Here is a 72089-nt window from a genome sequence, read left to right on the forward strand (position 1 = left end):
TTTTACCGCTGACCCTATGCGACACATCCTTAATTTATGTATATCAAGTTAAAAAATTTGTACGCAGGTGTCTGTTTGGTACCAAATGGTTCTGTAATCAATGTACTATTAAAATGTATAATCGATGAATTTTTGGCTTGTCTTAAAATATTAGAAATCGATACTTTTTTACCGCTGACCCTATTCGACGCAACTTTATTTTATGTATATCAAGTTAAAAAATTTGTACGCTGGTGTCTGCATGGTATCAAAAGATTCTGTAATCAATGTACTATTAAAATGTATAATCGATGAATTTTTGGCTCGTCTTAAAATATTAGAAATCGATACTTTTTTACCGCTGACCCTATGCGACGCAACCTTATTTTATGTATATCAAATTAAAAAATTTGTACGCTGGTGTCTGCATGGTATCAAAAGATTCTGTAATCAATGTACTATTAAAATGTATAATGGATGAATTTTTGGCTCGTCTTTAAATATTAGAAGTCGATACTTTTTTACCGCTGACCCCATGCGACGCAACCTTATTTTATGTATATCAAGTTAAAAAATTTGTACGCTGGTGTCTGTTTGGTACCAAATGGTTCTGTAATCAATGTACTATTAAAATGTATAATCGATGAATTTTTGGCTCGTCTTAAAATATTAGAAATCCATACTTTTTTACCGCTGACCCCATTCGACGCAACTTTATTTTATGTATATCAAGTTAAAAAATTTGTACGCTGGTGTCTGCATGGTACCAAATGATTGTGTAATCAATGTACTATTAAAATGTATAATCGATGAATTTTTGGCTCGTCTTTAAATATTTGAAATCGATACTTTTTTACCGCTGACCCTATGCGACGCAACCTTATTTTATGTATATCAAGTTAAAAAATTTGTACGCTGGTGTCTGTTTGGTACCAAATGGTTCTGTGATCAATGTACTATTAAAATGTATAATCGATGAATTTTTGGCTCGTCTTAAAATATTAGAAATCGATACTTTTTTACCGCTGACCCTATGCAACGCATCCTTATTTTATGTTTATCGTATTAAAAAATTTGTACGCTGGTGTCTGCATGGTACCAAAAGATTCTGTAATCAAAGTACTATTAAAATGTATAATCGATGAATTTTTGGCTCGTCTTTAAATATTAGAAATCGATACTTTTTTACCGCTGACCCTATGCGACGCAACCTTATTTTATGTATATCAAGTTAAAAAATTTGTACGCTGGTGTCTGTTTGGTACCAAATGGTTCTGTAATCAATGTACTATTAAAATGTATAATCGATGAATTTTTGGCCCGTCTTAAAATATTAGAAATTGATACATTTATGCCGCTGACCCTATGCGACGCATCCTTAATTTATGTATAGCAAATGAAAAAGTTTGTACGCTGTTGTCTGCTTGGTACCAAAAGATTCTATAATCAATGTATTATTAAAATGTATAATCGATGAATTTTTGGCTCGTCTTAAAATATTAGAAATCGATACTTTTTTACCGCTGACCCTATGCGACGCAACTTTATTTTATGTATATCAAGTTAAAAAATTTGTACGCTGGTGTCTGCATGGTATCAAAAGATTCTGTAATCAATGTACTATTAAAATGTATAATCGATGAATTTTTGGCTCGTCTTAAAATATTAGAAATCGATACTTTTTTACCGCTGACCCCATTCGACGCAACTTTATTTTATGTATATCAAGTTAAAAAATTTGTACGCTGGTGTCTGTTTGGTACCAAATGATTCTGTAATCAATGTACTATTAAAATGTATAATCGATGAATTTTTGGCTCGTCTTAAAATATTAGAAATCGATACTTTTTTACCGCTGACCCTATGCGACGCAACCTTATTTTATGTATATCAAGTTAAATGATTTGTACGCTGGTGTCTGTTTGGCACCAAATGATTGTGTAATCAATGTACTATTAAAATGTATAATCGATGAATTTTTGGCTCGTCTTTAAATATTTGAAATCGATACTTTTTTACCGCTAACCCCATTCGACGCATCCTTAATTTATGTATAGCAAATGAAAAAGTTTGTACGCTGTTGTCTGCTTGGTACCAAAAGATTCTGTAATCAATGTACTATTAAAATGTATAATGGATGAATTTTTGGTTCGTCTTTAAATATTAGAAATCGATACTTTTTTACCGCTGACCCCATGCGACGCAACCTTATTTTATGTATATCAAGTTAAAAAATTTGTACGCTGGTGTCTGTTTGGTATCAAATGGTTCTGTAATCAATGTACTATTAAAATGTATAATCGATGAATTTTTGGCTCGTCTTAAAATATTAGAATTCCATACTTTTTTACCGCTGACCCTATGCGACGCAACCTTATTTTATGTATATCAAGTTAAAAAATTTGTACGCTGGTGTCTGTTTGGTACCAAATGGTTCTGTAATCAATGTACTATTAAAATGTATAATCGATGAATTTTTGGCTCGTCTTAAAATATTAGAAATCCATACTTTTTTACCGCTGACCCTATGCGATGCAACCTTATTTTATGTATATCAAGTTAAAAAATTTGTACGCTGGTGTCTGTTTGGTACCAAATGATTGTGTAATCAATGTACTATTAAAATGTATAATCGATGAATTTTTGGCTCGTCTTAAAATATTAGAAATCGATACTTTTTTACCGCTGACCCCATTCGACGCAACTTTATTTTATGTATATCAAGTTAAAAAATTTGTACGCTGGTGTCTGCATGGTATCAAAAGATTCTGTAATCAATGTACTATTAAAATGTATAATCGATGAATTTTTGGCTCGTCTTAAAATATTGGAAATCGATACTTTTTACCGCTGATCCTATGCGACGCAACCTTATTTTATGTATATCAAGTTAAAAAATTTGTACGCTGGTGTCTGTTTGGTACCAAATGGTTCTGTAATCAATGTACTATTAAAATGTATAATCGATGAATTTTTGGCTCGTCTTAAAATATTAGAAATCGATACTTTTTTACCGCTGACCCTATGCGACGCATCCTTAATTTATGTATAGCAAATGAAAAAGTTTGTACGCTGTTGTCTGCTTGGTATCAAAAGATTCAAAGGAAAACTCACAAAAGCGATAATTTAATTTGAAAGATTCGTTTCGCACATAGATCAAGTCCGTCGACGGTTTCGTGGCGTCTGTGAACGCGGCCCTGAGGAAAAACGAGGAGGCTCCTAAGCTGGACAGCGCAGCCTCCCGTCTAGAGAGTTACGACGTCGTGGAATCTAAAGGTCTCGATGAGGATGTGGAGAAACTGATCAAACTGTACAGCAATCTCGACATTACCACGACGCCGATGCCCGGGTGTCCGAAGGGCAGCCTGAGAACCCTCCTTCGAGAGGGGGATTTGAAACTCAGAGACGCCACCAGTAAAGTATGCGACAATGTTATTTATTGTTAGTCAGATCAAAATTACTTTTATATGAATAAAATGAAACTATATTCAGAAATATAAGTATATGAGATTAAAAGAGAATATCCATGATTGTCAATAATAAGCGAAATAATTGAAAATAATTCTGTTGTAATTTGACTTATTTTATGAAGTAGTTTCTATAGCTAATTTTTTTCTATATCTTAAAGATAGCAATTATTTAATTCTCACTGTGTTGAAATAAGAATTTACGGTCTATTAATTATCCTTTACAGATGGAAGTGCACGTACTATTATTGACCGACATGCTATTGATTTGCAAATCTACAACGAAAAAAATGTTTAAGATCATTAGGCAACCGTATGTTGTCGACCGCATACGAATACACGAGGTCAAAGAACCGTCCAGTATAGGATTGGTTTATCTTAACGAGTACGGGACAGTTTCGGCCGCTTTAATCCTGAGCGCCGGTGACCCGAAACTAGCCAAGGTGACTCGACAAATATCACGAATTACGACAAAGTTCGCGGAATGTTGATTCACTGTTCCGTTCGATTTAGATTCCGCGTTTGTAGTGTACCTTCATTCATCAACGACGGTCTTCACTAATGTCGCTTAACTAGATATAATTATAGTTGAAATTAAATTTTTATCTTTCTTTGTAACTAACAACATGTATATACATAATGCAATTTTTTAATAATCTAGAGAAGATTGAATTAATTAAATTTAAAGTTAAAATTGGTCGATGTCGGTGAAACCGCAAACCTTCATGATTTTAGCTAATGCGGTTTCTAGTTTACGAGCGGAAGTTGTTTTAAACTAACAGTACCACATGCTTTTTCAGTCGTGGATGGAATCCTTGAGACACGCTCAGCAACAATTCGTATTGATGAAAGCACCGTCGCTCGGTGCCGAGCCAGTAATGAATCTGGCACCAGTTAGCAGGCAACCGAGTACTTTGGGCGACGGCGATTTCGAAACGGAAGAGTGCGAGGGGACCTTTCCAAGAACTCCGCGTGGCAGTAGCAGAGCCTCACATGTTAGCAGTCTCGCTCATAGTCATAGGTATGTTTCGAAAAGTAAAAAAAAAGAAATCTCGAAGTCTTGTTGTATTTAAAATGCCTATAAAATGCGTTCCATCATTTCTAGCGGTAGTATGGAGATGGAAGGCGCGTCTCAGGGAAGTAGCAGCTTTCTACCCAGTTATAATCCGAGCAGAAACGTCAGCGTGGAGACGAACGAACAACCGCGAGCGTCGAGTTCGTTGTCGTCGGAGGAAGGTGGCGAATCGAGTTCCGGGCATAATCACAGATCCATGCACATAAGGTGAGCGCGATGTTGAAACGTATATCAAACTTTCGCGATTTCACATTGATGAATCGCAAAGTAAATGGACTGTAATAACATCTCTATTAAAACTCATTGTCCGAATCAGGCGTTCGTTATTGAGTAAATCACCGAACACGCTGAGTGTCCAAGTACCGTATTCGAGTCTGGGTCAATCGCTACCCAATCTAACACTGGCTACCTCACCGCAAACTTCTACCGTGTCGCCAACTCCACCGAACTCATTGCTCATCGTGCCGCAGATGACAAAGAGCAAAGACACCCTGCTCTCACCAGGACACCGAGGTAGCAATTACCGACGCGGATCTCTGTGCCTGCGTTTGTCACACTTTTCCGGGACCGAATTTCAATAAAAGACGCACTAACGTAGTCTTGCACACTCTCTAACTCTGCACGCTGATTAGATCATAGTAACATGTAAATTACTATATCACGAGTACTTCTTATTTAGAGCTTCTCTATTTCAAAACCACATGTCTTAATGCCATTTGCTTATTTGTATATTTGTGTTGTATCTTTTTTTACATTTATTTTACACAATTATTTTGCGATAATCAATTGCTTATGTTGTGTCTTGTAATATCCTTCATCTACAAATTCTATGTTAATCTCGGTATTAAGGTTTTTTTTTGCGCTGAAGATGGCCCTAAGAAGGATCCGAAACGTCCGCGAATATTTTATTAAGATAATTTGGATCTAAATAAACGATATGCGTTTGAATGCTTATATAATACATTTAATTTTTTAAAAAATTGCGCCCTATTAACAGCGCCTAGGCTCATATTGCCATTTACTCAGTTTAATGTTTATTTTACAACTTTTGTCAAAAATATGATTTTTATCTTGTTTTTTTATTTTCGGGATTGAAAGATTAGAAAAGATTGGCTACTTTAATCAAAATTCTTCATTAATAATTAAGTGTATAAATTGATAAATAATAATATATAGACATTTTCATTCATCTGTTGCACATGTTTGTTTACATATTTATAAATTGTATTTTAAGAAAACATAATCATATAGGAATGTACATTTTCCAAGAAGTGAAGAAGATAATACGTTATCATGCGATTGTAGCATGTATCGTGAAATTATACGTTACGTGTTACATAATGATTTGTCATGCTGTGCATCAGATCTATAAAATTGAAAGATACGACAAAGTAATATAGGATCGGAATTATTTTAAATTATAATATTGTATCGCGTGAATAATTTATCTTAGATATTGCGAATCGATAATAAAAGTATTTGTCTCGACCGTTATATTTACTCGAGACAAACTCGGCATTATAATATGGACGCAAACAAAAACAGTGTAAGTCGACTCGGATTGTTTCGTGAGACAGCCAAGTAAAAACAATATCTCCGATTACCTTGACGAGGTCGTAAGACAAAGCAATAACCGAAAAGTCAAGAATTATCTAGAAGTCTAAGCGAAAGAAATAAATACAGCCGATTAACTGTCGGAAGGAACAGTCCTCGCTCGAATTTAATACCGTTGACATTGCCAAATATATTCTATCTTATTTTTCACTGAGGGATTTAGAACAATTTCTTTACTGCCGTTCATCTGCGCTTACAGTAATTAAAACGCCATTTCGATATTGAATAATGAGTATTATTTGTGAGCATTAGCTTGATTTGTGTGAGTTTTAAAATAAACGTGCAAAATATGATTTTAATTGATAAGAAAATCAAATTTCATTTAATCTTTCTTGCGGATAATTCTATACAAAATTAAAAAAATGCAAATTATTCCGAGAAATGAATTATAGATGAGTCGTCGTAACGGATTGCAACTTGATACCTATGCCAACGCAAACATGAAATTAAATTCATCAATTCAAAAGTCATTTGTGAACTTGTGCAAGTCATTGTATATTGCGATAAAAAGGTCCAATTTAAAAAGCCATTTCGTTAACGTAATTTGCAAGGTATTTCGTCTCCTATTATAACCCTATTACACAGTTGGAAAATTTGTGTTTTCTTGTTAAAAACGGACCCCGTTAAAACTTTTGTGTTAAATATTTAACACATTCATGTGTTAATTTAACATATTGCTGTTATGTTAATTGGACTCAAATGTTAAATTATTAAAACAACTAAAAAAAAGTGTAAAAATAACATAATGTATATCTATTTTTAATTTTACACAATAAATATGTTCCGTATTATTAGTGACAAGATTTATCTGTTAAAATTTACAGAAAAAATGTTAATTTTACTTTATAATATAAGTGGGGGTGATAAAATGTAAAATTAACAATTTTTTTAGTTAATTTTTACATTAAAACTATGTTAATTTTACACAAAATTTATTTTAAGTTTATTTGAAGTTTGCATTTATTTTATGCTAAAATATTAACACAATATTCGGACTTCCGTTTCCGGTTGCGTGATAGAAGGTTGGAGTGCTGTCAGAGAGTGTGTTTTGAGTGGTTATTAGAGGTAGGAGGAGGAGAAGAGGTGAGAGAGAGTGAGTCAGTGAGAATCTGGAGTGAGTGCAAGCCGGGGGATTGCAGGCGAGTTGGTAGAGAAGGGAAAAGAGCGGTGAGAAGAGAGTAAAGTGGTGCAGGTGGAGTGAGTCAGCAATTAGGGAGATAGGTGAGAACAGGTGTAGAGAGATCGGAGCAGGTGTAGTAGGTATAGGGAAAGAGAAAAAGGTAGGTGGCGCGAGAAAAGTCACTAGACATAGAGTAAGAGAAGTATAGAAGGGAAATGGATGAGGTGCAAAGAATAAAGAATGTTGAGAAGAGGGAGAGAAGGGCTAGCACGGGGACGCCGGAAGAGGTTTTAAAAAGGAAAAGGGATGAATTAGAGGATATAGGATTGAGAAAAGAGATGGAGGAGAAAGGGGACATACAGTGGTTATTTAGGAAAAGTAAAAAGGTGATAAGATCGCCAGAGACAGGAAGGAGAGAGGAGGCAGGAGGGATGGGGGAGAGCATAAGAGAGATGGGGAGGGAATGGAAGGAGGAAATAATCAGAGAGATGAGAGAGATAAGAAGAGAAATTAAAGAGGAGATTAAGGAGGGAATAAGAGGACAGGAAGAAATAAGAGAGGAGATAAGGGAAAGGGACGTAATGTTCTTGTTAGAAACATGGGTAGATGAAAAAGGGTGGGAGAAGATAAGAGGGAGGTTACCTGTGGGATTTAAGTGGGAGGTGCAATATGCGAGGAAGAAAAATAGGAAAGGAAGGGCAATGGGGGGAATAGTAGTAGGGGTAAGAAAAGGGTTAGGAATAGAAGAAAAGGGTGGGCGGAGAAGGAAGGAATGATGGAGGTGATGATAAGGAAAAAGGGGGAGAGATGGAGATTGGTGGATGTGAACGTAAATGGGGATTTAGAAGAGAAATTAGGAGAGATGAGGGAGTGGACGGAGGAGGAGGGAGGTGGGATTAGAACGATAATAGGGGGGGATTTTAATGCTAGAACAGGAGAATTGGGGGGAAGGGTAAGGATAGGGGAGGAGAGAGAAGAGGAGGGAAAGGAAAGAAGGTCGAAGGATGCAAAGGTGAATGGGGAAGGAAAATTGTTAGTGAGAAGATTAGAGGAGATAGGGTGGGCAATTGTGAATGGAGGGGTAGCAGGAGATGAGGAGGGGAGCTGGACGTACATGGGGCCGAATGGGAGATCAGTCATTGATTATGTGATTGTGAAGGAGGAGGTGAGGGAGGAAATTATGAGGGTAGAGATAGGAGATAGGATTGACTCGGACCACATGCCGGTAGTGGTAAGGAAAGAGGTGGAACTGGTCGGGAGAGGGGAAGAAGGAATTCAGGGAGAGGTTAGGAGTGATAGGGGAGAGGCAGGGAGATGAACAAGAAGAGAGAGGGGTAGAGGTAGAGTGGGGGAGGATGGAAAGAAAAATACAGGAAGTGCTAAGTAAGGGAAATGGGGGGGAAAGTAGGGAGGAGAGAAGAAAAAGGGGAGGGTGGTTTGATGAGAAGTGCAGAAAAGATAAGGGGGAGGTGGCAAAGGAGTTGAAAAGATGGAAGAGAAAAGGGGGGGAGGGAAAGGAATATAAGAGAAGAAAGAAGGAGTACAAGGGATTATGTAGGAAGAAGAAAGAGGAGGAGAATGAAGAATGGACTAGGAGGGCAGTGGAAGCGAGGACGGAGGGGCAGGTATGGGAGGTAATTAGGAAAGAGAGGAGAAGGGGGAAAGGAGGGGGGGAGAAGGGATTGAGATGGAAGAATGGAACAGTTATTTTAGGGATTTATTAGGGGAGGTGGAGTCAAGAGTGGTGTTGGGAGGAAGCAGGAGGATAAGGGAGAAGGTGGAAGATCAGGAAGATCAGATAGAGAGGGGAGAAATTAGGAGGGCGATAGGAAGGATAAAAGATGGGAAGGCGGTGGGGGTGGATGGAATACCAGGAGAAGTGTGGAAATATGGCGGAGAGGGGCTAGAAGAGTGGGTGTGGGAATTATGTAATAGGATATGGAAGGGGGAAGGGTGGATTAGAGAATGGTGTGAGGGATTGAATACTGGAAGAGAGGGGAGAAAAGTTCTGGACAGGGAGGGGAGTGAGGCAGGGGTGTCCTCTGAGTCCGCTGCTGTTTAATATGATGATGGCGGACTTGGAGGAGGAGATGAGGAAAGGGTGATGGGGAGGAGTGAGGTTGGGAGAGGATGGAAAGATTAGGTAGATATTTGGAGGGGAAGGGATTGAAGTTGAATGAGAGCAAGTCGAAGGTGATGAGGTGCAGGAAGGGGGGAGGGAGGCTGAAGAAAGCTAGTTGGTATTGGAAGAGAAAGAAGTTGGAGGAGGTAAAGGAGTACAAGTATTTAGGCTATATGTAGTACAAAGGAATGGGGGGCAGGATGGACAGGTGCGGGAGAGGATGAGGAGGGGGGCAGCAGTATTGGGGCAAGTATGGGGGATAGGAAAGAGGAGATTTGGGGGTAATTGGGGGAGGAGAGTATGGCTTTTCGATGCGTTAGTGTGGACGGTTTTAGGGTATGGGGTTGAGATATGGGGGTGGAAGGAGAGAGAGGGATTGGAAAGGGTGCAGGAAAGATATATGAGATGGTTGTTAGGAGCGGATTGGGGAACGCCGGGGTATATGATAAGGGAGGAGCTCCAAAGGAAAAAGTTAAGATCAAGGATGGGAAGAAGAGCGTGGGGATATGAGAAGAGGTTGGAGGAGGGTAAGGGAGGGGAGTTGGCGAGAGTATATTTAGAGGAAATTAAGGAGAGGGCTAAAAAGGGAGGGGAAATGTCAGAGTGGGAGAAAGAAAGAAAAGAGTTCTTTGAGGGTAAAGGGATGAATTTAAGGGAGGTGGAGGAAAGAAGGGAAAGAGGGGAATTTAGGTGGGAGGAGGTTGAGGAATGGGAAAAGAAAGGACAGAGGGAGGAGAGAGGGGAAAAGATTGAGAATTCGGTATATAATAAATGGTACAAGCAGGTAAAGGGGAAGGGAGTACCGAAGTATCTGAGGAAAGGATGGACGGAAGGAAGGTGGCAGAAGATGGCGAAGTACAGATTGGGGAATGGGATGAGGGGACACAGATATTGGGAGAAGGAGGAGGAAAGGAGGTGTAGGATATGTGGGGGAGGGGTGGAGACATGGGAACATGTATGGGAGGAATGTATGGAATGGGGAAGGGGGGAAAGCTGGCAGGAAATGGTGAGGGAGGTACTGGGGGAGGAAGGGGAAGGGGAAGTGTGGATAAAACTGTTGGAGGAAGCGAGAGGGGGAAGGCGGTGAGGGGAGAGGGGGAGAGGGAGAGAGTGAGAGAGAGAAAGTGGAGGAGGGAAGGCGGAAGTAGCCGGAAGCGGAGGTCCAACATTAGAGTAAGCTAGTAATAAGATTGCGTAAGATAGGAGGGGGAGGGTGAGAGTGTGTGTGGAGGGGTAGTTAGAGCGTAAAGAGAGAGATGAAAGAGAGGTAAATGGTGCGAAGAGATAGGGCGAGAGTAAGGCGGAGTGGCGTGGCGTTTTGTTTTTTGTATATTGTATAGGCTAAGTCATATGTTAAGGATAGATTATAAGTGGAAGTAAAGTTTGTGTAAAGGTTTGGGACCGCTCCTTAAGTGAAAAAGCGCCTTGTAATCCTCAAGTGGGGCAGCAATAAACGTTTCTAATCTAATCTAATCTATTAACACAATATTCGTGTCACCATTTAACATATCCGTATTATGTTAAATTAACACAAAAATTTCTGTGGACCGTTGATATTGAGACAGGTGATATTTGTTAAATTTAACACAAATTTTTCAACTGTGTACTTTTCATCTAGATTAATTTTATTTTGTATCAAAATTTTTTGAAATTAATTTATTTATACCTGTCGTCATTCATATATGTATATAAGTTGCATGAGATAAAAAATACTTTATTGCGATATACGCGGATTATTATTTAGAGTTAAATATTCATCAATCATGGAGAGAGTATAATCTCTCGAGAAAAATTAAAATCATTTCAAAAAACAATTGTCTTAATATACAATTCGAAACAGCGGCGATAAGTTTGAATCTCCAAATCCGCCTTTATATGTTCCGGAAGCTTGTCCCACACGCAGTGAACGTAATTGCCGCACATTCGCAATAAAACTGTTTTCGACACAAATTGTAGCTGTTCGGCGCTCAAATTACAAATATCGTAAGGACTTGATAGCAAGACAAACATTTTTTCGTTACTGAGCAATTCGCGGTTCCGCGCAGCTATAAATAGGCAGACGTTCGATCCAGTCAGGAGTGTGAACATGAATTTCGTGCGACAACCTTTCGCGATGTGCGTGACGAATTACGACGCCAGATTACGATCGATGGGGGACAACGCGGAGATGCGTAGACACGGTACGATACTGCCGACTACTATACGCGCGATCGTTTGCGGCCCCTCGAATTGCGGTAAAACTAACGTGTTGATTAGTTTGATAGAAAGCCCGCACGGCGTCCGCTTTGAAAACGTGTACGTGTACTCAAAATCGCTGCAACAGCTAAAATATCGGTATCTGGAGAATTTGTTGACGTCGATCGATGAAATCGGCTATTTTACATTCTCCAATAACAGTGACGTCATTCCACCGAGCGAAGCATGTCCAAACTCGATTTTCGTTTTCGATGACGTGGCGTGTGACAAACAAAATACGATAAGAGAGTACTTTTCAATGGGACGCCACTCGAACGTCGACTGCTTCTATCTCTGTCAGACATACGCAAGAATACCGAAACATCTTATACGCGACAACGCAAACCTGCTAATCTTGTTTAAACAGGACGGTACCAACTTGAAATATGTGTACAACGATCACGTGAATACCGACATGTCATATGAGGATTTCAGTGAATTATGTCGTACTTGTTGGCAGCAAAAGTATGGATTTCTAGTGATAGATAAGGATAGCTCGCTTACGAACGGCCGATACAGAAACGGATTTAACGTGTTCGCGATACCGCAAAACAATTAGTCGTTGCCGATGTTCTGTCGAGAGAGGTGAAACACGAGCGTTCGACACTCTACCGACATGGTTGAGAACGATAATATTCGCGAAAGTGAAAAGATAGCGAAGGAGATTGCGAAAACGAGTGAAGCAATCCGCAAGAAACATCGCGCTTTGAAGACCGGTAAGATCGATGACGATATCGCGGTCAAGACCCATTTTAGACCTATTATTGAGCCGCTACAAAAGATTGTCGACAACTCGATCGCGGTGAAAAACGAGCCGGAAATTACCGCAAAGATTAAAATCTTACCCATCAAGCGGTACAAGGAGGAGGAGGAGGAGGAGTTGGAAGAAGAGAAGGATGATGCGACACCGAAAAAGAGGAAACGGTCAAACCCGAATCGCTCATCGACACCGCGTACATCGAATGCTTTATTGGATGAACCGATGATAAGCTCTACACCGTTCGCGACAACGAGAATCGTACAACCTATGATACTCGAAACACTCGCAAACGAAAATGTTTTCGAAACCTCGGGCAGCACGCTCGAAACATCGTTTGTTCTAAACACATTACAAACGCTGGAAGGTCAAGAAATGTTGCGAAAGCACTTGGGACCACTGGGACAAGAGTACATGAGCACTCTCCTCGGTGGCGACAAAGAAAGGAAAATCGATCACGTGTACGGTGTCTATTTCGATAAGGATGAAATGCGTCTCGGTAACAAACGATTCGACATTGACAAATATGACTCTATAATTATAGACGAAGTGAAGTACATCGGTACACCAGGATTATACGAATTGATCTTCAAGAGAATTCCCGATGATGACATTTACACGGAGGATGTATAAATACAAGAGCATATTATTGGCGACGAACGCGCATAAACGCAATTATGACACACAAGGTCAATTACGAAGCCACAGGGGATACAAGTACAAACATATAATCGCACCATTGATCGATTGAAAAGAAAAAATCTGGAAAGAGAGTATTCATGCCTCACGCGATGGCACTAACCGACAATAAAATCGATTACATACACTGGGATGATCCCAACGAGCTAGTGGATCGGGTACGATTGCTGGACGCTTCGCGCCGAGCTGGCCACAACGCTCACGACAATGAGATCCTGTCGATCATCGAGGAATTTCGCGAAGCAGGCATTATTATAAATTGAATGGTGTCTCGACAAATCTAATCAGTCGATCAGCGTCACTCGTATCGGGGGAAAAAAATGCCTATCAACAAATTTGGATTATTCGAACCAAGAAATGATGCAACCGGCACAAGCGATCATTGGGATAGATTGGTGAAAAGTTACGTGCGCGGAAACGCTCTGTGTCGTGTCGCTACAGACTATGATGCAACCTGAAGCTGACACTGATGCCGTCAACAAACTGTATGTGGAATCCTGCGTTAAAAGATTGATGAATCAACAGAAAGAATCAGATGAGAAGCTGACTTCGTTCGAGAAGGATGTGCGGGCAATACAGATTGTGATAAACGAACCTCAATGCGCGGCTAACGCTAACTCAGAAACGGCTATCAACCTGAATGAGCAGCAGTGAACGGGTTAGGAGCGGCTATCGAACGGTTATCGAACGGCTACGAACAATTATCGAACGGCTACGAACAATTATCGAACGGCTACGAAGGATTATCGAACTGCTATCTAACTACAATGAGTGATAGTGGTAGTAAACGGCCTAGCAACAGCTGCGAACGAGGGTACGAACAACTCAAGCAGGGTTGCGAACGAGGCTACGAACAAGTCATTAAAGACTACATACAAGGCTACAAACAACTCAAGCAGGGCTGCGAACGGGTCAGTAACGGCTGCGAACGGGTCAGGAGAGGCTACGAACGGGTTAGAAACGACTGTGAACAAGGCTGCGAACGAATCAAGAACGATTTTCGAATGAGGCATTCTGCCTCAGGAACGACGCATCTGTAACATGATTCTTGTTACGCTTCTATCATACTATTTCTTCATAAGTTTATAATTATTGATATAAAATAAGGAAGTGAATAAAAGCTAATAATATATAATAAATAAAATGTAAAGAAAAAAATTATAAATAATATATACATTTTTGATAGCTCAAAGCACTCATAATAGTGCTATAAGTTATCAAATTTTCAATACTTTTTTGCTTCTTTATTTTATAAAATGTGTAAATAAATATATATTACAAAAAAGAATAATATCCATAAAAAAACTTATCTTTTTAAAAAAAGGTAAAAAAAAAGCGAAGTTTACGCGACATGTGAAAAAGTGTTATAGAAAGAACAGTGTGTTTTAAAGTACTGTAAACTTGTGTTGCAAAATTAATATTTCTAAAAAAAAAATAATATCAAAAAGTTGCGCCAAATAAATAAAATTTATACAAAAAAATTGAAAATTTAAAACTTATGCGAAAATTAAAAATTAATACAAATTATAAAAAAATAAAAAAATTTTAGTTAAAAAAACTTGGCGCTGCTAAATTTCAAAATTACTGTAATGTATTTTAAAGTAACAAATAATTAATTTACTGCAATATATTTGTAACGGGTCGCTTTCGCGAGCTCGGGATAACGCAGTCGGGATCAGGGCTCGAGAAAAGCGTAAGACACGAACGCGTGGTTTATTAAAAAAAAAGAACTTATTTATTTTGATTGTGGCTACATAAAAAAAAACTATGTGCGTATGTGTGGGTGTGCGTAAGTATGTGTGTGAGAGAGAGTCGCGTTACATGTATTTAAAAGGCCTTCGTTATAGAGATGTCGCAGGCGGACTTTAAATTCGCCGGAATGTGTGTATACAATGTTTGTGTCGGTGTGTGCGTGTATTGACGCGTCGCGGTGTACGCATGTCGTTTGGCGCGGGGTCGGTGCGATGAGGAGTCGGCGACCGGCGCGCGGCTAACACAGCTGACAGCGGGCCGCGCGAGAGCGGCCGCTCTCTTCGATATATCGAAGAGAGCGGCCGCTCTCGGGAATCCGCGAAACAAAAAAGATGGTGCGGTCGTGTTCGGTATTTTCCGACGTACATCGGGCGCCTTCGTAGCCGGGCCCGTTCCCCGAGTTCGGTACCGTGTTTAACGGTAAAGTTTTAAACGGGGCGTTCAGCGCCTGCTGCCCTGCCCGGCGGGTGGTCGCCGGGCGCAGCCTTCCGACGGGTGGACGGTCGGGAACGATGGGGGTGCATCGTTACATATTTTAACATAACAAATAATTAATTTACTGCAATGTATTTATATATCTTAAAATAATTAATTTAATATAAAAAATACAGAAATATTTACAATGTAAATGCACGGAGTTTGACATTAGCATAGTGTTTAATTAATTATTGCAATGTATCTTAAAGTTAAAACAAATAATTAATTCTAAATAAACCTTATACTTTATTAGTAACAAATAATTAATTTACTTTAAACATTATATCATAATAACTGAAATATTAATGGAACAATTAACTGGAACATAAATGTACAGAGTACGTTAATATTATTAGCATATTGTTTAATTTAGCAGCGCCAAGTTTTCTTAACTAAAATTTTTTAATTTTTTTATAATTTGTATTAATTTTGAATTTTCGCATAAGTTTTTAATTTTCAATTTTTTTGTATAACTTTTTATTTATTTGGCGCAACTTTTTGATATCATTATTTTTTTTAGAAATATTAATTTTACAACTCAAGTTTACAGTACTTTAAAGAACACTGTTTTTTCTATAACTTTTTCACATGGCGCGTAAACTTGGCGCTTTTTTTTACCTTTTTTTGAAAAGGTAAGTTTTTTTATGGATATACCTATATGACAACGCATTCGGGCGATTGACTTTTAACGGACCGATAACCAGATCTGATGTTATATGCTGCGAAACATAATCACATGAATATTTTTAATGCAGTATTAATCGCATTTACCGAAAACTGGTTTACGTCTATTCAGAATTCCGGATCTTATATCTTTATCCACGTCGTAACCCACTTCTCTTACGCGCCGTATACATTTGACCAAATTATTTGAGCCACATTCCTCGATCGAACGATCGTCAATCTGCAAGAAATGAGCACATTATTAAGAATAACTCGACAAAATTAAATTCTCGATCTTCGGAATATTACTTTGCACATAAATTAAATCATTGAGGTTTATCAAAATTGCATTAAAACTTTTACTTGAATTTAAAATAATCTTTAGCTATGATATATATGTATAAAATCATAATATAAATGAATAAAATCATTAAAATCTATCAAAATTGCATTAAAACTTTTACTTGAATTTAAAATAATTTTTAGCCACGATAAAAGAAGTTAATAATATATATTATTAACTTCTTTTATAGAGATATATTTTCCGGAAATAAAAAATAATCTCATATTTGTCTTACTTAGGTGGTGATAGTGGGCAACGGGGCCGTGGGGAAGTCGTCGATGATTCAAAGATTCTGCAAAGGTACATACACGAGGGACTATAAGAAGACGATCGGCGTAGACTTCCTGGAGCGTGAGATCGAGTAAGTAATCGCTCGCGTTGCGTGTCGAATCGTTCTAATTGAAAATTACTTATTGACTTAACATGCTTGACATTCGGACCAAAAAGTCAACTGAAACTTCATCTACGATGTTGCATTAATTATTTATTAATTATACATCTTCGAGACGTGTTGAGATAAAAAATGATTGAGAAAATAACTGAATAATTAAGTATAGATTTTCGAGACGTTAAAAGTATAGTGAGATATATTTGACAATTTAAAGCGCAAAAATATTTCCAAAAACAATCTTGATTGTAGTTGCTAGTTCAGACAAATTAAATCGATTCGAATTTTATTACACCGATCCGATTATTCGCTGCCGATCATCATACTGCTACTTACGTATACATATACGGATTCGAGAGCGACGTGCCTGAGAAAAACCCGATTTTAATCATGCCAGCGCAAGCTACCGTGGGATACTTCTCGTATTCCCCTCCAAATACTCGACGATGTAATGTCGGTCAATGTAGAAAGAAATTTTGTCTCGTTGCGTGTGTGTGCGATCCATCTTTTAATATCCATTCATATCCTTAATCACCTTTTGCATTCCTAGAGATTATATAATTCGCAGTAACGGTTTGGATCATAATTCATAAAAGAAATATATATATATATATATATATATATATATATATATATATATATGTATACATACATATACTGAATTAAAATAAAACTAATAATTATATGTAATTAGGCAAAACATTTTAGTCATCGAAATTAAAAGATTTCTCGCGAATTGCTTTAATAACATGTAGATAATAAGTATATAAATAAATATTTTCTTAACATACAGGGTCGATGACGAGGATGTAAGACTAATGCTGTGGGATACCGCAGGACAGGAGGAATTTGACGCTATCACCGCGGCTTACTATCGCGGTGCTCATGCCTGTGTCCTCGCTTATTCGGCCACCGACAGGGATTCCTTCGACGCTATCCCCTCGTGGAAACTCAAGGTACGAGTCTACAAGAAGTTCCATCTGAATTAGCGCTCTCCCTAAAATTTAATTTGCAAAAACAACAAGATTAATACATATATGGAGATTTATAAAAAAATTGGAAAATTATTTGAAACAATCTGTCAAAATCAGCTGATCTATGAGACACTTTGTATAAATCTTCCTAAAACTTTCCTTTTACAGGTAGAGAATGAATGTGGAGAAATTCCCACGATCCTAGTGCAAAACAAGATCGATCTCGTGGAGCAATGCATGATCGATCCGTGAGTTTCAAACAAATAAAAAAAAGAAAAATTTATATCTATAAATAAAAAAAATCACCTGGATATATTTTACAGAGACGAAGCCGAAAGGCTCGGCCGCGCCTTGGGTTGCAAACTTTTACGGACGTCCGTGAAGGAGGATATCGGCGTGATGAGCGTCTTCCGGCACTTGGCATCGCGATGTCTGCACGAGATGCGTCGCTCCGACGATGATTATCAGGACGACCTGAGATTGTACTCCGCGGAGCCTAGATCGCCTTCCGTCATTAGTACGAATAGGTTTAATCGCGTATTATCACTTGTAAAAGTCCACAATATTCATTCGTAATGCGGATGACGTTGCATCTTTTCTTTACTTTACAGGTGCCTTCAGTCCGGACGGATCAATGTGCGGTGGCCGTAATGCCGGTAATGGAACGATAATTCTCCGACCGGGCGGCAAAACGAAGAGTCATAAAAAACGAAATTTCGTGAAGAACGCTTGTAGACTCTTGTAGACTATTTTCTCTAATAGTGTACGCACGAACGTACGATACAACGTTACATTGTGCTCGGAATATCATCGCACGGAGGTGTATACGTGGTATACGTGGTGTGCCTTGTAAATATACATAGTTTATTCTGGTAAGCGAAACACGAACGGGTGATTTTACAGTGTCCAACAGTGCAAGCTCGTCAGATTTTCAACTAATGGCCTACGGTAAAAATTACAATTGTAAAGGATAGTATGCGCATCACAATCGGGAGCTTCTTAATTTATACACGATAGAAATAATTATACTCGAGTGTTAACCAAATGGTATAGATTATTACAAGATAGAAAAAAACTAATCGCAAACACATTAAGTACAACTCTATGCCACTGCGAATGAGAATACCACGCGTAATTTGTAAATTTCTCGCCATATTATTATTGAATAAAAATTATCATATTTTCTTAACTGCACTGCATGCAAAGCTCAAACTATGAAGTCAGAATTGTAATGTCAATATTAATAGAATATTAATGATAATAATAATGATTAATAATAATTATATATATTTTATAAATATTTATAATATATAAATTATTATATATATATATATTATAAAATAATTATAATATATATAATAAATATATATAATAGTAGTTATTTACACATTAGCGCGATAATATCGATCATCCAAGTCTGAACAATAAAATATCTGAAAAATTTATTATTCAATGTCTAAATTCAATAAAAATATTTTATTATCGACATAGTTCTGTTCTTTTTTAATTGTTTCACAAAGATCAGGCATTAAGATTTGAAAAATTTATCATTTCATTTATCATTTGTGTAAATTTAGTGACAAATATTTTTTTTATTATCGACATAATTCTTTGTTTTTTTATTGGTTCGAAAACTGGCTAAGTACATTTGAAAAATTTACCATTCAATGTCTAAATTTAATAAAAAGTATTTTATTATCGTCAATAATAATCAGCTTTATAAAAATTTGAAATTAAACTTGAATAAAATAAAAAAAAAGCATTTCCAAAACTATGTGGTATATGTGGTTTAAATATAAATAATTTAATATAAACCACATTTTCTTAAGGCAACTGTTATAGTAAGTTAATATATCTATTGTATGTGTTATATATATACTTAGTTATATATATATATATATATATACTCTATTATGTTTATTAATTATATTACAAAACACAATGAAATCTTTGTACATTTTGCTAAAAATAAAACAAATCTTTAATAAGCGCGCATGTGAAATCTGTGAGATGTTCTAAATATGCATAAGATAAAAAAAAAATATTAAAAAATTTTTAAATAAACATTAGTTGTGATTATCTCAAATTACCCCTCCAAAGAAAAAAAAAATATATATTGTATATATATATATATGTATCTTTTAATGATAAAATGAATTAATCATTCTTCTAGAAACTGATAGTTCTTATGATAATTGATATTTTATATATATAGCAAATATATAATTGTATCAAATGAGAATGTAAAGAGGCCCACTTATTTCACTTTCAACATTAATGTAACATTTAAGATTCCACATTTGCATTTGTATACACGTTTTTGTAGAAATTCTTTATTTCAAAACGTACATATATTAGGTCTGGAAACTGTTGATCGACGTTTTCTTTCGCGAGCAAAGGTATTCTTTTTTCTCTAAAGAATGCTGAAATGCTAAGCATCTTAAAAAATAAATTCGGAAATCATATAAGAAATCAGGAATGAGTGTCACGTCATTATAACAGTAAATCCAGTTGACTGCTATATATTCTATATATATAATCGAATATTCTACGCAGTCTAATTTACCCGCGAAAGAAAGTGGATCTAGACGCGCAGACAAGACAAGAACGCGCAATTTCTCTCGAGTGTTCCCCAAAATCGCTGCGCTCGCGATAATGCCGGAACTTTGGAAAACTCGGATAGTTGAAAACTGTATGAAGATTGAGGCAGACTTATCTGCCAAATAATCCCTTGGTGTTTTCACTGTGTCATTTCCAAGATGTGCATCTTGTCGATATAGTCGAGTAATCCCTGCAATCTCTTCTTGATTCGTTTCTGATCGTCCAATGTGCATCCGAGAATAGCAGTCTCAAACATTTTATCCGAATGGATCCCATACCATACCATGCGAGGAGCATGCATTCATAAATTCTGCACATCTCTGTCGACTACTGCTGGGATCTTGGCGCAAGCTCACAACCTAGCTGTCGATCAAGCCGTTAACCTGAAAATGAAATGACATTTAATCACTCGTTGCAAAATTGTACTTTTATACAATTTGATTGCCGAATATCTCACATACCTGATGCAATGCCTCCCGCTGAACATGATCACGTTGAACAGTAACTAATACATCTACGGTCGAACATCGCATAGACAATCTTTCTGCATACCTCAAAACATCGTCCCTGTCGGCTTTATGAAAAAAAAAATATATATATATAATTATTGTTAATATTGTTGCAAACAGAAGCTTTTAAACTGAATGTATATAATGGATGTTGAAATGTTTGAAAGACTGTATTTAACACAATAATCTATATATATTAATTTTATTATTTTAATGTCACTTTAAATATTTATTTTTAAGATTAATTATAATTGTATAATAAGTCTCTAATATTTGAACATGATAATTATTAAATATACAATGTCTATTAACATTTTAGTACAGATTGTCATATTAACATTTTAATACAATGTTATCATTGTATAAAAATAGGATTCGAGTTGAAGAGAAACAATTTGATTCCAAGTATCGACGTATTGTGACTTATTTTTATATAGAAATTTTAACCGACGCACAATATATCAAATGGAAAAACGAAAAAAGAGTCTCGGTCATTCCGACACTTTCCGACCGCGCGGGTAAAAAAATAAATATATACCGTTTCTACAAAACATTCTAGAATGTCACTAGCGAGATTCTAGAGTGTTCGATGGAAAATGCAATGGATGAAAAAATGTAAACACTCACGTTCCTCGAGGGCAACCAGCATGTCGTTGTTCCTAAGCGTGTCCAAGGTCGTGAGCAAGGAATCCTTCTCCTCCTCGAGCCTCGAGGCATCCTTCCGCAATTGCTCTACGTGCACCTCGATCTGATCCAACAGGCCGACTAACCTATCCTTCGGCTTCGGCTCGCGCTGTTCTCGTTCCTGATGCTGCTGTCCGCTCTCCATCCTGCCTTTCAACGCTTTTCCCTTTGTCGTCTCCGAGGATCACCGCTCGTAATCTCTAGGATCTTCCTTCACAACGTCGATGCGGACACGCGCGCGCGCGTCTCTCGTTCACACGCGATCTGCGTCAAGATCCGAGGGTCCGAGCCGCTTTATGTTTCTTATGTGTCGCCGTGACGCAACGTCGCGTTGCGTCTCTCCCGATGGATGGATGGATATGATATATACCGCCGACGCGGGAATATATACTTTTGTATACGCGAAATATCGCGCGCGACCTTAAGCGTGCCGACACTCACTTCCGAATGGCGCTAATCAACATATATGATTGTTGATAGAGGCGGAGAGTAATGCGAAACCGCGAGCGAGCGATATCGATAGCGTGTATGATATATTAGCCGAGATATTAATCGGCAATCTCCTCTTCGCGATATAAAATGCGATAGACGCGTCAGAATAATAATAATAATAACAACGAGATTTTATGTTTGCTTACCCCGCGCTTTCTTTTGACGTTTGCTTTTTCAATCGATATCGCGGTTACTTTCTACGCTTTTTTTATCTGTATATATATTTACATATACGATGTGCGAATAGTTTTTTGTATGAATTTACGGTTCCTTCGCGGATCTGCGGAAAATCAGTTGTCCGGTTAATAGAAAGATCGAAGAATTGTTTGAAATTCGACGACCAATGTTTTGAATAAGGGATATTTTGCGTCCACGTGAATCCTAACTTACCGACCGAACAGCCGTGATCAGCTGTCAAGTATTCTAATTTCAACAAAATATACAGGGTGTCCCATAATTCGCGAACCACCCGTCAGTTGCAGGTAGAGCATGTTGAACTGAATAGAAAAGTCCTCTACCATTTTGCGATTTTCGCAATAATTAATGAGAAATAAATTAAAGAAGATCAGCCAATTCGCGTGACGACGGCGAGAAAAGACAGCCCAGTTTCATATCGTTACTAAGCATGCGGCGAAAAGAAACAGTATAATGTTACACGGTTGCTAGGCGCGCGATGAAGCGGGGAGGAGCGCTTTACAAAAGACAGTAACTACATACGAGTAGCGCTAACTCTGGACCCCCGAGTGGGCTGTCTCTTCTCGCTGCACGCTTATCATCGCTCGAATTGGCTGATTTTCTTTAATTTATTTCTCATTAATTATTGAGAAAATCGCAAAATGGTAGAGGACTTTTTTTACTCAGTTTAACCTACTCTACCTGCAACTGACGGGTGGTTCGCGAATTATGGGACACCCTGTATATAATAATTTGAACAAAATTTTTAACCATTTCAATATTGCTATTCGTAATAATCGCTTCCCCGAATGTTGTTTCTAATCTCTATACTGTCTTTCCAGCTTGAATTCAGTCGCTGATTTGACTGGCCCTGCCGGAAATCGACCGATCGCCATTATTCGCGTCGTCCCTTTTTCTTTCCGGTAAACGTGTCTTCACGGTGAGTGTAAACGTGCTCTTATAAAATGTTCTTATAACGTGTTTTTGCATTCATTTCGTTCGATCGTTTATCGTTTCGTCGAAACGTTATTTCGCTCGCTCGCTAAATTCACCCTACTTTATAAGTCTGAATAGTTTCGTTTGCATTTTACTACAAGTTTCTCATCGAGCTCTTGTCGTTTCAGGTCTGTCTGCCGAGCCAATTACATCAACCAATAATGGTGAGTAAATAATAAAATATTTGTCGTTTTATTAAGTGTCACGTCTGGGTGATCTTCCTTCTCTCTCTATGCCTAGGCTAGTGAGAAAACGGGCGCTCTCTATTTTTGTGAGGCAACCTGCTTACACCGGCTATACCTCTGGGACGCCGAGAGCTAGGACCGAAGTTACGGATCTATTGAATGTTGTAGGTCACAGGAGTGGGGTATTAGTTACTAGTTGGGAGTATCGAATCTATTAGCGATATCTTCGATGTCGTTTAAAATAGTTATGACTTGATCGAAAGTTATTTTACCATTCAAATATTCATAGATCAAATTGAGTATTAATTGGTAAATTGTATTGCAAATTAAGCCTTGAAGTTGTTTATTCATCTGGATAATAATAATTCAGGGGCTAATTAATAAAATGGATTTGATATTTATTTAATCGTCTGTGAATTCGACGCTTATTTGAGCACCAGGGATATGAAGATTATCTAAGCAGACTATGAGTTGATCGATATCAATAGTTCCTTCTAAAACGTCAGTTAGTAGCCCGATGATTATATTTATAATTGAATTTGCATCATCGTTTGTTAATCCTTGGACGTCTAATTCAGTAGATCTGGGTAGCATTTGAATTAATTGGTAGAGGCAATGATGAGAATAATATATTTATAATGAGTTAGATAAGGATTATCGTGAGATAACATGAAGGGGAACTAGAGGGAGTGAGATATCAATATCCGATACGTCTATTCATTTGGGTTTAAATATGAATTCAAAAGGAAGGTCTGGGGGTACGGAGAATGTCTTCGGGCAAGTATGATGAATGCCTCGTCGACGATGGAGATACGCAGGGTGTTGATGGGAGGTTTGTCGTCGGGCAAGTATGATGAATGCTTCGACAACGACGGGAAGTAGGGGAAAAGGCAGAGAGTTGCTTGTGTGCTTACGGTAAAAGTATGCGTTGCAACTATAGGTAAAATGAGGATTGGACCACGTCCAGAGTGAAATTAGTTCCGGAATTCTGTTTAAGAATCCTTATGCGATATCTTTCTCCTGTTATCGATTTTTATTAGGTGAGAGAAGGTAATGAGGAGTTGTCTTCGGGCAAGTATGATGAATGCCTCGTCGACGATGGAGATACGCAGGGTGTTGATGGAAGGTTTGTCGTCGGGCAAGTATGATGAATGCCTCGACAACGACGGGAAGTTGGGGAAATGGTAGAGAGTCGTCTGGACCTACGAAAGGTACGTCCAACGGCTAGAGGTAAAATGCGGGTTTGGACGACGTCCGAGTGATACCAGGAGTATTGTTTCTACGTTAATGTTGCTAAATTCTGATATTGATACCTTGAATAATTATGAAAAGGTAGTTGGATTCTGATTTGATAAATACTGATTGACAACGGGAAACTGTTAGCTGCATGCAATGCTTAACAGTGGATTTCGTTTATTTGTTTTAGGAGAAGGTAGTGATTGAAAGAGAATTGTCAGTCTAGAGTAACTTAGAATTAAAATTGGCGTGTTAAATAGTCTGGGTAATTATAAGTACTTACCTTGTGATAGACTGTGAACTTCAGGCAGTGGATCGTAATACGCTCGTTCGCCTTTTTCCCTTCTCTAGGACCTCGGTCGCGGGATGTTTGGCAAAATCAACGTATTCGAGTTTTGAAGCACAAGAGTTCTTTATTTAACTTTTACTTTATAATTCTATGCGCGACTAACAAATTGGGTATGTCGACGCAGTTGACGGCAAACGCGCGACTTTATACAGAGTATCGTAAGGCTACAGAAATGATGTACTGTAGAGCTACGGTGGGATCTCGATAATGAGATGCCGTAGAGTTACGGTGAGATGCTAATGATGGTATGCCGCAATGAAGTTAAGAATTAAGGGTTTATATACCCATCAAATCGAGAAAAATCTGAGTATCGTGTGCAATTCCCTTTTGGTGGGGATTTCTAAGAAAGACGTTTTCTTGGAATATGTCACAATAAATTGTACTAAGAGGTCATGATACGGTGACCCGCAGGAGCGAACGCTCTAGGTGTCAACTATCAATTTACGAGTTTTAGATAATCTGGACCGGATATCGAAGTTAGGCGGTGAGCTTGAGATGAGGAGCGACGATTCCAAGAAGTGTCTAATTTATTATTCTTTTGTGGTTTGAACGCTAGCATCCGATAACGCGAGGGAGATAACGGAAGCGGCTTGTCACCTACGATCGGCACTTAATTACTTGCTGATTATGAGCTGTTTTTAGAGAGGTCTGCGCATAGATACATGTTAAAGTTTCTTGTAGTTCGCCAAATATTCATTTGTACGTTTATGGAATCATTTCTTATATAATTTATTTTATATTATTAGTTAGAATTCTTAATGATTGATAATTTATAATAAAACTTGAGTTTAATGCAATAGGGTAAGATTAGGTTATTTCTAAATTATAGAATTATGATTCCATAACGTAATATCGAGACTTTCTTGTTCTCGTTTGACTTAATTCTGTAATAAAATATTCTCTTTAATTATATCCACTTGGGCCTTATTTATAAGTCTCTTCATTTAATAATTTACTCAATAAATCTTAATAATCTTGGGTTCGTTATCGAAATCATTTAATGACTGAAATAAGGCTTCGTAAATATAATTGCGGATGAAATCTTAAAATATTAAGTGTTTGAACACTTTTAGTAATTCATCGAATGCTTGTCGCAGGCTTGTCGTTACAATGCATCGCAAGATAAGGATTTATGGAACCTTCCTCATAATAATTCTGTCAGTGATTAAAATACTTCTAAAACTCATTACTATAAGTCTTAAATTGTTAAGTAAAGTTCGACAAGTTATTATGTTTCTGATTCCATAAATAATATTATTATATTGTTTAATTAATATTGAATATTCATATATAGGTGGGTTAGTCATGATTAAAATATATTCTTATTGCTAAGGGTTAGTTTCATTTAATAATAACTGGTTAGTTGAAGTATACGCTCAGGGGTCTCGGATGACGTTTGATTGGTCGGATCGCTAGTTCCTGGTAGCGGCTAGTTAGAACTAGATAACTGGAGACCCTAGATTTGGTATGGTTAGTAATTAATAATATAAATGCTTGATTTTAGTCTAAACAATTATATGTAAAGAGGAAAATCATTAATTATCCTTAAATTTTAAGTATTGGCGCAGGAAAAACAGTAGCGCGCAAAAATATGGTTTCGCGAAAATGACGGGACGTTACACCTCCCCCCTTATTTAAGAACAAATTGCGATGTATTCGAAGGAATTTGTTCGAGATCTTTTAAACGATCTCTTAAATTCTGATATGAATTAATATCAGAAACATTATTAGTAGTTGCTGATTCGATGTTGGATGAGGCATTATCATTTGGTCTTGAAAACCCATTAATGATTACGGTAGGTTCCCTGGAGAGGTCTTCAGGAGCAGAAGGTGACGGTGGTCCCTTGGCTGGTTTTTTATTATCGGTCCTATCGACAGGTCCTCGTGCGAGATGAAGTAGTAGATGAGTGAGAGAGCTCCAAATGGCTCCAGCCAAATGCATGCTCCATCCATAGGCGGAATGTAAGGCATAACCGTGAATAGCTGTATCGACGAAGACTTTTATGATGCGAATAATTATTAGAATGCCAAGGATTCCAGCGGTTGCTGATCCGAATGAAATAAATCCGGTCCATACTCGTGAGGCGGCACTCTCGGCAATTTTATTGAGAGAGGCTTCGTCCAATAAATTATACATGGAGACAGCGTCGGAGTTAATGGAGTATCCCGTAATTCCTCTTGCAATTGTATTTAGAAGAGCGGGTTTCTCTGCGGGGAACATAATGTGATCCCTCAGTTTTTCTATATCTTCTTCGGAGTATATTCCGCTGACAGCGAGGGCTCCTGGCGTCAAATAATCCCAGGTTAATGTCGTCATTGGTTTTAATTGTTGCGGAGGTAACTGTCTGATTTGAGGTTCAGGTGTAAATTGAACCCATGTATCCTCGATACGGTACATAATTGGTAATTCAAAACTGCATTCCCTTTGATTTCCATATTTAGAAATTATCCGGGATTTCGGGGTGAGAAACAAGGAAGTGTTGCGGGTGGTTACAGGTAATTCCGTGTAACATTCCTTTGTTTTCCTTACTACAACATCTACAGGTATGCATTTGACGATGTGCGTGGTTTCCCCGGTTGTAACTGCCATATAGCCGGGTCCTTTCATAAGGCGATATGCGAATTCATCTGGTTGAAGAGTAGCGAAAGACAGGGCGTTGGTGATTACCTGTCTTTCTAATTCGCATTTTTGTTGCATAACATTATAATATAATGAAGTCATTTGTTGTCGGATGTGTTTTTCCACATACACGAATTTAGAATTCATATATGTGAATATATCCAGGTTGTCCACGGGGATGATACCTCGGCTGGCGAAGGTATCGCCTTGCTTTGTCTCTAGGATAAAGAGCTTAGGGTGCTCTGTGCGAAATAAAGTGTATCCGCACAAGGGTTGTTCTTTTGTCTTCGTAAGTGCGAACGTGACGTCCTGCGTAGTCAGACTATAAATAATCGGAGAAAGGTTAGTTGAATTATCTGTAATTTTAGTTGCTAAACCCTCATAAAGAACGTCATATTGATGGAAATTGCAAGCGGATGTTGGCAAGGATTTCCAATACGAGTATCCGTTTTCGGAATCGATGCAAAATCCTTCGCTCAAGAGACAAATGGTTCCGGATTTTAATATTATTTTTCCGGAGTTTAATTGTACGGGAACGTGCGATGTCCTCAAGGAGATCTTGACGACGGCTTGAACAACGACGTTGTCCCAGATTCCGTAAGGATCGGAGTACTGAGTGCCTTTGCAGGTTCCGTCGTTATTAGTGCGTCCGGCTAAGGTGAGACTATGATAAGTAGTCTGATTAGCTCTTAGTCCGTGAATGATATTGCTATCCCCGAGAGAGAATGTTCCATCTTGGAATGCCCTTCGGCACACTGTATATCCGGTTTCGTGGATATAATCTGCCTTTCCGTTATGGACTATGGAGACATGCGAGTGCATTCCGCAGTGGTAAATTGTCCGTGATATTTCCACCTTGCACTGGATGACTTTTGCATGATTGTAGTCCGAGAGTTGTAAGAGTTGCATGTAGACGTCAGTCGAATTGGGTTTCCGTATATCAAGATTGCATTCTCCAACATCGAGCAACGATACCGAAGTAATATTCAGGTGTTGTCCGCCACAATCGAATCCAATAAGAGCGTGAATCGGATTAACGAGAACGAGAATCGCGAAGTACGACAACATGTCTGTAATAATGCATAGTGAAGTATATATATATAGATATTCTTAATCTAATTGTTCGTGTATGTGATATTGCTTTAAAATTATGGTTATATGTGTATGTTTGTATTCCTATAGCTTTGTAATCAAGTAGGATATATATATATGTGATTATTATTGAATATATATATATTCTTATTCTAATTATACGTAAATATATATATATTGTTTTATTATTATTATTTTTTTGTGTGCTTTTTGGGTTTTTTTTTCTTTATATATATATCTATATATATATATAGTATATGAGGTATCCTTTTGTCACCGAGTAAAGTATGGAATTATAATAGATTATGTGCACGTTTTATTCTAAAATTATGAATATGTAAATTATTTTTTTTTCCCTTTTTTTTTATATATATATGCTATATGTCTTATAACTTTATTTTGCAACTGAGTAAGATATAAGAATTGTACTTGGGTATATATGTACGTTCTATACTTAAGATATATATATTTCATTAAAATTACTTTAATTAGATCAGTTAGAACCAATGCGTAGATGTTAATTATTTAGGGTGAAGCTTATCGTAGCGAGGAATATATACTATATTAACTTACATAGATGCTTAATGATAAATAAAAATTCTCTTCTCTCTTTTTGTTATTATTTTTTTCGAGGACGCTTTCGTATTTTGCTAGTTCTCTGAATCAGGCCGCCAAGCTGCGAGGGTCTGATATTACATCCATATGTGTAGTTTTTCGCTGGGAAAAGTTGTGTTTTAACGTCTTTGGTAAGTTAGAAAGGGCGTGTCAAGTCGTAAACATATCATAGGTAGAAGTGTATGTGAGTAGAGGGGGAATGGGAGGAAAAAGAAAATGGTTTTCCACGTGCAGGTCAACGAAGAAGAATCGCACAGTCGCGTTTAGTTTTGTAGTGGTAAGAGTGTTGTGAAAAAAGAAAAATTTATAATGGAAATTGAAGTCCCGTATTCGAAAACGAAGGTGGTGATCAGGCGATTACCGATAATTCTGGTGATGGAGTTTGATAAGGAGAACGTAAGTAGTTATTCATGAATGTGTATGAGTCCGTTTTATTATTAATGTTATTACCTCTGATATTAATGATATTTGATATTTGCTTAATAATTTGGAACGGGGCGATCGAGATAGGGAAATATAATAATTAAGGGTTTTCTTTCTCAGCCCGACGTTATTCTTTCTGTGTATCAATACACGAAGAAGGATCGCGAAGATCGGCGAGTGAGAGCCGAAGAGAGACGGCGCTGGAAGGCTTTCCTGGAGGAGGAAGGGGATGATATTTTCTCCCTGAATAAATTATTCGAGGAATGGAGCGAGGAGGAGAGATTGTTCAGAGAGAGATTTCTGATCACCGATGAGATGCTCAGTAAGTTCTTTTAAATTTTTTTTTTTATGACGCGGTTTGTTAATATATAATTGATAATTCGATGTATGTAACCTTTATTTGTTTGTTAGAGGACGACTGGGATTGTGGACCACCGTGGAGGGTATGCTTGTGGAAGAACGTAGTGAAGATGAGTAGACTACGTGCTGAAAGAAGGGTGCAGAGAATGATCGATTTCGCGGCGCCGGTGAGGAGGTGTGAGGACGCGGGGTACGATGATTTTGAAGACGCGGAGTACCGTGAAGAAGTTTTACGCCAAGCGGGATTCTATAAGAATTAGGTAAGTAAGCTTTCTTTTACTTTGTTTTGCCTTGGGTTTATCTCATTGCTTGGCATTATATTATTTTTGTGCATTGTTTCAGAACTGCCTTGATAGCGTCATCGATTCAGGTTATTCTGAAGAGCGCGCGCGCGATTGCAAACGTATATATTTTTAATAGTTCCTTTATAATAATTATTATCGCATGTATTTTACGTAATTATTAAAATTATGCTTATCGAGAAACTGCGTTATTTTATTTCATACTGCCTTCATAAGTACTTTATATACTCGTAAGATTAGAGGAAACACCGTAGAAGCATTTTATTGTTTATGATTAAGATTCATTAATTAAAATATATATATTCTTATGATTTAAATCCATATATATATGATTCGTAAGAAGCTAAGAATGCACTTTGTTATATTATTATCGTATTAATTATCGTATATATATATTTTGTTTTTTTTTTTATTTTTTTTTTTATTTTTTTTATTTATTAAATAGGACGAGCACTTTATTATCTACGATCAAGATTAAATAAATCAGATATTTGTCAGCCATATTTGCTTAAGACTAGTTATTTGTCGTAATGTAATTGTTTCGCCAGAATAATTATAGTAGTAAGATCGAAGGAAGCTATAAAGAGACATTTTATCATTTTATATATAAGATTAAATAGATAGGACACTTTATCGTATTAGGATTAAATAGATAGGACATTTTAAAGTTACTTAAAGTATAGTATATTTTATATAATTTTAACGATATATTATCATTTAATATATATATATATGTATTATCTCTATAAATTTGAACACTAATAATGATTAAATGCTGCGTATAATTTTCATATTACGTTTTAGACTGTACGTTTAACGAAATGTAGTATAACTAGTTTACTGTATCTCCTAATTTTAGTTAATTACGCGGAATTGCATTTGCCTTAGACTTAAGTATTTATAAGGTTATAATAAAGATATAATTTATTCTATACTTTGTTATAGATTAGTGATTTATTTGGTTAATAAATGTTAAGCTAGAGACCGTTTATAGAATTGTTTTAGTTATGACTAGATAACTCATCAAGGTTAGAATATAGGTTACATAGGAGTATGTAAATGTTAGAAAATAGATTTTGTTTTAGTAAATAAATTATTTGGTTATTAGGTTGGGGTTCTCAATTCAATTTCGAAGCCAGTGTTGTTATCGTACACCGAGAGGTAAAGAACATCCAGGGTAGCAGTGTCCAGAACTAGAAGTGCGATTTTGTTAGAATAGTATGTTTTAAAGGCGTTCATGAATTCTATATAAGCGATAAAGCAATCGTTACATTGTAAAACAGAGCGTTTTTCTATGGCTATTTCGCTGCTGCAGATTTGACAGTCGGCAGGGCTCATATCTCCGTCTATAACTCCGTGACCAATTATATGTTTATAACCCTTTGGGGTTGTGCGGTTATAGCATTTAATACAAAGTCTATTGCCACTTTCTTCAGCTTGGTAGCCAGATATTCGTAGGCATTTTATTTCATATAATTCTGGAAAGTGCTTTAACAAGGGATGTGGGTTGTATTTAAAATTCTTCCCGATGCACATTTTGCAATTAGTAAGTATAGCGTTAGTATTTATTGTTGTTAAAGTTTTTTTTTTATGCGTATAAAGTAGAAATATTTAGTATGGTTGCTGCATTTAAGCAGAAATTAAGATGGTTTATTAGAAATGGAAAATTTGTTAATTAGTTAATTAATAAAAGATGTCAGGTGATCCGTAAAACAGTATTGATAAAAAGGAGAACTGTTTCCACCTGAAGTTGATCCGGGGCCTTAGGGGCAGTTCGTAGTCGCAGACGATGGAGAGCTGTTAAAGAGGATAACTGCTTTAGGCCCTGGAATAATGTTTCGTTGGCGCTGCCAACATCTGTAAACAAAGATGATACATGTTATTTTATCCTGGTTCAACATGTGCAATTTTTAACTTGTTAACGTGAACAATTCTGGGTTTATTTTTGACTAATAATTTGACGTTGCACTGCGGTAGAACTTCTATAATTTCATGGGGTCCGGTATATTGGTCGGCGAATTTTCCTTTTGCAGGTTCCTTTAGTAAAAATACACGTGATCCTACTTGAAAATTTTGTTCGTTAACTTTTCGATCGTAATAATGTTTACTTCGTTCTTTAGAGTTTATGAGGTTTTTGCGTGCGTCTTCTTGTGTGTCATGTATTCTGTTAAATAAATCAGTCAGATAATCTCGATAGGTAGTCTCTAGATTTCCTTCGACAGGTGGGTGAGCGGAGGGTAATCGGGCTATTCTACCGAAGATTAACTCAAATGGTGGGTATTTAGTTCCTTCATGAACACTAGTGTTATAAGAAAACATTGCCATGTTAATATGACTATCCCAGTCTCTCTCTTTCTGGACCTGAATTTTAAGATATTCTGTCAGTACATGATGTGATCTTTCAAGAGAACCGTTAGATTGAGGATGATAGGCGGTAGTTTTAAAGTGTTGTATATTAAACATTTTAGCTAAATTTCGTATGAGACCAGAGAGAAAATTAGTTCCTTGGTCCGTAAGGATGGCTTTAGGAGCGCCGTATATGCAAATGAAATTTCTAGTGAGCGCAATAGCAATGGATAAAGAATTAGCTTCTCTTAAAGGAACGGCTACAGAATATTTAGTCAATAAATCTTGCATAGTTAATATATATTGATTTCCAGAATTTGTTATAGGGAGAGGACCTACTATATCGAGAGCTACTTTGTCGAATGCGGCCCTAGGTGTATCTGTAATTACCATGGGTTGTCTTGTTTTTACACGTGTTAATTTCTTTAACTGACATTGACGACACCTCTGAATAAGATGCTGTATATCTTTTTTCATAGTGTTCCAATGATAATAAGGTCTTAATCGGTTATAAGTTTTAGTTACTCCTTTATGACCACCGTGAGCGGAAGAATGATTCTCGATAATGAGCGTTTCGCGTTCTTCGGCAGGGGGAATTCGAACTAAGTTTTCGCAAACTGTAATGTGGATGGGTAATTCTCTCAAAAATTCTTGAATTTGGCTAATCACGTATCGCCATGGTATATCGTCGAAACGATCAGTTTTACTGATACTAAAGGAGGCTAAACGTAATTCGGTTACGGCATCTAAAAGGGAACGCATACAATTTTTTAACGTTTGTTGTTCTAAGCGCGAACGATTATTTAATCTTATAGGAATGGATATTAATGTTTTTGATTTAACTGTTTGTACATTTACTCTTTCAAACGTGAGGTTCTCATATACAGGTAGTAAATTTGCTTGTTGATATTCTTTAGCGCCGTTATCATAAGGAGTTCCATCCATTTGAATAAAAATTACGTGATCGTCTTTTTGTCTTAATAAACAGTCGCGGCTTTCGGTTACTAGAATTAAATCTGTTTCCCGTGGTTCTGCGAGTTGGAGTACTTCTTCATATATGTGATCTCCTTCGCGTAGGTCAATAACTGTTCTTCGTTTATTGTCGCCGTCTTCGGTTGCTGTCGTCGTCACTGGAATATTCTTCTACTATTACGTCAGGTTCCTGAGGATGTGGATTAGGTGGAGGAGTCTTAATAACTTCGCAATAAATATTAGGGTTACTAGAAACAGGTTCGACTAATGATTCGTTTGAAGGTTCATCATACTCGTGATTTACGAATAGAGGAATGGCGAGATTAATAGGTGGATTTCTGGATAAAGCATCTGCATTATTATTTAAACTCCCTTTCTTATATTGTATTTCGTATTCGTATTCAGCCAATTTTGTTCTCCATTTCCATAATCTGGAGGAAGGGTCCTTAATAGAATGTAACCATACGAGAGGTTTATGATCAGTAATAATAGTGAATTTCTTTCCGTATAAATAAGGTCGAAAATGATTGACGCAATAAACTATGGCTAAGCATTCTTTTTCGATAGTAGAATAATTTTGTTCGGCGTTATTTAACACGCGGGAGGTATAAGCGATAGGTAAATCTTTTCCGATTTGTCCTTGACTGAGTACTCCTCCGACAGCATATCCGGATGCGTCGGTTGTTAAAATGAAAGGTTGAGTGAAATCGGAATATTGAAGTATAGGTTCAGAGCATAAAGAGCGTTTTAGAATGTCGAAAGCCTCTATTTGCTTTTGTTGCCAATTAAACGTATTATTTTTCTTTAGTAGGTCTGTGAGTGGTTTAGCGACCTTGGAAAATTGAGGGATAAATCGTCTATAGTATCCAGCTAATCCTAGAAATTGTTTTATGTGTTTTTCATTTTTCGGAGGAGGAAATCTAACTATAGATGCTATTTTCTTTGGATCGGGCCTGACTCCGTCATCTCCGATAATATGACCGAGGTACGCTACTTCGTGATGTAGAAATTCGCATTTATCGGGTTGTAATTTTAAATTCGCGTTTCTTAATCTTTGCATCAATTTATTAAATTTAATTTCATGCTCTTCTAGAGATCTGGCGTAAATAACTATGTCGTCCATATATACGAATAATTCATTACCCTGTAATCCAGAAAGAACGTTATCCATTAATCTTTGAAAAGTCGCTGGAGCATTTTTTAGACCGAAAGGCATTCTTTTAAATTGATAATGACCGTATGGAGTTGAAAATGCGGTTTTAGGGGCATCTTTAGGAGCCATGGGGATTTGATGGAAACCGGAGGCTAGATCGAGAACAGAGAAATATTTAGCGGATCCTAATTGATCTAAAATATCAGTTATATTTGGGAGAGGGTATGCGTCTCCTATGGTTTTTTCATTGAGACCGCGATAGTCGATGACCATTCGCCATCTTTTATTTCCCTGCGAATCTGATTTTTTGGGTACTATCCACACGGGGGAATTATAAGGGGATGTAGAATATTCGATTAAATTATTGGATAATAATTCATTAACTTGTTTATTGATCTCGTCTTTGTGGACAGGAGGAAATCGATATTGTTTCGTATGGATAGGGATCTCATTAGTAGTGGGTATGAAATGCAGAATGGCGTTAGTAGCTCCGAGATTATCGTCAGGAAGATGAAATCTGTCGGCATGATTATGAATTAATGATTTGACATTATTGAACTCCTCGGAGTTTAAATGTTCTAATCGTAGAAGCTGCATGGTAGCAGATGTGCGATCGCAAGAAGCTTCGTCATTGCGAACTTCTTCGAGATATGGGGTTATTAATATATAAAGGAGAAGTCGTTACGAGCCCTCGGGTTGCAACGACTTGGGTAGAATTGTCTTCAAAATCTAATTGATCATTATGAATCACTGGGTGCCCTAAGGTTGCAGTGATATTTTCGTATCTAACCTTTTCATTGCATTCAGAAGAAGGACCATCGGTCGTCTCATTCCCTCGGGTTTTGACGACACCGTCTGGGATCGTGGATCCAGATGTATCCGCAAAGTCAAAATCTTCTAATTCGGCAGAAGGGACCTCTACGTGATAAGCACGGTCAGAGGTATTAATAATGGGTAGGTAAGCTTTACCGTTAATATTAGAGACTATAGCTTCTCCGAGATATACATCTTTGTTATACACGAAGCGAGGTATATATCCGTATGATTTATCTGGGTTAGTGATATTAATGAAAAAGGGCGAGACGGATCGCGGTCCGACGCGGAGAAAACTTGCCTCTGAGAATGGAATTCTAATATCGTCGTAATGTAAGCATCGATTTTTATAATCGATAGTAGCGGCGCGTGTTTTCAAAAAGGTGTTTCCTAAAATTCCATCCTGAGGAAAAGTGACGGTATCGGGAATTATATGAAAACAGGTAGGGAGACCAAGAAAATTTATAACAACGGAGCCTAAAGTCGGCATCACTTCTGAAGATAGTCCCTGAAGAGCTAGGACATCTTCTTCGCGAATTTTTATTTTTCGATCAAGACAGTGTCGTTTTATGAGATTTACTCCAGAGCCTGAATCGACCATGAAGAGGCAGTCTCCCTGAAGGTCTGGGGATGAAAGGACAACAGTGGGTAAGCTATGGGGTTTTGCTTTTTCTTCTATTCTTCCAATACTGGTGATAAGGTATGAGTCGGGCTTAGAGGTCGCACTGTAGTAACTGGTGCGCGTTGGAGAAGAGAAGGGCGTCCCGGTTGAGCATCGTTCCGGCGGGCGCCAATTGTTACCGGAACGCTCTGGGCGTTTCCCTGATTATTGTTACTGGTAGAAGGGTGAGGAGGGGAAGAATTATTTCCGAGGGAGCGTCTGTACGCGAGCTTGCGACATTCATCAATAAGATGTCCGGGGTTTTTACAGTAGCGACAGATTTTCTCGGTAGGGTAATTAGGTCCGGGTTGTCCTGGGATAAGAGGTTTTATAAAGGGGATATTATTTCGTGATGATTTTGATAGAGAGGATTGTTGTGGATCATGAGTTATTGGTTGTTGCAATGGTCCGGATCTGTTCGAGAAATCAGCGCGAGGAGGAATGTTAGTTCTATGCATGGAAGTAGCCCGTTTGCGCGCATTTTCTGCTTCTAGAGTTTTTGATAATTTTATAGCGGTCTCGAGGACGTGGTCGAGTGAGAAGGCTCCTTCTAATTTAACTCTAATCAACAAATCAGTAGGGAGACCGTTAACGAAACTAGTACTAACACTACGGTCGATGGTATCTTTGGTGGATTCGTCGATTTCTCCGTAACAGTCGCTTTCTCCGTCGATTATAGCTGCACGTAATTCTTTTACTCTGGCTATATAATCGAAAATATCTTCGTTAGGTTTCATATAGATGTTTGCGAGTTCACCGCGATACTGATCTACAGATTTATTTGGACCGAAAATAGCTTTTAACTGTTTTGTTAATGAAAAAACAGAGTTATATTCTCTTCCTTCTACTGCGGAGTAAGCATGTCCTTGTAATTTATTAATTATAAGTTGCACTAAGTAATGTTCGTGATATTGTGGTATTAATTCGCGGGCACGTTCGCAGATTTTACTAAATTGAAAAACAGACATTTTGTGTCCGTCGTATTTAGGGATAGAATCGACTACGTCTTTAAAACGGATCGGAGAAGGTATGTCGACGGGACTAGTCGCATGAGTGTTTTCTGAAGGGAGGTAATCAAAATGAGCTCTTCTTTGATTGGATGCATCAGAAGTCAGACTATTATTAATACGTTGGTTTAAAATCTCTACTTGTCTGGGTAAAGCACTAAGGTGAGAGATTTGCTCAACTAAGGTAGTTAATATTGAGTCGTGCTGGTCGTCTGATTTTTTTGTTTCGATTTCTCGTAATAGTTTAAATTCGTCTGTCTTTTCCTGCAGTAATTTGTGTTGTTCTTTGAGTGATTTTTCTTTTTCCGTTAACATTTGACTAAAAATTTCAAGTTCGGATCGTGATACACCTTCCTCAGCCTCGGAGGGAGGATTAGAACTTTGCGATCGTGTAGTCGGCATGGCTCGCTTACCTTAGAGAGAAATAAGAGGCTGAAAGAAAATATATTAATAAGATTAGTTACAGTGTTCGGTCGCTTAATCGGGACCGAATAGATGTCGAATTTTATAGATTTTGCGACGGGGATCTGTACGTTCAATTGTTTTGTAATCAGGATATTTGCATTCGAATTCTATTGGCGTTGGGTTGTAATCGATACTCTTATTTTCGTTAGATAGTGGTTCGGGGTCGTTTGTATTATTAGTTAAATTGTGTAATTTGGTAAATAAGGGAAGGTGATTTTGGAAAGAGGAGATGGTTTCTTTGATCTGGAAATTAATCCTTTTAATTTGAACTCGACGCCCGCCTTTCCTGGGCATGAGGGAAAATAAAATGTATTTGAAATTTTAACTTATTTCTCAACTGTTGCCACACTCTTCGTCAGCGACAGTTGGTGTTGTTGCCACACTTCGTCAGCGACAACTAAGTCAAATCTCAAATCAAGATAATTATTTAGGAAAGGAATTGAATATAATTGAAAATTCAATCGTAATCGTCTGTTGCCATCCTCTTCGTCAGCGACAGCGATAATTGTTGCCACACTTGTCAGCGACAATTTGATCAAATTTCAAGTTACACTCGTTATTCACTTTCGATTTAAATTTTTAGAATTTTAACGCGAAAGAGGATTAATTCCTGAGACCTTTACACAGGAGGATCCTTATCAGTCCTTTAGGCAATCCCACCGTTGCCACCAAAGTTTTTGGATAGTCACGTCTGGGTGATCTTCCTTCTCTCTCTATGCCTAGGCTAGTGAGAAAACGGGCGCTCTCTATTTTTGTGAGGCAACCTGCTTACACCGGCTATACCTCTGGGACGCCGAGAGCTAGGACCGAAGTTACGGATCTAGGGAATGTTGTAGGTCACAGGAGTGGGGTATTAGTTACTAGTTGGGAGTATCGAATCTATTAGCGATATCTTCGATGTCGTTTAAAATAGTTATGACTTGATCGAAAGTTATTTTACCATTCAAATATTCATAGATCAAATTGAGTATTAATTGGTAAATTGTATTGCAAATTAAGCCTTGAAGTTGTTTATTCATCTGGATAATAATAATTCAGGGGCTAATTAATAAAATGGATTTGATATTTATTTAATGATGTGAATTCGACGCTTATTTGAGCACCAGGGATATGAAAATTATCTAAGCAGACTATGAGCTGATCGATATCAATAGTTCCTTCTAAAACGTCAGTTAGTAGCCCGATGATTATATTTATAATTGAATTTGCATCATCGTTTGTTAATCCTTGGACGTCTAATTCAGTAGATCTGGGTAGCATTTGAATTAATTGGTAGAGGCAATGATGAGAATAATATATTTATAATGAGTTAGATAAGGATTATCGTGAGATAACATGAAGGGGAACTAGAGGGAGTGAGAAATCAATATCCGATACGTCTATTCATTTGGGTTTAAATATGAATTCAAAAGGAAGGTCTGGGGGTTCGGAGAATGTCTTCGGGCAAGTATGATGAATGCCTCGTCGACGATGGAGATACGCAGGGTGTTGATGGGAGGTTTGTCGTCGGGCAAGTATGATGAATGCCTCGACAACGACGGGAAGTAGGGGAAAAGGCAGAGAGTTGCTTGTGTGCTTACGGTAAAAGTATGCGTTGCAACTATAGGTAAAATGAGGATTGGACCACGTCCAGAGTGAAATTAGTTCCGGAATTCTGTTTAAGAATCCTTATGCGATATCTTTCTCCTGTTATCGATTTTTATTAGGTGAGAGAAGGTAATGAGGAGTTGTCTTCGGGCAAGTATGATGAATGCCTCGTCGACGATGGAGATACGCAGGGTGTTGATGGGAGGTTTGTCGTCGGGCAAGTATGATGAATGCCTCGACAACGACGAGAAGTTGGGGAAATGGTAGAGAGTCGTCTGGACCTACGAAAGGTACGTCCAACGGCTAGAGGTAAAATGCGGGTTTGGACGACGTCCGAGTGATACCAGGAGTATTGTTTCTACGTTAATGTTGCTAAATTCTGATATTGATACCTTGAATAATTATGAAAAGGTAGTTGGATTCTGATTTGATAAATACTGATTGACAACGGGAAACTGTTAGCTGCATGCAATGCTTAACAGTGGATTTCGTTTATTTGTTTTAGGAGAAGGTAGTGATTGAAAGAGAATTGTCAGTCTAGAGTAACTTAGAATTAAAATTGGCGTGTTAAATAGTCTGGGTAATTATAAGTACTTACCTTGTGATAGACTGTGAACTTCAGGCAGTGGATCGTAATACGCCCTTTTTCCCTTCTCTAGGACCTCGGTCGCGGGATGTTTGGCAAAATCAACGTATTCGAGTTTTGAAGCACAAGAGTTCTTTATTTAACTTTTACTTTATAATTCTATGCGCGACTAACAAATTGGGTATGTCGACGCAGTTGACGGCAAACGCGCGACTTTATACAGAGTATCGTAAGGCTACAGAAATGATGTACTGTAGAGCTACGGTGGGATCTCGATAATGAGATGCCGTAGAGTTACGGTGAGATGCTAATGATGGTATGCCGCAATGAAGTTAAGAATTAAGGGTTTATATACCCATCAAATCGAGAAAAATCTGAGTGTCGTGTGCAATTCCCTTTTGGTGGGGATTTCTAAGAAAGACGTTTTCTTGGAATATGTCACAATAAATTGTACTAAGAGGTCATGATACGGTGACCCGCAGGAGCGAACGCTCTAGGTGTCAACTATCAATTTACGAGTTTTAGATAATCTGGACCGGATATCGAAGTTAGGCGGTGAGCTTGAGATGAGGAGCGACGATTCCAAGAAGTGTCTAATTTATTATTCTTTTGTGGTTTGAACGCTAGCATCCGATAACGCGAGGGAGATAACGGACGGAAGCGGCTTGTCACCTACGATCGGCACTTAATTACTTGCTGATTATGAGCTGTTTTTAGAGAGGTCTGCGCATAGATACATGTTAAAGTTTCTTGTAGTTCGCCAAATATTCATTTGTACGTTTATGGAATCATTTCTTATATAATTTATTTTATATTATTAGTTAGAATTCTTAATGATTGATAATTTATAATAAAACTTGAGTTTAATGCAATAGGGTAAGATTAGGTTATTTCTAAATTATAGAATTATGATTCCATAACGTAATATCGAGACTTTCTTGTTCTCGTTTGACTTAATTCTGTAATAAAATATTCTCTTTAATTATATCCACTTGGGCCTTATTTATAAGTCTCTTCATTTAATAATTTACTCAATAAATCTTAATAATCTTGGGTTCGTTATCGAAATCATTGAATGACTGAAATAAGGCTTCGTAAATATAATTGCGGATGAAATCTTAAAATATTAAGTGTTTGAACACTTTTAGTAATTCATCGAATGCTTGTCGCAGGCTTGTCGTTACAATGCATCGCAAGATAAGGATTTATGGAACCTTCCTCATAATAATTCTGTCAGTGATTAAAATACTTCTAAAACTCATTACTATAAGTCTTAAATTGTTAAGTAAAGTTCGACAAGTTATTATGTTTCTGATTCCATAAATAATATTATTATATTGTTTAATTAATATTGAATATTCATATATAGGTGGGTTAGTCATGATTAAAATATATTCTTATTGCTAAGGGTTAGTTTCATTTAATAATAACTGGTTAGTTGAAGTATACGCTCAGGGGTCTCGGATGACGTTTGATTGGTCGGATCGCTAGTTCCTGGTAGCGGCTAGTTAGAACTAGATAACTGGAGACCCTAGATTTGGTATGGTTAGTAATTAATAATATAAATGCTTGATTTTAGTCTAAACAATTATATGTAAAGAGGAAAATCATTAATTATCCTTAAATTTTAAGTATTGGCGCAGGAAAAACAGTAGCGCGCAAAAATATGGTTTCGCGAAAATGACGGGACGTTACATAAGCTACGTTTTGCACGGATTCTCATTTTTGGACACATAGAAACATTTGTACTTTATATCATTATGTTGATTGAAATATTTATATTCTTTTGCAAACAAGATAACCTCGAAACGAGTTCTTTTTCCTCGTGAAACTCGTATCGTACCACGCATTGGAATTTGACTCTAATCAGAACAAAAAAATTAACTAAAATTTCTTTATTACGATTAGTTAAATTTTAATTTTTAATCTTAATCTTCAATGCATAGTCTAATATGAGTTTTAGTCAAATAGCTGAATGAAAAAATTGAATAATTTTTCTTTTTATCTTTAGCCAAGAGAAATCAAAGAGATTAAGGACTTTCTTTTGAAAGCCAGGAGGAAAGATGCAAAATGTAAGTATATCTTTATGAATCTATATCTTCGTTAATCATGTATCTTACAAGAGAGAGAATTTATATACACACACACACACACACGTACATATCTTTTTTCTCATTCTCAATGGTGTAATTGATTTGTCGTTTCTCTTTTTCAGCTGTAAAAATTAAGAAGAATGCTGATAATGTCAAATTCAAAGTTCGCTGCTCTCGATTTTTGTACACTCTTGTTATCACCGATAAGGAGAAGGCTGAGAAGCTAAAGCAATCCTTGCCACCAGGTATAATAACTTCGATCAGATTGTCGATTATATTTTGAAGTTTGGGAGCCACTTTGACCAACTCTGATTAACTTTAATCGATTAAACTATATCTTTCTCTTTTTAGATACGTTCTTAAAAAGAGATAAAGATATAGTTTAATCGTCAATTAAAGTTAATCAGAGTTGGTTGAAGTGGCCCTAAATTGTTCAAGATATAATAGTATTTTCTAATGTTTCCTTCGTTATGCGCTTAATATTTGTTTACTATAAAAAAATTTAATTTTTGTAAATAAAAATTGAAGTTTTTCTCAAGAAATTTAATTGCAGTTGTCATAATATAATTAAAATGTTTTTAGGTTTACAAGTAAAGGAAGTGAAAAGGAGCGAGCGTGTATGAAATGAATAAACTATCTTTTTAACCACTAGCATTTTTTCTTTAATTTCTTTATATCTATTAATTTCCCCTTCTTTTTCCCAATATAATTTCAAAAATCTTTTAAAAATATATCTTGGAGAAATTTTACAATTTTGTATCATCAAAATTTAAAATAAGTTTAAGTATGGGAGGAAAAGTTTTTTTTTAAACAATTGACTATTCATTTTATATATCAGATCTGCAAATATACACGTCTATTCGCATATAATATGATAAACTCATTAAGATTATAGACTTAATTTTTATCGCGTGCTTTATAATAGAAATTGTTCACAATACAATAGTGCCTTCTTAAAATTCTTGTAAAAAAAAAAAAAAAAGAATACGCTCATTTTAATACACACTTTTTAAACAATTTAATTTTTTGACAAGTTTCTCTCAAAGACACAATTGCAATCATTGTGAAATATGACCATACATTATACATACTATTATTTAAGCATAACTGTATCTTTTGTATATAATGGGAAGAAAATTTATCTGCTTTTTGCAAACAATCCAAAATATAAAAATTTTGTTTCTTAGTTGTCTATGTAAAATACATACATAATAATAAGCATTTCTGTAAAAGAAATTGTACATAGCAGTTGCGTATACTAATCATACAACACCTCTGTCTTACAATTCTGACATACAACTCTTCATTTCCTCGTAGAGAGGATGTGTATACATCACATGCAGTGACAATCTCTAATACACTATATATAGCAAATTACTTGTGATTTGATATATTCTTTTGGTTCCTTTCTGTCAAAACGCTCTTAATTCTCTCTCTCTTGTAAAACTACGAACTATAAGTATAAAGTAAATTCTTAGAACAAAATACAGGTATTGAGACCACGGGACGACATTCTTTAGTCATCGCACTCGTGATAAGTTGCTCTGCAAAAAAAGAGTATGGATCTTTATATCTAATAGAATGCAATTGGAAAAAAAAAAAAAAAAAAAAAAAAATGTAATTGATTGTAGCCATGACAATTAATTTTAAAGTGGTTAGTTGGTTACATATAATGAGCAGACTAAAAGTACCTTTGCTTATTTTTATTACGTTTGGACAATCTCCTCCCGTGGTCACATGTCGATAATGTGTACTGTTTGGTATGTACCCTATTCGCTTTGAGTTCGCGCACATCGGCGACCTTTGCTTTTTCCACCTTCTGCATAAACTTGGCGATGAGTTCCGGACAATTCAGGTTCTTTTCTGGCTCCCAAGTGTCGTCGGTCGGACTGAACCCTTTCCATCTGATTAAAAACTCTTTTGTGCCATTCTTCTTGAAACGTACCTCGATTATTCGCTCCACTTCAAATTCTTTTAAACTTTCTTTATCATCTTTATTATTTTGTTCGTCTAGAAACCGATTTAAATAAGATTATTTTCACAATGAATATTTTAAGATGAAACGATTATTATTATTATTATTATTATTACAAGAGTGATATACCATTTTCAATTTGTTTTTTAGAAGAAGCTTTAGATTTTTTCGATTTGTCTGTTTTCGATGATCCAGTTTTCGACACTTTCGTCTCTTGTTCCTTAGTTAAAAACTTTTCTATCAATTGAGGACAATTCAGGTCCTTTTCGTTTTCCCAAGAATCAGCGGATTCTCCATAACCCCTCCATCGCACCAAAAACTGTCGATTGCCTTTACTGGTACGAACATTGATAAGTTTTTCTACCTAAAAGAAAAAAATATTCATACTTTATATTTTTGAGACTTTTTTAATAAAGTTATTTGTGCAATGTTATTGATGATTAATTAGTTATTTATTTATTGTTGATTAGTCACAATTACATTGAATATAAAGTGTCCCAAATTCTTGGATCAAAATATAAGAGAAAAGTTTATAGGAAACTAAATGATATAAAAGTCTGCATCATTTCATATTAAATAGTTGTTTTTTACATACAATCAAATTTTCTATTTTTAATACTTCCTTTAGCTCCTACTTATATTTTATATAAATAAGAATACATGAATGAAAGTTGCATGCGCAATCATGTTCACAATCATACATGTTTTACTTTCGTTCATAATCTTATTCTATTTATAGAATTAAATTTTACGTAAATTATCATATAATATACTTCTCCATTCAAGATTCATAAGAATGATTCGATTGATTAATACAGATACACACACACACACACACATACGGTGTGTACAGTGATTTTTCAAAGTAAACAGAATTCGTAAACATTAAACGACACCTAACCAGATCGTTTACGTAACAAACACACGAAATAGTACATTTACATAACGAAAAAAAAAAAAAAACGGAATTATTGAACATTTTATCGGTAAAATCGGTCATTGTTTATTCACAGCTAACCGGCGTCGCTCGATGACGTCAGAGCTCGAAGAGAGAGACACATACATATAAGTCAGCGTACCTCGTATTCGTTGTCGTTGTCGGACTTGTCCACCGACGTAGACGCTTTCTGATCCTCTCTTCGTCTGCGCTTATTGGGCCTCGGACCAGAACCGGACTTCTCGCCGTTTTCCCGCTCCTTCTCCGGCTCTACCACGGACTCGTCCGTCTCGATGCTGTCGTCCGTGTTGGACGCCTTCTGCACCGCCGCGCCGCGCAGCGAGCGTCTCTTCGAGGCGCCTTTACGCGTGGCGGAGTTGTTGTTCCTGCCGGTCTGCGTCTCGCCGTCGTCGGTGGATGCGCGCGCGCCGCCATTTTCCTCGGACTCGCTGCCGCTCGGACTGGTTTCGGATTTTCTGCGCTTGTTCTTCATGCTAAGTCGACGCATAATACCTCAGCAGGATATCGTTGACGGCGTCGAGCCTTCCGCGGAAGAGAGCCTCCTGCGCGCGGAACCTCTTCTCTTCTTCAAGTACTCACTCGATTCGCGAAACAGCGCGAACACCCGGTGACTCCCGGGACACGGCACTTCGGCTTCGGTTCGGTGGTCTTTCCCTCCTTCTTCTCTCTTCCTTCGCCACCTTTCTCGCCCTCTGACGGTGTTTTTTTCCCTCGCGCTCCGCCGTTAGTTAGTCTTTCTCTCACTGGGTTTTCCCTTCCTCCGACTGTTCTAAACCACAGATTAATAGACAGATAGCCAAAGGTCTGGATGAAGGCGAGACCGGCATTTCTCACTGATTTCAGCGCCATATCGTAGTAGTGGCTAATGCAGTAACTACTAACTACATTCCCAAGAAGTAAGTCATTTTCGAAGTCAAAAGTCGCGTCGTTAAGGGTCGGCAGGCGACCCAGGCAAACTCCGAATTGATGTTAGAGACCTCGCGCGGTGACAACGCGAAACTCCGGTTTCAGTGTTACCAACGTTGAAAAACCAATTTCAGGTTCTATGTAGTGGTGTATATCCGTACACGTACACACTATTGCATTGCTCACGCGGACGCACGGTAGAGAGACAAGGATCGATAATCATGTTATCCTTGTTCCTCTACCGTGCTAATCACGTGACATGCTACACGCGAGATACGGCCTGAAAATGCTTTCTGGCCTTCCGTAGCAGAAGGCAGGAATGTAGCAAGGCTAATAAGCACCCACTTTTTGTAAATTTTATATATGCTTATGCACATATGTGCGTATATATAACAAATAGTATCAAAAATTTATATATATGTCTCCAAATTGTACAATGATAAATAATAATGATAAAATAATAATTCGCAGAGTGAACTAATATACAACATGTAAGACACGGGCGCTTATTAGACTTGGCAATTTATTGCTTTTTTATTTCTACCTTTCTATCGATATTTTATGTATCGTCAGCGCGATAGAGAGACAAGGAGAGAACGAGTATTTTAATTCTTGTCTAACATGTAGTGGCAATTGTAGATTTATAGGCTAACAAATATGTATTACTTAATTACTTTTTGATTATATTGATGTTACTATATAAGAATACTTGCTCCATATACTCGTAAATCGTGATGTAAAGAACATACGAGTAACATATTATAAATAGCTCAATGCAAGGTGTTCGGTCTGTCACCCTGAAGACTCAAGTTCAAGTCTATCAATACGATTTTTTTAAATAATATATTAGAATATATAAAAATTATTTAAAAAAATATATTTTTAAAGGCGATTAACTTTAAGAATTTTTAAATATTGAAAAGATCAATTATTTTACAACTATCATATACATAAAAATGCAAAATAATTCCGTGAATAAATTAATGTATCCTGTAATAAATCAATAATTAATATATATATATATATATCAGGGACCCGGACCAAAACCGATAACCGTTCCATAACCGTTTTTTTAGTAGAACAGAAACCGTAAACCGTATTGAAATTCTGATAAATTTATAACACCGGAACCATAACCGGACCGTTAAATTATTTTCGGTTTACGGTTCTTTTCGGTTTTTTTTCTGTTTTTGCGCAAATGACGGAAGTGTCATGATAACTGTCTCCTCGAAGTGCAATATTATACAATTATAATTATAAGAGTATTTTTGTGTCGCCAGTGAAGAATAAAATTAAGCAATTATTGTAAACAACTCAACTGGCTTAATTGATCTTTATTAATTCGATATCATATATAAATATACAGACTACGTTTCGACCTTCGGTTCAGGTCCTTATCAAGTCTAAAATTAAAGGATAATACTATATAGAAGGAATCATTTTATAAAAGCATAGCGCAAACCAAGTTGAAAACAACAATTATTATAAAGTAAATGATTAAAACATACCTTACTTAAATTTTTTTTCTTTTTTCAACATGTTACAATTCTCTCTGTACTAAACGTTTCGTATAGATGGTAAAAAACGAACTAAGTTAGACATCCTTTATTATTCTATCATAAATAGGGTTTAAATTCTCTGTGTCTTTATGTAGGATGTAGGTTAATCGTGTTGTTAAATTTTTTTATATAAAACATTTCAGCTATCTCTTTTCTCTTTTCCTAGTATGTGTTTCACGATGTAAAATATTAAAGGTTGTCCATTTAAAGTCATGTAAATATTCATTTCTATGTTTGCTTATAACGCTTTGGTTACATCATTAACAACTTACAATTAGTCGATCACGCTATTTTGTTATCTGATGAACATTTCCATAATAAGAACTTACATATTGTTAAGGGAATCTTGTCTAATAATTGCTAAAGCAAACATAGAAATGAATATTTACATGACTTTAAATGGACAACATTTAATATTTTACATCGTGAAACACATACTAGGAAAAGAGAGATAGCTGAAATGTTTTATATAAAAAAATTTAACAACACGATTAACCTACATAAAGACACAGAGAATTTAAACCCTATTTATGATAGAATAATAAAGGAAGTCTAACTTAGTTCGTTTTTTACCATCTATACGAAACGTTTAGTACAGATGAGAGAATTGTAACATGTTGAAAAAAGAAAAAAATTTTAAGTAAGGTATGTTTTAATCATTTACTTTATAATAATTGTTGTTTTCAACTTGGTTTGCGTTATGCTTTTATAAAATGATTCCTTCTATATAGTATTATCCTTTAATTTTAGACTTGATAAAGACCTGAACCAAAGGTCGAAACGTAGTCTGTATATTTATATATGATATCGAATTAAGAAAGATCAATTAAGCCAGTTGGGTCATTTACAATAATTGCTTAATTATAATTATTTTTTAAATGTTCTGAAACGTATATGTATTATCGCAATAATGATAGCTGTGAAGATATTATATTTTCTGTTTTATATATATATATATATATATATATATATATATATATATAGGTATATATATATATATATATATATAGGTATATATATATATATATATATATAGGTATATATATAAAGTATATATAGGTATATATATATATATATATATATATATATATATATATATAGGTATATATATAAAGTATATATAAATTATATTACTCTAAAAAATTATTATTAATTTTTATGACATATGAAAATATATTTATATATGTATCTATATTATATATACCTATATCTAAATATATTTTTATGTATAATATGAAGTGTTGTTTATTTATGTCATAAAAATTAATAATAATTTTTTAAAGTAATATAATTTAGAAATTAATTTAATTAGAAAAACAAAAAGTAAAAATTTTTTAAAACCGGAACCGTAACCGAAAAAATCATAATTTAAACGGTTTCGGTTTTTTTATTTATCAAAAAACCGAAACTGGAACCGGAACAGTTATTCAATATTTTATTAAACCGTAACCGAAACCGAACCCTAATTTTGTTTCGGTCCGAATCCCTGATATATATATATATATATATATATTGATTACTGATTTAGAGAGATAGATTTATTACTGGATTAATTTATTTACCGAATTTTTTGCATTTATATATACAATGTGTTTGTAGTTGTAAAATTATTGAAATACTTTCAATATTTAAAAATTCTTAAGTATCGCCTTTAAAAATATATATTTTTAATAATTTCTATATATTCCAATAATAATAAATATAAAAAAATATATATATATACCGATAGACTTGAACTCGAGTTTTCAGGATGATAGACCGAACACCTTGCATTGAGCTATTTATATGTTATTCATAAGTTCTTTATATTATTCTTTATGCAGCTAATATTTTTATACAGTAACATCAATAAGAAATCAAGATAACACATACTTGTCAATCACATATATATATATATATATATATATATATATATATACACATATATATATATACATATATATATATAAACTTATAAATATTTTAAATATTCTTTCTAAATTATGCATATAATAATCCTTAAAAAAAATATATATTTTAATATAAATCATTATTCTATAATTTGAGATACATAATATATGCGAGATACGGCATACAATAAGATACAATTATTGGAAGATATTGTTAGGAGCAAGATCTAAGATATCGTTATCCTCGTTTTACATATACAGAGAAACAAAGGTAATACGATAGCCGGTTCTTGTTGACATTATCTTTCAATAATCGCATCCGTGTCCTCACATATTAGTTTTGTGCCTACATGGACGCTACACATACGCGATGCAAGAGAGACAAAGACAGAACGATTATCTCTCTCCTTGTCAAGCTGTCAGTATGTTACCACGAAAATTTCCCCAGTTCCTTAGATCTAGTGAGAATCGTATCGTCCAGATTTCTCATCAAATAAGTGACATAGCTTCGTGATTTTTTTTTTAATATATTCTTTATATAATAATGCAGTCAGCTAAAGAGCCCGATTTTGCATTTTTGCTCTTAAAAATTTATAATAAATTAAATACGGACTCGCGGCTAACCCAACCTTACCCGTTGCTAACTGCACATTTCCCCAAGTTTATTAAAAAATTGTATTTTCACCTTTTTTTAATAAAATAGCTCTTTAGCTGATTACAGTCGAGCTTACTGATTAAGAATATCGTAAATTTAATGAGATTCATTCAGTATTTTGGCTAAAATCTGGATTATACGAATCCGTAATTCCCGGCCGGCCGACAGGCGTCTCCACCGTGTCGCCTGCCGACCCTTAATACGACGGTAATAATAGTAATTGTGGGATCCCAGGTTCAAAACTTAGGATGGCATAATTTTTTTTTTTTTTGTATGTGTTATATGTATTATTTATTACGTAGACATAAATATTCAACATATATTTATTGTTTTTAGATATGCATATCTTTATATATTTAAAATGTATAAAATAATCATAATATAAATAAAATATTTTTGCAGAGAAATATTTTTAGAAATATTTTTACTTTTTAAAAATTTATACATTTTTTAGATTTTCTTAAATAATCTAATAATGTTAGAATACACACTTTTCATAACTTACGGAAAACATTCGGATTAAAAATTTAAAGTGTATGAATTTTAAAAAAATAAAAATATTTCTAAAAATATTTCTCTGTAAAACTATTTTATTTATATAATGATTATTTTATACATTTTAAATATATAAGGATATGCGTATATAAAAAATAATAAATATATACCGAATATTTATGTCTACGTAATAATTTTAAATAATTTATATAGATTATCCCATAAATAAACTTTAAAATAATATATATATGTATAATATTAAATTTATAGAAATTAAATTTACATCTAAAATTTAATATAAAAAATAAAAACTAGAAGACTAAAAAATTGACTAAAATCTCTCTTCTAAATATAAATTAAAAATAAAATTTTCAATATTAATTTTAATTTAATATTTTACTTTTTTTTCAAGAAATTTATAAATTAATAAAAAATTGAAATTTATAAATTAATAAAAAATTGTAATAAAAAGTCCCCCGACTTGTGGATCTGCAGTCCCCGTAAATCCCACTTGACTGTGGGATTTACTCCATCCTCCGAACTGAGGATGGTGGTCTACGAGGCCGACTAAGTGTCGGTCTCCATCGCCTCCGCCTCCCTACTACTGGCCGGTTTCTGCCGGCCAGAGGACGATGCTGTTGTTGGCCCGGCAGGGACTCGCTTCGCCGCGAGTGTACCGGGCTTTTTCGCCTTTGTCGACGCTTGCTTCGAGGAAGCCGTGGCTATCCTCTCCGCAAGCGGCACGTCCTCTTTTCTTCTCGAGGGAGGTTTGGGTTTACACCCTCTACCTCCCATTCGGTGCGCAACTGGCAAACCCAGGTCGGCGCAAGCCAGGCACCTGGGTTGCGCCGTGCACCCCTTCGCACTATGACCGAGATCACCGCAGCGGTAGCATGCGGTGCTTCGGTCAACCGCTGCCTTGCACCGGGCCCGGACATGGCCATGTCCGAGACACCGGAAACAAAACACAGGTCGAGCCTTTAGAGTCTCCACCCTGACTCTGTTCCACCCGATCTGCAGCTTTCCTTCTCTGGCCAGTTTGCTGGCCGCCGAGACCGGGCAGCAGACCCAGGCTGAGCCTGGGCCGTTGTCGGTGCTGCGCTGTATCTCCCCCACTCTGATGAGCTCCTCTAGGCATCCCGTCTCCGCGGCGATTGCCAAGGAGACATCCTTAGAGGTGGAGGCCACGTCGAGGCCCCGGACCCTCAACTCCGCGGTCTTCTGGGGCTGCGTGACCTTCACCTCCTCTTTCTCTTTGAGAACCTCCCTCATCCGCTCAGCCAGCTGCCGAGCTTTAGAGAGCCGGTCCCTACCGGGGATCTCAATGACCAGTCCCCCCATCATTGATGGCCTGATCCTCGACCCTACGATGCCGAGGTCCTGGAGGGAGATCTTCTCCCTCGCCTCGCTCATCACCTGGGCGTAGGTCAGACCACTGCCCTCTTTCTCCGCGATGGTGACTGTAACAGCCGCGGTCGCCGGAGCTCTCGGGCCCTTCTTCCTTTTCTTCTTTGTTGTCTTGCGGCGCTTTCTGTCTGGCTTTGCCGCTTGACCAGAGCCTGTCTGCTCCCCGGCTGTCGGAGCCGCAGACCCCTTGGAAGCCCGCGATTGCCGCTTATCGGCGTTCGCGGACTTCCTACCTACAACCTTAGACCACAGGTCCTTAGTGTCCCCCCCAGAATTAGGAATATTCCCCGTCACATGAGATCCCCCCCCCCTTCTCTCGTACAGCATCGAAGAAAAGAACATTGTCTCGATACGTCTCAGTGAGCAGAAGAAAGACAGACACGTCAACTTGCTGTACGTGGAAGACAGCAACAACATTGGACATTTCGCATGGATCAAGAATCTCTTCCGGCTCGTGAGCTCGCAATTGAGCAAAAATAATGACAGAAAATATATCTGCGATCGGTACGTATATTTAATTAAAAACGCAATATATATATATATACATATAATATAAAAATGTAATATACAGGGTGTCCTATAATTCGCGAACCACCCGTCAGTTGCAGGTAGAGCACGTTGAACTGAATAGAAAAGTCCTCTACCATTTTGCGATTTTCGCAATAATTAATGAGAAATAAATTAAAGAAGATCAGCCAATTCGCGTGACGACGGCGAGAAAAGACAGCCCAGTTTCACATCGTTACTAAGCATGCGGCGAAAAGAAACAGTATAATGTTACACGGTTGCTAGGCGCGCGATGAAGCGGGGAGGAGCGCTTTACAAAAGACAGTAACTACATACGAGTAGCGCTAACTCTGGACCCCCGAGTGGGCTGTCTCTTCTCGCTGCACGCTTATCATCGCTTGAATTGGCTGATTTTCTTTAATTTATTTCTCATTAATTATTGAGAAAATCGCAAAATGGTAGAGGACTTTTTGACTCAGTTTAACCTACTCTACCTACAACTGACGGGTGGTTCGCGAATTATGGGACACCCTATATAAGTTATATATGGGAAAAAAACTAATTATTTGTTTTTACAGATGCTTGCATTATTTCGGTTCGGAAGACAAATTGCAGTCACATACAAAGTCACCGAAAAACTTTTAAATACGATATACAGTAACGTAAAAATTGCTGCTCCGGCAAGATTCAAAGTAGGCTGTCAGGTACGCGTGAGTAAATTCAAGACCATCTTCGAAAAAGGTTTTACACCAAATTGGATTACCGAAAATATTTAAAATTATCAAAATGCAGAAAACTAATCCTGCGACATATATACTTGAAGATTCGCGCGGAAATTCCGTCGCCGGAGGATTCTACGAGTACGAGTTACATGTTGCAAATCCCGATGTATATCGCGTGGTAAAGGTTTTGCGGAAAAGAGGTGATGATGTTTATGTGAAATGGTTGGGACTGGATAAATCTCACAACTCATGGATTCATAAAAATAATATATTATAAACATTTACTTAAAATATATGTACACTCTTTATTTTACAATATATTTATCTAATAATTTTATAAATACAAATATACATATAATATACATATTTATACAAAATATTTTACAACAAATATTATTTACAAAGATATTTTATAATGTCTCCATGGCAATGTATCAGTGGTTTCAGGTATGATATACCGCTTGTCATCGTGAGGACTTAGAGCAATTTTTGTCTCGCGAATGGTGTATACTTCATGCAATTTCGATCTTATACATGACTGACTACGTGTCATTTCAATCTCTTCATTCAAACACCGCGTATAATCATCAAACGTTATCGTTCTCGCGACAACGTTACTCTTGACTCCTTTTACTTTTTTCGTATCTTTCTTGCCATCCACTCGCATACATTTTTGCTCTAAGCCCTACAAATTCGGTCATATCACACCGTTATTTTTATCTTTCATTAGACCAGGTACTTTTTTATTCACGAGCGGTATACCGTACACATTGTCCGCAGCGTAATCGCTCGTATCAAATTTGTCGAGGTTGCGCTTTATATTCTCGTACACATCTTCACATTCGAAGTGGTATATTAGGCTGTCTGTGTCGGTGTACATTACCCTGCATCTGTCACGATACAGCGGTGACATGTACTCATGATGAAATTCGTATAAACATGTTTTGGAGATGTCGAGTATGCACATGCCGACATAGATTGATTTGTAAAATTTTACTTCGAGTTTACGTAATTCTACAGCAATAAGATTTTCCGAAAAGATGCTTCTACTGTGGAAATTTGGTTTCGCAATCATTGCCTCTGCACCGTATCTTCTTTCCCAATGTGTGATAAGTTTTACAATCCGATTACGCACATTTTCCATCGTTTTGCCGAATACTGCATTATTCATCATTTTATATAAATTTTTTTCAAAATTATTTTTCGCGTGTGTTCTAAATTGCGTATTAAGTTCGATATAATTTCGAAGCCAGGGAGATTGCGCGAATTGTAATATGCGATGTATTTTTGCAACGCGAAGGCCGTGACGCGTACATTGCTGCAGGTTGCGGTAGTGTATGTAGTGCAAAACGGTAGGTCAGTGTGCGTGTCGTGAAGATGTCGTGGATATTCTAAATCTATCTCGAGGATGTAGCCTGTGGGTGAATCGAGCGCGATATATGATGTGTCGAAATTAGATACATCGTCGACCCATTGAAAATCAGCATAAGGCAATGGTTGACACATTGCCCATCCATATAAATTATTTACATCGAAATACATTAGATACGAAGATGGTTTCAATGAATCGTACGACTGCATGTACTTGTTATTAGCGTGTGCATATCTGTTTGAACGTTGACTCAGACCGCCGCGTATACCCCGTTCGATAAACATTACCATATCAACGTCTGTAAGTAATTCGAACGTAATTTTTGTATGCTTTAACATGGCGTCCCACGTATACCCGGGGAGAGTATAATAATACGCGGGGTCGAGCCCATAACTCACGATACATTTATCCCGGAAATTTTCAAAAATGTCAGCTAATAACAAGACATCAGTTTTTAAATATAAGTCGCTATATTCGCCCAGCGTTTGAATGGAGAACCGCTCCCATACGTTTTCGGCGTGCGCGTAATCGCTCTCGGATACTGTGTCGCCGGTCAAGGATCTGTAGAATGATTCGCGGGGCGGTAAACACGTATCTTGCAACCTTTCAAAACAGTTGATATATTCGTATGGAAAGACGCCCTTCCGTGTTAATAGATTGAAATTTTCGGTTGATAAATTTTGAAATTCCGAATGTAAAATTTTGAGTTTTTCTTTACTTAGAAATGATGCCAATTTGTCGAGACTAGTATTGAGATATTTATATAAATCGATAAAATCATAATTTTATGCAAGCTTTCCAATCTTTGTCATCGTTGGTACTATTGACAGTTTTTGTAAATGATATATATATTTCCTTAGTTATTGGAAGTAAATCGATTCCCCCTTCGAAAGCTGTAGCTATTTCCTTAATTATGAAATGTGAGTCGTAACCGGATAAATTATGAAATACTATTGGAATACAAAAAGAGTTTTTATAATTTAAGTTGCAATTTGAGTGTGCTGGACCTCTGTACCGCCCGGTCAGCTGGCAATGATCGCGTACGCGTGTATCGTCATCTTGCGTGAATGGTTTCTCACATATATGACAATGTGTCGCGCTATGAAATTTTTCCCACTCGTCTGATGTTAAATTTACCATGAGGACGTTAGTTGCCAAAATATTCTTTACGCGTATCGCTAAATTTTGTAGTTGTTTGGAAAACCACGCAACGCAATCTACACTACGACGAGAATAAAATGCAATAAAGTAATAGTAACAATCAAACCGGCGATAAACTGCAGGGACTGCATAGAAGAATATCTATACGTTGACCAGACATACTAGGCCGAAGGTTGGGGTCAAGCTGTGATCCCCAGAGGGATAGAAGAGCAATAAAAGGAAGGGACCTGCTACTTGACACCAGAGACTACTGACGAAAATCAGGCAGATAAAAACGTGCCTAGTTCTTTTCTTTTTCTTTATATATAACATATATATATTTTCTTATATATATATATATGTTATGTATCCCTCTATTTTCATTAGAATTTTTATACGATAGAAAAAGGGCTCCACACCTGCGTTACATGTATTAGCGGTAATAAATTTAAATAAATAAGTACAATTAAAAATAAGCTATGAGTAAAGAATAAAACGACACAAGAAGGACGAAAGAACAAAGGAAGGGGTTTTGGAGGTCGCCTTGTCTTTCCTCCTTCTCTACACAATTAAGAAGACAATTAATAATTCAAGGTAATACATTTAATAAAATAAAAATTAAATGTGAGCCCTTCCAATCAACAAGTCGTGATTCCTCCGAAAGAAAAGAATCGGATTATTCCATATAATTCTCTTTGCAAATGTCGTGTTTTACACCCCAACATTTATCTAAGGCGGGGGGTGTTACGTCCTGTGGACTCCACGATTCTTTTCTTTCAAAGAATGCAAGGCGATGATTGAAAAATCACAGGCGTGGGAATAAGACTATGATTTGGCAGGCGAAGCAGCTGACCGGAGACGGTTAATCGTAAAAATAAAAATAAAAAAAAGGGAGAGATACATACCAGATGTAACTCGCGGTGTCTGAAATTCTCGCTTTGACTAGTTGACAACTCGCGCTTGAAAAGCAATAAAAATCTTTCTTTTAAAGGAAAATTTTACTTAAAAGGTAATAAAAACTTTTTAGAAGGAAATCTCCACTTGAAAATCAATAAAAATTTAGAAGAAAACTTCCACTTGAAAACGAATAAAATTTTACCAGACTAACAACGATAACCGAATCCAAACAAATGCCGCCTGACAGATCACCGAGATAATCTCGAGAGGATAATAAAAATATAAACCTCAACAAATTCTCCATTGGTCAAAACCTAGGGCCCTAAACAAAAGCCCTGACCAATCCCGATAAACTTTTAAAGTCAAGAGACGCATCCGGGACTGAAAGGGCGTCATTGAAAAATTTCTTATTCGTCAGGAAATGTTAACAAACTAACGGGAAGGAGGAGCAAGAAGGTTTATATACCCGCGATATCCCTCGAGAGGTGAGATTTTTGTCCGAACTTTCGAGCGCAGTTTGCCGTGTATAAGCTATCCGAGATCGTATCTATACTCTTCGGACTTTTATACTTTCAATTTCGAAATCCGCTTTCAACTCAAATTTCGACGTTCGTTAGAGTGCAAGTGAAGAAAAAAGACATAGTGGAAGTCCGGACGACCACACAACCAGACTAGAACCCTGCAGCAATTATTAACAACGCACTCTACTAACAGTAAGTCAAGACACACATATATGTATATAACAAGGGAAAAAGATAAAGTACAATTTTCACCCCGTATCAAAATAATTCTTGGATTTAAGATAAAGCCATTTTCTTTATCTCCTTTTGCGCAAGTGCTATCATATCCAACCCTAAACCTTCTTCTCCCTCTCTATTTCATCCCGAAAAATCACTCAGGATTTCCCGTGATAACGGCGAGATCCGTGATTTCATCCATCTCCAAAAATCACTCAGGATTTCCCGTGATAACGGCGAGATCCGTGATTTCCTTCACTCCGAAAATCACTCAGGATTTCCCGTGATAACGGCGAAATCCGTGATTTCACCCATCTCCAAAAAATCACTCAGGATTTCCCGTGATAACGGCGAGATTCGTGATTACCGTTTCCCATACCTTTCCCCTACTCAACATTATCCAGTCTCTCTCTCTCTCTCTCTCTCTCTCTCTCTCTCTCTCTCTCTCTCTCTCTCTCTCTCTCTCACCCTCCCTCTCCTCGTCTCAATCATTCTCCCTCCCCCTCGCCACTTAATATAGAGTGTGACGAAGGTTGCACTTGCCAAGATGCAGTAGAAATCCCCTTCATTTATAACGAGGCCTATTCCTTTTTAAGGAGACACATCGGGCAAATTCCATTCCAACGCGAAGACGAATAGATGGCTCCTTTCTAATTTCCCTATACTAGAGCTCCCACTCCCAGAAGGTGTTTACACCTGCGGGCCCGATGAAGAGCAGTTCATGAGAATTGTAGCGGGAAGTCTCCCCGGCGCCCTCATCCCTATGTTTACTCCTATCCATCCCAAGCCCATCGGATTCCCCGTCGATATCCTCCGCGCTTTCCTTTTCCCTTCCACCGTCGAAATTACCGAACTTTCATAACCTAGCATTCTCTCTCACACGCACAAACATGGACACAAAATTATACATCTATTAGCATTTAGATTATTGTAACCACCAATTGGGACTCTAAAATTTAAACAATAACTTTTACCCCTTTCTGCCCCGATTGAAGACCTCCGTACTAATGTATCACCCGCGACCCATACACATACACTCACTCTTCATTAGCAACTAAGTCCGTCGATTATATTATTATGTATATAAATTCTTTCGTCTCTATATTAGGAATAAATTTATAAATTTCAACACAAATGATTTTCATTTATTAATAACCTGTTCCCACTCATTCCCGTAAATTAAGATCGCACAAGGTCCCATCTTGCGTAAAAGAGATTAAATTCTCTTGCCAAAAAGGGACCACCGAGCGAACGGCCCTTTAAATAGAGTAAGAGCGACCCTTGCGGTCGTTGACCTATTTGGGCCCAGACGTTCGTTCGGGTCGAACAGACGGATAGTCTGCCGTCGTTCGAAAAGATAAATTTAGTTACGTCCTTCCTTTCGACTCTTTCTTCCTTGAGTCTGGACGTAACACCATATATAACTTATATATTACGTTTTTATATTATATATATATTGCGTTTTTAATTAAATATACGTACCGATCGCAGATATATTTTCTGTCATTGTTTTTGCTCAATTGCGAGCTCACGAGCCGGGAGAGATTCTTGATCCATGCGAAATGTCCAATGTTGTTGCTGTCTTCCACGTACAGCAAGTTGACGTGTCTGTCTTTCTTCTGCTCACTGAGACGTATCGAGACAATGTTCTTTTCTTCGATGCTGTACACATTTATCGAAATGTTGTTTGATAGTTCAAACTTTTTAATTTGATTCACAGTCACTGGAAACTCAATGTCTTGGAGATTCAGCACTGTTGTGTAATGCGGATATGAAGATTCCCGTTCCACATTTCTTTCTGCGGGGTATAGAGCTGCGACCACCGCCCATGCAAAACATGCATTGTCTTTTGATTGCACATTAACCACTGCTCTTTTGTTCATTATTTCTCGCGGTAATTTAATGTGGCATCCCGCACGCATTGCATTATACTTGTTTATATTTACAATTAAATTGATTATTCGCGACAATGCCCAACCACTATCGCGTTCTTGAAACTCTTCTAGCGATGCTAGTGTGGGGTCGATAACGCGGCGTTTGTACCAATCATGTAAATCGGAGGTGCGAAAGATTTCAAAGTTTTTCGTATTGATACTTTTATTAGCACGCTTATCGCCCGACATGAACTCGCCATTAAATATAGTGTTCACTTTCACACTAGTGTGTTTTTGCAACACTTTTTGCACGTGTCTGATCACAATGTCTTTGGCCTCCTCTAGAAATTGACGAGGTTCAATGTGATTGCTGTTTATCACCGCACCAGTCAAGATGCGGCTCTCGAACGCCGTATCAATCTCTCGCCATATGAGTCCGATGTCTCGCGAACTGCTTCCGGCATCTGCATGTACAAAACGTCCGCGTACCGAATTCTTCAACCCTTCGAGACGCGCGATTTGGGAGACAAGCGATTGTCGAACTCCGATCGGTAATCGTGGTCGTTTTATTTTATTCGACTTTGTTCTTCTAGTGATTCGATGTATTCGTCACATTGCTGCTCCCACACAATATATTCTTCCACCGAATTCACCCTTGTGGCTTGCTCCAACAAACTTGCTTCCAATTGTGCCATATTTGAGATGCTCTTGCTGAACCTCTGACAAATATACTGACAGAGTATGCCTCCTTACCAGCATTTTTATTTGATCACTGACACTTGAAAAACTCTTAGCTGTAACATCAATTAACAAAATACGGTATATTTACACCTATAAAGGTACAAACAAAACGGATAGCGGTACAAACGTCTGCAGGCAATTACAAAACAGCACCCATAAACAAAATTGAAATATCCCAAAAATGACACTATTAGCTCTAATATCAATTTTGAACATTCGATATATTTACACCTGTAAGAGTACAAACAAAACAGAAAGCAATACAAACATCTACAGACGATAACAAAACAGCACCCGTTTACAGAATTAAAATATCTTAAAAAATGACACTATTAGCTGTAACATCAATTTTTAAAACTCGGTGTATTTACACCTGTAGGAGTACAAACAAAACGGATAGCGGTACAAACGTCTGCAGGCAATTACAAAACAGCACCCGTATGCAGAATTGAAATATCCCAAAAATGACAAAATTAGCTTTAACATCAATTTTGAACATTCGATATATTTACACCTGTAAGGGTACAAACAAAACGGAAAGCAATACAAACGTCTGCAGACGGTAACAAAACACTTGTTTACAGAATTAAAATTTCTTAAAAAATGACACTATTAGCTGTAACATCAATTAACAAAGTTCGGTATATTTACGCCTATAAAAGTACAAACAAAACGGATAGCGGTACAAACGTCTGCAGGCAATTACAAAACAGCATCCGTATACAAAATTGAAATATCCCAAAAATGACATTCTATTGGGATCCATAGATGACAATGTCGTCTAAGTAAACCAGGCATCTGAGTCCTTGTATCCCTGTGAATGATAGCAAGGCTGCGCAACGTCAGCTTGAAGAAATGCAACGTCATAATCGCGCTATGGAAGGTTGTGGAGTTTATCTCGCTCCATACAAGCGTGGACAGGGATTCTCAACTAAGAAAAAAAAACGTAAAAAAAAACGCTAAAAATGCCTGTGGGTGTAACAACTAATGTACAATTAGAATAACTGGCAAGACGTATACGTATACCATTCTTTAGAGGTGTTTTCATGCGCAATAATTTACCGATAAGCGGTATACGACAAAATGAAAGCGGTATTGTAAATTTGGATGACGTTGATGGTTCCGGTACCCATTGGGTAGCATATGTAAAGAGGGGAAATCGATCAATATATTTCGATAGTTTTGGTAATCTACGACCACCCAAAGAATTGGTGCAATATTTAAATGTTACGAAAATAGAATACAATCACACATCCTATCAAAATAATCAGAATAATTGTGGACAATTGTGTTTACGATTTCTTCAAACGGTTGATATAAAACCTGTCAATCCATCATCACGATTCAGTTTGACAACATGTTGCTAACACTAACGTTGACTGGCAAAAGTAGCGTTCTCACTGTAAGCTACTTTCCAGCTATAGATTTATCGAATGGTGATTATGAGCTCGGTTTAACAGATTTTGAAACTTATCATACGATTCCGAATGTAAATTCTAAGAATAATAAATTTTACTTTGATAACGATGACAAGGAAATTACAATACCCGAAGGATCATACGAAATACATGCTATAGATGAGTATCTGAGACGTGCAATTTCACAATATCCTTCCAATAAAGAGCAGAATGAAGATGCAATAGCGCTTGGCGCCAATCATAATACTCTAAAGAGCGAAATCAAATGCATCTATAGAATAAACTTTAATAAACCATACAATATAGGATCGTTGTTGGGATTCTCGTCGAATCGTATATTGCAACCTCACAAATGGCATGATTCGGATTTACCTATAAATATTATTAGCGTGAATATTATCCGTATAGAATGTAGCGTCACCACTGGTGCGTACAGTAATGACAAGCGCGTACACACGATACATGAATTTTCACCGAGCGTGCCGCCAGGATATAAGATATCGGAAACGCCTGCACAGATCATTTATCTCCCGATCGTCGTACGGAGCATTACTGATCTAACGATACGCATTGTTGATCAAGAAGGACGATTGTTGGATTTTCGAGGAGAGGAAGTTACTGTAAGATTGCACGTACGGCGTCGACAAAATTAGCGTGTGATGCTCGTGCTAAATGATACGGAGCACGTGAGAGATAATAATTTTACGAGGGACATTACGAGGGACAATACTTTTGCGAGAGCAGCTGCGGCAGTGAGCGACAATAATCAGAGATCTCGTTACACTAAAAAGAAACTCAGCGCATTGAATCGCGAATTTTTAAAATCATTGGGATTCATCGTACGAAAAGATGATTGATATTTTGAATATTGGTGGTGAACCAGTCTTTGATGATCGTATCGTCAAGGTTGAGACACATACATACAATCCATATGCTAACACATCGCTTGGACATAGCGACGAGATACGGATACCTATACACCACCAGGATTTGTACACGTTGCCGTGCGAAAGCTTTTTGTATGTCGAGGGAAAGTTGATGACATCTAAAATAGATGCAAATGAAACGATGATATTAACAAATAATTGTGAAGCAGTGGTATCAACGCAGAGTACTTATGAACTCAATGGTGTGGAGATTGATCGCAACAGAAACGTTGGAATAACTTCAACGATGAAAAATTATGTTTCTTTAACAACCGAGAGAAGTAAAATCTTGAAGAATGCTGGATGGGATATGACACATAATGGGTCATGTAATGAAATTTGTATGTTCAACTTTTGCGTGCCGCTCAACATGCTATTGAGATTTTGCGAAGATTACAAACGTGTTGTGATTAATGCTCGCCATGAATTAATTTTGATACGTTCGCGCAGCGACAACAATTGTCTGTATGGACCTGCTGAAGCTGCTATTGAATTACTCAAGATACAATGGCGTATGCCTCATGTACTATTGAATGAGGTTAATAAACTGTCCTTGCTATTGGCATTGGAAAGCGGGCAATTCTTAAACATGAGTTTTTGCGCATGGGATCTATACGAATTTCCTCTGCTACATAGTACAACCAAGCATTCATGGACTGTGAAAACTGCTTCTCAGCTGGAAAAGCCGCGATATGTGATCTTTGCACTGCAGACTGGTAGAAAAAATATTATGACAAAAGATGTTACTGTATTCGATCATTGTAAATTAGCCAACGTAAAGCTGTATCTAAACTCTGAATCTTATCCCTATGATGATTTAAATTTAGATTTTGAAAAAAATAGATTCGCCCTCTTGTTTGATATGTACTCTCGTTTTCGTAAATCTTATTACGGGTGTGATATTGAGAATGTACTAACTATCGCGAAATTTCTACATTGCGGTCCTCTCGCAGTTATTGATTGTTCGCGACAAAATGATTCTGTCAAAAATTCTACCGTGGACATGAGAATAGAGTTTGAATGTAAGGAAGATGTACCGGCAAATACTACAGCATATTGTCTCATCTTGCTGATCGTGTTGTCGAATATTGTCCTTTGTCCAACGTAGTTCGTAAAATTACATAATCAGCAATTATCCCCTCCTCCGATGTAATATAAATGATTGAGATTTAAATGATTGAGATTTAACAATCTACATCAGTCGTCCAACATTCTTGCAACAAAATGGTTGTACCGACGTTTGTGGATCTGCAAGGATTTATTCTCAATAAACGATTTATCGTGAAGGAAGCGGCGATTCTGAGAAGAGGATTCATTGTTTCACATTATTTTTTCGCATGCCCCGTACCATGGGGTGTGCTCATAAAATCGGAGAGACGTCAAGCTTCATTGGTTGACTCGAAATCATCATGCTCATAAAATCGGAGAGACGTCAAGCTTCGTTGGTTGACTCGAAATCATCATGGATTGCAATGGGAAGATGGAAGCGTTCCATACTGCATGGCTCAGCGTTTGATTACAACAGCTATCGCTGGTATGATACAAGAAGAAGAAGAGACATCCTCTCTTGTGTACGTAAAAGGCCATGAAAAGCGAGAATAGTTGACCAATATAATGGACGATGCGAGAAACGGTTTCATTATTGAGACCTTGGATGCAACTATGAAGATATTCCTGCATTAAACAACTTAGATACTACCTATAGCCTACGTTGCGATAAACATGTAAAAAATTGTGCTTTAGAAAATGTATTTAAAATATTTAATTGGTAGTCAAATCATCACAATGATTCGCCACACACTTTTTTTGAATAAATTAATATTGAAATAATATTATCTTTGTTCGCTCATTTTCCTCATACGCATACAAGTATTATATGTCACGTGCTCGTATTAATTTCAGCATGTGACAGAATTCTTATGTTATAATTTTTTAAATGTAGTCGATTGAGGTTTGACTGTAGTTGATTGATGTTCGATCGAGGTACGAACATGGTTCGAAAGTGGTTCGAAGGTGGTTGATCGATGTATGTACGTGGTTCGATTGATGTTCGATCGAGGTTGATTGATGTTTGATCGAGGTTCGAAGGTGGTTCGATCGAAGTTGATTGATGTTTGATCGAGGTTCGAAGGTGGTTCGAAAGTGGTTGATTGAGGTATGAAAGTGGTTGATTGATGTTCGATCGATGTTCGAACGTGGTTGATTGACGTTCAATCGATGTTCGAACGTGGTTGATCGAGGTACGAAAGTGGTTCGAAAGTGGTTGATTGACGTTCGATCGATGTTCGAACGTGGTTCGAAAGTGGTTCGAAGGTGGTTGATTGACGTTCAATCGATGTTCGAACGTGGTTGATCGAGGTACGAATGTGGTTCGAAAGTGGTTCGAAGGTGTTTGATTGATGTTTGAACGTGGTTCGATCGAGGTTCGATTGTGATTCGAACGTGGTTCTATTGACGTTCGAAGGTGGTTTCAATTTTAAATATTATTCATATGCTTATTCTCATCATGGAATCTTTGTCTCGGACCATCTGTTTTCTTATCTCATGTGCCGAGTAAGCGTTCAAGCTATTATGTCATACTACTCCCCTACTCTTTTTAACGTGAGCGGGTCTGTCTCCGCGATGTTCGTCATAAAGTTTTTAGCGTTTGACACGTTAGTATCTTAAAAAAGAGTGAAAAAAAACAAAAAAAATGACTGGAAGTTTTCTGCGCCGTACGCTTCCCGAAATAGTAAGTTGTACAATTTATTTAAAACTATTGTACAGAATGTTGCAATATGTTTAGATATATATTAAATATTCATATTTTTCAGATGATCTATAACATTGTGCAAAATTTACGGCCGCAACACGTGGTGGAGCAAGATTTAACTGAACTGGGTGAGAATGCTGAGGTGGGAACATCGATAAATGTTTGCAGAAATGTGGTGCGAAACTGCAGAGGCGCGGGAAATGGATGCCAATAACAGTTGGCTATGGGAGAACATGTATGCTCTTCGGGAACTGTTTGGCCTAGAGCCATATCCACCAGAACCTGTGGTGGAAAATTGGAACTAGTAAGTATTTCTTTTTAATTATAAATTATTAAATTAATTAATAACAAATTTCTGTTATGCAAGAGTCCCCGCCCAGCCGTCGCCTCCGCTTCGCGCTGCATCAAACATTTGACCGCCTCATCATATCCAGACACTCTCGTTCAGACAGGCATTGCTTAACCATGTGTTGCTGTCGTAAATATTATATTTTATATTATTATATTATATTTTAGATTTTATGATTATATTATATTTTATATTATATTTTATATTTTATATTATATTTTATATTATATTTTATATTTTATATTTTATATATTATTATTATTATATTTTAAATTTTAAATTCACACACACACACACACACATACACACACAAACATTTTGTAAAATATACACACACACATAGTTATATAATAAAAATTATTTTAAATATTAAAAATATATAGTTTATTTTAGATTAGATCTTCTCCCCTTCCTCATCCTAAAAATATTAATTTAAAAAAAAAATATTATTAAAAAAAAGTCTCTCTCGCGTCCACCTCTTTCTTTGCGTTCTCCTTCGCTGCATCAGCTCTCGCGCTCTCCATCGCCGCATCGTCTCGCAACATCTCTCTCTCGCTCTTGTGATATCTCTCTCGCGTGCACCTCGCGCTCTCCTTCGCTGCATCAGCTCTCGCGCTCTCCTTCGCGTCATCTCGCTACCTCTCGTCATCTCGCGCTATCTCTCTCGCTCTTGCGTCATCTCTCTCGCGTGCGCCTCGCGCTCTCCTTCGCGTTCCTCTCTCCGCGCGGACCCCTTATCCAAAAAGCTTCATGCGGTCTTTCGCGGACGCCTCCCCCTCCCCGCGGACCCCTCGCGGACCCTAACCTCGCGGACGCCTCCCCCTCCCCGCGGACCCCTCGCGGACCAGGCACCAAAATCGCGGACGCTTCCCCCTCCCCGCGGACGCCTCCCCCTCCCCGCGTGACGTCATTCCCCCTCCCCGCGTGACGTCATCCCCCGCGCCCTGGGTTCCCCTCGCCCCTCACCCCCCTCATTGCTCCATGGGTTAGAACTCTCCTTATATCACTACTTACGCCTTTCTATTAAAAAAGATTTTTTATCTTTAAAGAAATAATTGTAATAAAATAATATTTTAATTTATAAATATTGTTTAAGACTTTATTCTTTTTATTCCCTATTTATTTTGTATTAATGTACGACGTAGAGATCACGGGCCAACCATTGCAAAAGAATCTCCGAGAGGCGGAAGACCGCCAACGTTGGACGACGGTGGTTCGCCACTGCACATGACCATAATGTCACGATTCTTCAGGCATGAAGATACGACGAGGAAGAAGAAGAAATGTACGACGTACATATTGTTGCTCAACGGAAACCGCGAGAAAGTGGTGGTTTCTTCAGTCAAAAAATTTAAAATGTATATTGGGAAATGTCATTATTAAAAAAATATTAAAATTATAAAATAATAAAAATAAATAAATATTTAAAATAAAAAAAAATTAATAAAAAAATTAATAAAATAAATAAAAAAGAAATAAAAAGTCAATTATATATAATTAATTAATAAAAAGTGAATTGCATCCCAATATACTTCAATATAAATATATTATGTGTATGTGTGTGTGTATATATATATTTATATACACAATTTTCTTACATGCTTTTAAGCATGACGTCTTTCAAATAAAATGTATTATTAATAAGACGAGGGACCAGGTATGTCGGCAACATCAGCGTCTGCAGCATGTAGCTTTAAAATATTTTTATTTTTTTTACAGCAGTAGCATATAATTTGTCCGCCGACATAAGAAACAAATGTTTTTCATTAACTTGCATGTTTATAGCTGTTTCTCCCCTCGTCTTTAATGCAGATTTAAATACACAAATAGCATTAACAGAAGCCGACGAAAATTTATTACGTTTTTTTGTTTTTACATTATTTAAAAGAGAAAACATTCTCTTCGGATCGGCATTAGAATTTGGAAGCGATCTAATAGTATTTATAACATTTTTTAAATTAGGATATTTAGCATTATTATTGGTGTCTCGACGTTGTAAAATTTCTTTCCAAGCATTATCAAAATTTAATTTAGTGAGGCTTTGTTTTTCTACCATTGTAAAATCTGATGCTAATGCAATCCATTCTTTTTTTAAAGCATCTTCATCAAAACCGCTAATAGTTTTAATGACGAAAGAAACGTTATTGAATGATGTTTCTCTATTATAAAAGCTTACAAATGGTTGAAAAACTATTAATTGTGATAAAAATATGTCATTTATTGGTAATCTTTTACGAATTTCTTCTGCAGCAGTCACATAAAATGTTAAACAATTTTCTCGAATAATTTTAACAATGTCTACGTGACCTTCCAGTAGTAATTCGTTAAGATATTCCTCACATTCTGAACCCAAAGTAACTTCATTAAGATCTTTTTGGTTCTCCTTTAGAGAGAATGCAATATTTTCAGAAAATGGTTCTAAATGCTCTTCTTTTAAAAAATTTTTGCAGATTTGGAAAAGAAATTTTTTGGATTTTAGTTGTAATAAATGAATTCTGGTTTCTAATACTTGAAAAAATGCATTAAATGCATTAAAGAAATTTAAAGTATATTTTAAAAAAAGAAAATAAGCTTTTAGTTCAACGTTGTTCATCATAGACAGTAGATATTCTCCAGAATTTTTTTTTCCCTTACAACCATTTCGGTAAGAAAATATTTAATTGTATCCCAAGATTCAAGAAGTCGTTCGACACATAAATAATGAGACAGCCAGCGTGTATCACATAATTTTAATATTTTGCGATTTGTTTCTTGGAAACATTCACAAAATTCTTTGAAAATTGCTGTACGTTTTGGGCTGCTGTTCAAATAATTAGAAATTTTTTAAATAAATTCATTGCAATACGCAGGTATTTTATTACATGCAGTATGCGCTGCTAATGCAGCGGAGTGGCAAGGGCATGTTAAAGTTAGTAAACGTGGACATAGTTCTTCCAACTTTTTTTTGAACGATAAATATTTCCCTGTCATCACAGATGCGTTATCGCACGATAAGGCGACAATATTTGGAAATGGTATCTGCAGTTTCCACATTTCACATTTAAATGCCTGAAACAACTTTTCTGCGCTTGGATCTTTGGCATCAATATCGATTAATTTGACTAATTGCGAGCGAACATCTAATATCTCCGAATCAACGCATCGGACAAAAAAAGTCATCCATTGTCTGATGTTTCGTCAATAAAAACTGAAAACTTTGTATTTTGAATTTTATTGACGACACGATCCGTCTCAATCGGACACAAAACGTTTGTAATAATGCCTTTACATTTCGTTCGACTCATGCTCATGCTTTTCAATACGTCAGAATCTTCTCCTATTTGTTGAAAAAATGTAAGAATCTCTGTTGTATTTTGATGAGAAATGTTTTTATCAGCAATTAATGCTGCATATCTGATTTCCGCGGATTTTTTACGCTCATTAAATGGCAAAAGAGATTTATTTTGCATATTTAAATCTTCTAAATTTGATTGATTTTTTTCTAGATATTTTTTATATATATTTATGTGTGTTTTGGATTCTGCATGACGATGGATTTGCGATAAACTACTAGCGATAGATTTATCGCAAATCAAACAAAAAAATAAACTTTCGTCATGTGGCACTTCACGCAACCAAAGTTTAAATTCTTCAATATCTAACCATTCTTTTTTAAATATTGATTTACGCGATTTTTTTATTGGTATAAATCGGGAATAGATTGGCTATTCGAGCCGTACGCGGATGTCGGTGCGTCGATTCCAACGAAAATTAATTTTTCGTTGGAATTAACTAATTGTGCACGGGGCACACATTTTGCTTGGTACACCGCCAAGACTTTATTAAGGAACAATCTCAATTCGAGATTTTTAATTCCAAAGATCCCCTCTAACCCCCCTACAGAATTATAGGCGAGAAAAATATAGATCCGAAAGTCGCTGAATCGGGAATCGAACCCGAGACCTTTCGCTTGCCGGGCGACTGCTCTCACCATCTGAGCTATTCAGACCCTTCGACTCTATATTTTTCTCTGCCTTGATAAAATAACTATTTGTAAATAACGCCTTTTTCAGCCGGCGTGAATTAAACACTAAGAATATAAAGGCTCGATATATATCAAATATAAATCGGGACTAGATTGGCTATTCGAGCCATACGCGGATGTCGGTGCGTCGATTCCAACGAAAATTAATTTTTCGTTGGAATTAACTAATTGTGCACGGGGCACACATTTTGCTTGGTACACCGCCAAGACTTTATTAAGGAACAATCTCAATTCGAGATTTTTAATTCCAAAGATCCCCTCTAACCCCCCTACAGAATTATAGGCGAGAAAAAGGCGTTATTTACAAATAGTTATTTTATTAAGGCAGAGAAAAATATAGGGTCGAAGGGTCTGAATAGCTCAGATGGTGAGAGCAGTCGCCCGGCAAGCGAAAGGTCTCGGGTTCGATTCCCGATTCAGCGACTTTCGGATCTATATTTTTCTCGCCTTGATAATTCTGTAGGGGGGTTAGAGCTCTATTCTATCAAAAGAAAATAAAGGACAAAAGATATATACCTGTCCTCTTCTACATATGTTCGAAGGACAAGGGTTCTCATCTTTTCGGTGCGCTCTGCGCTGCCGACCTACCCCCTCCACTGCAAGATGGCTGTCGCGAAGTGGCTGTCGCGCGTGAAATCTTGCATCACTGCTCTGGAGGTGTCGGGACCTCCACCCGTGTCAGGGGTCGTCTCGGTATCTGCCTAGGCTCCCCCCCGATCGCCCCCTCTTCCTCTTTCGGTTCGTCTTCGGAGGAATTATCAGATATTTCGGGGGTAGACACGTGTTCCTTCCCGGCTAAGTTCGCGGCCTCGAATCTAAGCAGTCTACTCCGGAGAGTGGGGAGAATCCCTTTTACTGACAATTGTTCCCAACAACCCTAGCCGCGAGTTCCTTCTTTAGTTCGTCCACCTTAAGAGCGCATATCCATCCCAGGCTCTTCTTAGTGGTCATTGTTGCGAAATATCGCGAGAGAAAGAAATATTGTCGATAATCAACGCGCATCTCTCGTTATTAAACCCAGTATGGACGTCGCCGAGCGATAAGAGACGGAACCAGTACGCTTTAAATATTTGGCCGTCAGTAGGGATACTATGAGAGTTCTAACTCAGGTCCTCTGAGGGGGGTGCGGGGCGCGGGGGGTTCTCCGTGGCGAGGGTATGACGTCACGCGGGGCGGGGGTATCTCGTAGGCGCGGGGGCTGACGTCACGCGGGTGGAGGGGGATGTTTCGACAAAGGAGGGGGAGTTTTCTGAGTGCAATATTTGTAGATGGTATCTTTACGACTTTTTTATGAGGGTTCTTAGACATTTTCCCCAAAAAGGTATAGAACAAGCGCCGATGATTAACAATTTTGTACCCTCGTTAATATAATTTTATTACGGAAGCGCCGATGTCCGGCTGCTCGAACTTGTCAACGGAGCGTTCTAGAGTTCATTAAAACTATGTTTTTCATTTTATGGACATTTTATCATTAGGAAAGGAATGAAGATTTTAAGCCGACGCTGCGACGAACATGTCAAACGTGATTTAATAGGCCTCTACCTATTTGCGTTGACGTTCGGCAGCTTTGTACCCTCGCGAAAAATCTCCCATAAAAACGAGAGCGAAACATTTTTCTTAATATTTTTTAAGGAAGAATGCAACGTATCGGCGCCAACGTTCGGCTGCTTTGTACCCTCGCAGAAAATCGGTCGTAAACGAGAGCGAAACATCTTCCTAAATATCTTTTTAAGGAAGAATTGCGATAATTTTGAGAGGGATGGGGGTTGAAACTTATGGAGAGAGTCTGTCTCCGCGTCAACAAGTCTTTAGCATTCGACGAGTTAAAGTGTCCTATGCGAAGTGTCAGTGGCACAGTGTAGTGAGTTAAAAAGAAATGGAAAATAATAATTTCGAGAGAATATTAGACGAGTCATCTGATGAAGATCACGAGTTGTCGGATAACAATGTAGACGAATCTGACGAAGATCATTGTTGTTGAGTGACAGTAATTATATTAGTGATCGCAGTGAGGACCTTACGGATATTCACGACAAGGTAGTGTCTAATTCACAAATCCTTGCGCTAAACGGAACGTACAAAAGTTTGCGCCATATACTTTTATTATTCTACGGGTGGTGCTCTGGCTTTATGTACTTCATGTATGATCTCTATTCAAGATTTCGGACACATGTATGCTGTACGAAAGCATGTGATTAAATTACACAATGCAGTGGATTGTCGATGGTGTTGCTATTGTAGAAAATCATTGTGTCAGATATTTCCATGTGATATGTGTCCTATTTGCACAAAATAAACTTTTGGAGATTGTGCTGGGACATTTAAAGTGAGAATTCTACAAGTGTTGTGAAAATGGCGAGTCAGAAAAAATCGAAGGTGTCTTCGGTGGTACAGTTTCTACGAAATCGTGAACTCGGTGTACAGAAACCCCAAACAAAAGATTTGGCCCATTTTATAGAAATTCATGAAGATATTTTAAAAACAACTGGAGGTTTATCTAAATGCTTCAGAGCACACAACAATATCAAATGCTTTCGACGTCGCTATAAAAGCTGTGTGGTTTACTTTAAAGGATCTGAGGACCCATATATTGGTCGAATGGATATGCCATCACCATCGGCATTATGCGAATCATCAGATTATGATTTTTCGGACCAAGATATTGAGGAACCATTATAATTTTTCAGACCGAGATATTGAGGAACCATATTCTCCCTAACCTGTCATGGAGGTAGTATGTAATACTTGTAAGTATTTATTTAAATAAATTAAAATATTTATAAATTAATAAAAAAAAATT

General features: G+C 37.1%; 4 protein-coding genes, 1 long non-coding RNA gene and 1 pseudogene across 6 annotated transcripts; 2 read left to right on the plus strand and 4 right to left on the minus strand.

The window, feature by feature from the left end:
- Positions 1-16102: 16102 nt before the first annotated feature.
- On the minus strand, positions 16103-18104 carry LOC145946895 (uncharacterized). The gene is made up of 5 exons (XR_014427088.1): positions 17972-18104; positions 17483-17688; positions 17028-17237; positions 16539-16595; positions 16103-16201 (listed from the first exon to the last, which is right to left on the minus strand). It is a non-coding gene; the product is annotated as an uncharacterized LOC145946895 (long non-coding RNA).
- LOC145946894 (ras-related protein Rab-23-like) lies at positions 16507-18632 on the plus strand. The gene is made up of 5 exons (XM_083056647.1): positions 16507-16664; positions 17485-17647; positions 17834-17913; positions 17989-18182; positions 18277-18632. Exons 1-5 carry the CDS (start codon positions 16582-16584, stop codon positions 18408-18410), a joined length of 654 nt encoding a protein of 217 aa, XP_082912773.1. The 5' UTR covers positions 16507-16581; the 3' UTR covers positions 18411-18632.
- A 1111-nt stretch (positions 18633-19743) lies between these two features.
- LOC145946896 (BAG family molecular chaperone regulator 2-like) lies at positions 19744-21637 on the minus strand (annotated as a pseudogene). The gene is made up of 3 exons (XR_014427089.1): positions 21403-21637; positions 20728-20840; positions 19744-20649 (listed from the first exon to the last, which is right to left on the minus strand). The product of XR_014427089.1 is annotated as a BAG family molecular chaperone regulator 2-like (transcript).
- Positions 21638-23005: 1368 nt separating this feature from the next.
- On the plus strand, positions 23006-42637 carry LOC145946892 (large ribosomal subunit protein eL38). Its single transcript, XM_083056644.1, has 5 exons — positions 23006-23065; positions 23250-23285; positions 41905-41965; positions 42109-42231; positions 42569-42637. The coding sequence occupies exons 2-5, from the start codon at positions 23283-23285 to the stop codon at positions 42607-42609; spliced, it is 228 nt and encodes a 75-aa protein (XP_082912770.1). The 5' UTR covers positions 23006-23065; positions 23250-23282; the 3' UTR covers positions 42610-42637.
- Positions 26522-28579, minus strand: LOC145946899 (uncharacterized). The gene has a single exon (XM_083056650.1). The coding sequence runs from the start codon at positions 28577-28579 to the stop codon at positions 26522-26524; it is 2058 nt and encodes a 685-aa protein (XP_082912776.1).
- A 463-nt stretch (positions 42638-43100) lies between the features above and the next one.
- LOC145946891 (uncharacterized) lies at positions 43101-45688 on the minus strand. Its single transcript, XM_083056643.1, has 4 exons — positions 45041-45688; positions 44091-44325; positions 43678-43996; positions 43101-43530 (listed from the first exon to the last, which is right to left on the minus strand). Exons 1-4 carry the CDS (start codon positions 45404-45406, stop codon positions 43503-43505), a joined length of 948 nt encoding a protein of 315 aa, XP_082912769.1. The 5' UTR covers positions 45407-45688; the 3' UTR covers positions 43101-43502.
- Between the last annotated feature and the right edge of the window lie 26401 nt (positions 45689-72089).

The sequence above is a fragment of the Prenolepis imparis genome, unplaced genomic scaffold (assembly GCF_030444845.1).
Source record: "Prenolepis imparis isolate NDT839.2.m4 unplaced genomic scaffold, iyPreImpa1.0 SCAF_26, whole genome shotgun sequence".
Classification (NCBI taxonomy): domain Eukaryota; kingdom Metazoa; phylum Arthropoda; class Insecta; order Hymenoptera; family Formicidae; genus Prenolepis; species Prenolepis imparis.

Bases quoted from the DNA above. Each gene is read 5' to 3' on its own strand.
- LOC145946894 (XM_083056647.1), top strand. From the start codon at position 16,582: ATGATTCAAAGATTCTGCAAAGGTACATACACGAGGGACTATAAGAAG. The intron at 16,665-17,484 runs GTAAGTAATCGC...CTTAACATACAG, and splicing joins TTCCTGGAGCGTGAGATCGA to GGTCGATGACGAGGATGTAA. The intron at 17,648-17,833 runs GTACGAGTCTAC...TTCCTTTTACAG, and splicing joins TCCCCTCGTGGAAACTCAAG to GTAGAGAATGAATGTGGAGA.
- LOC145946899 (XM_083056650.1), bottom strand. From the start codon at position 28,579: ATGTTGTCGTACTTCGCGATTCTCGTTCTCGTTAATCCGATTCACGCT.
- LOC145946891 (XM_083056643.1), bottom strand. From the start codon at position 45,406: ATGCGTCGACTTAGCATGAAGAACAAGCGCAGAAAATCCGAAACCAGT. The intron at 44,326-45,040 runs GTACGCTGACTT...TTTTTCTTTTAG, and splicing joins ACAACGACAACGAATACGAG to GTAGAAAAACTTATCAATGT. The intron at 43,997-44,090 runs GTATATCACTCT...ATCGGTTTCTAG, and splicing joins TAAAAAACAAATTGAAAATG to ACGAACAAAATAATAAAGAT.
- LOC145946892 (XM_083056644.1), top strand. The intron at 41,966-42,108 runs GTAAGTATATCT...TCTCTTTTTCAG, and splicing joins CAGGAGGAAAGATGCAAAAT to CTGTAAAAATTAAGAAGAAT. The intron at 42,232-42,568 runs GTATAATAACTT...AAATGTTTTTAG, and splicing joins AAAGCAATCCTTGCCACCAG to GTTTACAAGTAAAGGAAGTG.